Source organism: Oryza brachyantha, chromosome 6 (genome assembly GCF_000231095.2).
Source record: "Oryza brachyantha chromosome 6, ObraRS2, whole genome shotgun sequence".
Lineage (NCBI taxonomy): Eukaryota > Viridiplantae > Streptophyta > Magnoliopsida > Poales > Poaceae > Oryza > Oryza brachyantha.
This window is the reverse complement of record NC_023168.2, coordinates 16,200,857-16,272,774: the sequence shown is the minus strand read 5'-3', so window position 1 is coordinate 16,272,774 and position 71,918 is coordinate 16,200,857. Positions and strand designations below refer to the sequence as shown.

Genomic DNA, 71,918 nt, shown 5'->3' with positions numbered 1-71,918 from the left:
CAAAGTAGAGAAAGACTGGTAAATATAGATGTGTGCTCCTCAAGAACGCACAATATATATAACTTTAGATATACCTACTCATCTGTGTCACTGCCATGTGAGCCTCTCATTTTGACATGACCAACACAAAGAGCTGAGCTGACCACAAGCCCAAACTACTCACATTGAAAACAGCAACATGATTTTTATTAAAGTAAGGCGCAAAGAAGAATGGGTTTGATCTAATACAGTACTAAAAATCACTCATCGTGGACAACAAACATTGAACTCAAAAATGTGAACGTCAAACATTTAACACAGTCGTGTCAGCTCTGTCGCTGCCTTCCCAGACTAATTGGCACACAAATTCATCTTAATACTTATTACTTATGGTAATCTTTCACCAAGTGCATAAAGGAAAAACATAAACAGGACACATATACCATAAAACCAGACCAGGGAAAAGATTATGTGAAACACCTTGCTTCAAACCAGAAAACCAATATAAACAAGAACATTTATCATTCGGAAAATCAAGATCTGGTCAACAGACCCAAACCGACTTTCACTGAAGCTAATAGTCAAAATGGTGGTCCAGAGTGCAACCAATAAAATTGTCAAAGTGGAAATTAAGAGTTGTACCTATCACATTGGCTGATCTGGGAGCACTGGTATAGTATAAAAAATGAGTAAATTTTGCATTAGGCCATATATTTTGACCAAAGCTTCATAATGGATTAGGGCTAAACCAAAATATTCACTTAAAACCACAAATATTTATAGTAGTTTGCACTTTGGACTGGGGGGCGGGGGGCATGAAAGGAACATGTTAGAGATAAGCTAGTTATAATCTAGATTGGTACTTCAATTTTAGTGTGTCATAATATTAAGATAAATAATTTTTAAAAATACCATCGAACATCTTTTTAGCAAATAAAAGAACATTTTTTCCACATCACACAATACAATGTTGTGAGCATGTTTAAAAAGGGAAAATGAATAAAATAAAGAGTAAATTTCACTTTGGGCCACCTTTTATTACCCAAGTTTCATTTTGGACTACCTTTATACTTATCTTTTCACATTGGTCCAAATAAATTTGTCACAATTGTGGTTTAGACGGTTCTCAAATAACTTTTATAGCCAGGTCTAACCTCTCTTTCAGCAAATATACGCACTACACATATATATGAGCTCATCGATGTAATGGAATCAGACAAGTTTGAGGCCATTGATTTGTATTGAAAAAATTATTTGGGGGTGGTCCACACTACAACAATAGTAAATCTATCAGGTTCAAAGTGAAAAGATATGTTTAAGGGAGATCCAAAGTGAAACCGGGTAATAAAACGTAGCCCAACGTGCAATTTACTCATAAATGAAATATAAATAAAATTAGTTGATTAGATACCACTCACACTAAAAAGAATGAAGAAAACATACAATATTTTGCCTTTTTATATAAGTGAAGTTCTCTCACATATTGCCTTAGTCCTAGTTCAAATAGCAAAGTATTGTAAAGATATCTAGTGTTAAGTAAAATCTTTGGTTTAGCCCTAGTACATTACGAAACTTTGGCCAAAATATATAGCCTAATGTGAAACTTATTCAAATATAATCCACGTTGGGCTTGAAAATTTTCTTCTACTTCAAAATTTCAAATTTACACTTTCCAAATAGTTCAAAGAGGAAAGCATCATACATGCTTATCTGAAGTAATTATCAACTAGTTATGGTCTCAGGTACAGATCTCTTGAATGCAAGTCGATGGTCAGGTACCCCATCCTGTTCCCTTTTATCCTCGAACCACTTAACAATTGTCTTCCGTGGAAGGTTTGTCACTTGTACTATGCTGCTGATCATTGTATTCTGGATCAAATGCAAGAACAAATTAAACTTTATACAATTAAATAACAAACATAAAATTTATACATAATGGAAAATTCGCTTACTGTGGGGCGTTTTGTTCGGGAGTAGACTCTTTCTAATGTCTCCAGCTGCACCTTTTTTAATCTTTTCTGTGCAGACCATTCAGCACACTTGACATGAATGGGAAGTTCCGCATGTGGCTTGGTTTCAGTGACATCACCAGCATGAACTACTGGAGAGGGCTCTATTTCCTTGATTTCAGGTTTAGAAGGGTCTTCCTCAGGCAAAGAATCAGACATTAATAGAAGTTTTGGAGGTGGATTACGGAGCAATTCAATGACCAGAGTCCTATCCAGGCCTAGCTCCCCTGCAAGATTCTTTATCTGCAACGATAACAATTCATATAAGACAACAGGAAAAAAATCTTTGATAATTTGATGTTTGGATATAGACCTATAGACCTATTAGGCTATTACTATAAAGGAATACTTCAAACAAACAAAAACTGTACAGATATCAGAAATGGAAATTAAATAGAATCCAAGTGGATATCGATCCACTTACACTAGTTTTACGGCGACCTATTTTCAAAGCACGAGCCAGCCTCTTGAGTTGCCAGTTTTTCAGCTCTGGTCGTTCGGTTTCATCAGTTTGTTCATCATTCCCATAACTTTCAGAGCCTGAAAATGAACCCCCTGCGGATTCATTAACATCACCAATATCCCCAATTGCTTCTGCCAACTCTTGCTCAAACCTTGCCATATCCTCTTCCGATATTCCTTCATCGTCGTCCTCAACAGATAAATCATCATTCTTAAGATCTTCTTCCAACTGCTTGAAAAGTGCTTCCAGCGCATCATCATCGTCTTCACCAGCACTGTCAATGTCATCCTCTGCTACAACCTCTTCATTCTGGATTTTATTCTGGAATAGATAACGTTTTATCAGTAAGACTTCCCACCACAGTTTATGATACACTAGGGAACACCTAGATAAAACATAGTCTCACACATCCTTTCTGACAGACTCCAAGATAAAATATGCAGGTAACGAGCATAAAATCGATAACACTCTCATTCATCTACATGACTATGCAAGCAGATGCGAATAGTACAAGGCGACAACGATGCCACAAATGGCAAGTACAATCCCTCAAGCAACACGGCGTTGCCAACACCCGTTTACTTTGGATGAATAGTCGCAAAACGCAACAAGTTCACCACATAGCCTCAAGGTTTGACACACGAACACGGCCTCGCCGCCAACAATTACACCACCACAATAACCACCTGAATCTACACTATTCTACCACCAAAGCCTTAGGGTCACAAGGCGCCATCTCATCCACGCTAGCGTACAGTAAAACAGAGGGGGGGTTTAGAGAGGGAGTAATGGCTGAGACCGAGGTGACCTTGTACTTGGAGGGCCTCCGGCGAAGCGCGCAGGAGACTCCCCGCGGCGCGCGGCGGAGGAGCGGCCGTGCCCCGAAGCGCCGGACGGACTCCGGCGCGCCGACCACGGCGAGCGGCGCCACCACCACCACCGTCGCCGCCATTTCCGCGAAAATCTCTCTGGATATTTCGCGGTGTCCCCCTCTGCGCGTGAGCCTATTTAGGCCTCAGTCGCGGCCCACTAACAAAATCCCGGCCCACATTTATATGGGCCGGAATGGGTGGCCCATAATAACGAGGCCTTAGTAGGCCTAAAGCTAGGAGAGAAATGGAGGCCCATCTCACAGTGGGGTCTGGTTGGTGGGTGAAGACGCGTCAAGGGCCGCTTCCTCGAAGAAGACGACGCCAACGCGGCGGCGGCGGCGGCGGCGCAGGCATAAGCTCGTCGTCGCCGGCACGCGTAGGGGTCGCGGTCGCCTCGCCTCGTCTGCTCCGCTCCCTTCGCTGCTCTGCGCTGTGGGCTGGGGGGGATGAGGCGGTCGTCGAGCGGGGCGCGCGTGTCGTCGGAGGGCGGCGGAGGTGTAGACATCGACGGAGCGGGGCTGCCGACGTGCGACCCGCAGTCGGCGGCGGGGAGGAGGGAGGCGGCGCGGGTGCGGGCGCTGGAGCGTGCCGTGCACTGCATCCCGCTGGTCCTGATCCTCTGCGCCCTCCTCCTCTGGCTCTCCGCCTCTTGAGCCTCCTCCCGCTACGGTGAGTGCCAACCAGCCTCCTCCCTATCACCATAGCGATATGCTGATTGGATAGCGGTCGCCGCGGCGTCGTCTGATCAAATCTCCAACCATTTCTTTGCCTTGCGACGAACGCGTCGGGAGATCCAATCACATCCCGGCATCAGGCTGATGATCGGTGTCGCGGCGCGAGATGCTAATTGGATGCCGTAACCAGCAACAATCCGCAAAAAACAAAAACTCGGGAAGATGATAGTTTTTTTTCCCAACGATCTCAAGATCGGTGTCTTCTCGTTGCAATCTGTGACGCTGGTCCTCCCCTTTTCCTTGCTTAGTATAAGCAGACTAGAGCTCCCTTTGGTGCATCAATTTTGTTCCATTCTTTGAGGTTTGATTTTCTATGAGGTTTAGCCCATTTGCTTCTTTCTCAGTACTTGGTGAAAATAATTGAATAGCAAATCTGCATTAGGCTCAAAGGGCCTATTTGATTTGTAGCCTAAGCCATCCATGCCAAATAACTGGCAGTGCCAAAATCCGTCTGATAGCAATGCAAATAAATTCTTGGTCAATTTTGCCAAACATAAAAGAATGGCAGCAATCTAAAAAAACTGCCGCCAAAATGTTTGGCTACAGCCAAATCTTACCATTGCCAAAAAACTTTGGAAGGCAAGCAATGGCATAGAGCCAAACATGCCCAAACTATTCTACAGTGCACTAAAATTAATTCAAGATGAATGGGTCTGGTGGTGAGGAGGTTGTTTAAGAGTTTAAGCTTCAGTACCACTCGAGTAATTGGGTATGAATGTATGATTGGCATGCTACTATGGTAGTCCATCTTCTCTACTGAATGGAAGTGCTAGAGCTCCTGACAATTTTTATTCTTTAAAATGAAAATCAAGACCTGTGGAGTGTGCCATCTTGACTCTGTATCCAGTCTTGTTTGTACTAGTTCTAAAAGATGTAGTATATACGAATTCGAGAAATACCAGTTGCTTTGGCTTTGGCCTTGTTTAGTTTCCAAAAAGTTTCTCCAAAAACATCACATCGAATCTTTGACATTTAAATAAAGCATTAAATGTAGATGAATCAAAAAACTAATTGCACAGTTATGTAAGAAGTCGCGATACGAATTTTTTAAGACTAATTAGTGCATGATTAGCCATAAGTGCTACAGTAACCAACATATGCTAATGACGGATTAATTAGACTCAAAAGATTCGTCTCGCGGTTTTCAGGCGGAATCTGAAATTTATTTTGTAATTAGACTATGTTTAATACTTCAAATGTGTGTTCAAAAACTTGATATGATGTTTTTGCAAAAAAAAAATTGCAAACTAAACAACCCCTTTGTCACTTTTCTGCAAAAATGTTTTCTTTGCCTTCCAAAAGATGTAACCTGATTAGTCTAACTAGCTGCCACAAAGGCAACAAGGGGAAAGTTTGAACTCTCAGACCCCAGTCCTCCACCATTGTGACATGGACTATATGAGCATTTTCAAGCTAGTGAACAATCCTTCGTTACATGCAAACTGCTGTTTACTGAGGAAAATATGTTGGTGGATCTTGGGCCAGAGAAATTTGGTCCTTGTTGTATACAATCCATATTATCTGTTTGAGCTTCCTTCCTTCCTACCTACCTCTTTGAGCTTGCATGATCCTTGTATACAATTCAAATTATCTGTTTTTGGTGCCATCATTTATTGCTGTGGGAAATATGCTATTTTTTGAGTTTTTGGCATCACACTACAACAGGGGATGTAATGCACTTGTCCTTGGAGCAGTCTCCTTGGATGGCAGCACTACAAGACCACATAGCAATTTCTCGCTATGGTTAATCTTCTTTCATGATCAATGAACCAAACTATATAGCAATTAATTGATTAAGGAGTATGTGTTTTACCATTGCAGTACACATAAACTGATTTTGCAATGCATAACTGAGATGGAAAGATACACCCAGCATATGTGATCAATGCATGACTGGCATCTGTCATTGTAATTTTGCCAAAATATGTCTGCTTTGCTTTAGCCCCAGAATGCTTTCTGATGTCAATGATTTATCTGATGTATGCAGATTGATTACCGGTGGGTGTTTCAAATGGATCTGATGCCACAGTGTAGAGTATATAAAGAAAACAAAATACAGGTGAACTAGATCAGGCATGATCAAGTAAAACACAGAGACAGTAAGTTACAGAAAGATTACCACAGCAAGAAGCTCATCTACTGTAGTTATATTTTTTGTCTCCCCTGAAAAATAGTAGCTGTGTTTGGTATAGATATTCCTTTAACTTTAGATTGGAATTGAGATTATATGGCCACCATTACAGTTTGTATACAAAGGGAGTGTGTACTCTTTTCCTACACTACACATGTATTACATCTGTTGCAATTCTTTCATATTCTATACACGTGAATATGTGATTTCTAGCAGAACCAAAATGTCTTCTGCTTGTCTTTGCTCAAAGAATCATCTCTTGCCTTTTAAGTAATGCCATCCAGTTTGTGTTCTGCATATAGCTTTGTTCAAGTTATCCTTTTATTTTGTGCTTGGATTTGCATCCCCCGGCATATAAAGTGAGAAATGATTAATTCATATACTTTGAAATCCAAACTCCATTCCACGGGTTCAAACGATTTGAATTCAAACTCTACGGATTCTCTACGTCTTTTCTGACAAAACCACGTGATAACAAAACCGTGCGGTTTCAAGTGATTATCACATGGATTTGTCAGAAAACTATACCCAGTTTAGTATGAGGGGAATATAAATGATAAAAATCCTAAAATATTTAAAAAAACATTGGATAAAAGAAATAACTACTATGATATATTGGGTACATGTAGGACATATTAGTTGGTAAATAGTAAAATTCAGCACAATCTTTACTAACTGTTTGGCATCCGAAGAATTATAAATGACAATTCTGAACTAAATAATCAATAATTCATGCATGCACCATAATACAATATCAAATAGTAGAAATATTGTGGTATCTATTATACAAATATTATAGTGTCCATTATACGAATATTGAAAACTCATTTATGCGTTCTGGTGGTGCGGAGGTGACGGATCTAGCACCGCTAAATTAGGCCTATTATATATTTCTCTTGTTGCGCCCAACTTGCTCCTGAATGAATAGTGTGCATACTAGAAATTTTATTCATTTTTACCATATATATCGATTTTGCCTTAGATTTTGATCCTACAAACATTATTTTTGCAAAATGTCATCACCAAACTGATCTACAATTCCATATGTATTACCATGACCTTTTATGTTTTTTCCACAATGTTTTTTTTAAAAAAAATGAATTTGATCAAACTTCATTCAAATCAAACTATCGGTAACTACTACCATGGTGTGACAGTATGACCGGTTACAGCGGACCGACTGTAATCGCGGTAGGTACTAGTGGTAAAGTGAACCCTCGTCGTGAACAACCCTAGGTGAAAACAAAAATGGCACAATGCTATTCCTTCAATGCATCCAACGTAGGGTTGGCAATGGGGCGGGTCACGGCCGGGTTGGACAAGAACGACTCCTGCCTAGACCCTAAACTTCTTCTCCGTCCTCGGTCCTAACGGATCCCTGTCCTGAATGAGGTCTTAGCGCCTTGCAATCTAGTGCACATAGAGAGAAAAAGGAGTAGGGACTCATAAGCACGTAGCAGAGAGGGGGTGAGAACGCCGACCACTGCCTTGTTGCGCCACGCCGCACTGAGGACCGAGGTCACCGCCGCCAGCTCGCTGCGCCGAGGGCTGGGGTCGCCATGCTACGCCGCACCACTGTCGCCGTCGCCAGTTCGCTCGCCACCCGTGCAAAGAGAGTGAGAGATGAGAAAGAAGCCAGATAGGGATTAGGAAGTGGGACTAGGGTTTTGTTTTGGACCTAAGCGGACTCTTGGGCATTTAATTTACCATATTTTAAAGTTTAATATACCTCCTTAGGAACCTACGGATGTAAGGCCTCCCCCGTGTCCACCCGTGGCCCAAATCTCCATGGGGTTAAAATCCCCTGCCCCAGTCCCCGCCCCCACAGGGGAAATTATCATCCAACAGGAGATAACGGAAGGTCTTCCCAATGAAAAGTTTGCAATCTAGCATTGAGATGTGTATGCCCTGGATATGATTCTTGTGGCATTTTTGTATCCATTTCTAAAATAAGTTCTTATTATGACCATGGACATTGTTCATGGGCTTCGAGCGTGTCATATTTGGCAAGATTCATCTCCTTCTGAGACCTGAGCTTTCTCCGGTTTAACGGTTCGAACTCAGTGAGTGGTTTCAGAGGAACTGTTTAAGCATATGTTCTTAGAGACATCTCCAATATTACAACTACTCGAAGTCATAATCCTGGATTTGTTAACAGTAGAAAATAAAAACACAACTTTCTCTGTATACTGAAACATGTTTTATGTTTCTGCAGAATATTTTCGTATGCTGAAGCACATGCAAGAGAAAAAAAAACTGAAAGAACCCACTCTTTCATTTATACGGTGGAAGAGCAATATGGTTACTTTTCTAAGTAAACATATGTATTTAGATTAGATTACCCTTAATGTCATGAGAATCAAGTGTCTAACGTTTTGAGGGTCATTTTTACGAAGACGACGTTTCGAGTTCTATAATTGTTAAACGCGTTATTTTGGTTGTCAAAATTGTAATTTTCTGGTTTCAGCAACTGTCTTCAAAGAAGAAAATCTCAGTTCTTTGCGAAGTCATGATCTCTGATGTGTTCTGCATTGGACATCATGACAGAGAGTCATCCAGCAGCAGTATCAGAGAGTACAAACACGGATCAGGCGACGCAGGCACTTTCAGGCTTCCGCTGGAGGCAAGCAAGCAACAGCCAAAAAACGATCCCATGACAGCAGAGGAAGGCCATCCTCATCCTCTGTTTTCTGGCAAGATTCTGCGCCGGTGGAAGGAAGGAATCAATGAGCTCCAAGCCAAGCCACTACTTTCATGGGCTCGTAGATTCTCCACGCCGCGGTGTTCGAGCAAACTGCTCGAGAGGAGCTGGGGCCATGCGGGACGCCATGCCGGCCAGGCGACAGCGGCTCGACCGGCCGGGGACCAGACCGGCCAGCTGGTGCTCCGGTCCGGTGGCGACGGCGACGGCGACGGCGAGACGACGACCCTGCCCTGCCCTGCCCTGTACGCCGCTGCCGCGACCAGCTCAACGAACACTGCCACTGCCACTTCCAGTCTTCCACCGCTGCCGCTGCTGCTGCTGCTCCTCCTGTCGCTGTACTGAAAGTTTATGCCGCATTTGCACTGCATGGGCATGAGATCGATGGCGCGGGCTGATGATGATGATTCTGAGCACTGGCACACACAAAAGCGTCCCAAACGCTGTCCGCATTGATGCGAGATTTGCAGCTAGCCATCGGCCATGCATCCAGTTTTCCAGTATGATGATTGTGTGTGGGCTAGCTGCTGCTATCTTGCCATAGCATCAAGCGGCCATCACGGGTGAGTTGCACACACACCGGCCAGCTTAGTTCAACCCAGATTAAGCTTGTCGTCGTCGAGCTCGATCCGGTACGTGCAGCATCAGCCGAACGATCGTGTCGATCAAAAGAGAGAGCAAAAACTTTTCGTTTGTGCAAAGCAAAACGCGATGGGCGTACGTAGTACGTTTGACAACTACAAGCAGCCAAAACGGCATTCATGAGGCCAAAAATGGCTAGCAAAGCTAAGCTGCTTTTAGCTAGCTAGGGAGGGGGTGCCAACAGCAAGCAAACTGGACCCAACTCCTCACTCTCTGTGGTCTCTACCTGTGCTGTGGACCTGGCGTGCTGATCTGATCTGCTGCGTGTAGCTTTCATTTCGTTGCCACACTCCATTGACAGGTTACACTCACTTGCCCATTTTGAGCAGCTGCTGTTGTTTCCCAGTCCTTATCTCTCTTCATGTGCATGCCGGGGCATGTCATGATGGCTGCACGGGATATAGCTCAAGAGGCTGTCTAGTGTAGGCTGTGACACTTGGCATCTGTCACCTCCTGCTAAGCTAGCCATTAGGTCACTGATTAGTACTAACTGCCTTAGTTGCACAGTGTTAGTTTTGACACCTTGGTACATTTTTCTCACTCACTCGCTTACTGAAGTTCTCCTTGAGAATTGTAAGTTGTTAGGAACATTTTCAGTTCAGCAGCTTCGGAGATTTTGCATGTGCTAAGTTGGTTCAATAGCATAGCTATCTACTGGATAAAAATTGCTACATACAATAATTAGCTATAGATATATATACCACATATGACATATATTAATATCCAAGCTCACTCCATTCCCTCACAAAACTTAAAAGCTTATTAGAAACCGTGATATAGTCGTCTACAAATCTATAGCATGTTTTTCTTCTCTGTCATCATCTTCTTTTCTTCTCCAACTCAGCGTGAATCTGAGACGCAACTCTTATAGCATGATTATGTTATCTTACGATGATGACATACAAAACGGAACTGCTTCTCTTCCAGCCAAGGTTCATCTGCTCCGTTCTTCTGCCAGCGATGAGATGGCAAGCTAGCACAATACAAGACACTTGGCCTACTAACAGAGTAGTTCCAATGAAAATTTACTGATGGACACCTAACCAGAAATTTTAGAATTTATCCTTGCTCTGATCATGTGTAACTCACCTGTACAAAGTACATGACTTGGATTAGTTCAGAACATATAGTACAGCCCTTCATTAATTTCTTGTCAAGGCAGCATGTGTTTTTTGGGGACAGATTAGCAAGAATCTTGGACAACCGAATGCAGCACTAGCTAGCCTACCAAGCTAGGGTAGTGAACTGTAGTAGTAAGCAAATTGTTGTAGTAAACTGATGGGCACGCAATCAATTAATTAGAAATGTTATGCTAGTACTATCTAATTGTGCATGTGTCCTATTAACTACATCTTGGAACACAAAGTCCTAGTTGCAATGTAGTGCATTAGTTAAGACTTGGAAGTAAAACTTTACCCAGGAGGAATCTGGAATCAGATCATGGTATATGTGGTGCTTAAGGCCCTCTTCGGTTTGGAGGAATTTTGGAGAAATCGAATTGTTTCCTCTGAAATTTCTATAAAATTCATATGATTCGAAGAAGCCCTAAACCTAATTAATACACGAGTTACTGCGCCACACTCTCCTTCAATGTGTTGAAGAAAGTGCATGATTACTCCCTCGTGAGGTCTCGGATTCATCCGTATCATCCACAATTGTTGGCATGTGCTTGGTGGTGTATATGCATGCATGTCTACCTTATGACACAATTAAAAAGAGTAGAAAAGCAACGATCGATCTTCGTCTTGTCGGTTAACCTCATGCCAGCTTTGCTTGATCTAGCCCGTTTTAGTACTTTGGCGCCAAGATTTACTACTTGCAGCCTGATTATATTTTGGAGTTGCATTCATGTGTCATGTGCTGATCATGCAGCAGAGTGTCAGTTAAGTAGCACTAGCCAAATTGTCCTTGGTCTTCATGTGCTATATTAAGCTGGTTTAATTAAGCTAGCTTACCTCTCCAGGCATCATCTACTTCCTCATTATTGCTCCCCTAGTGGATAATTGAGGTGACACCTGTCTAATACATCCCTAATGATTGCATCACTAATTTGTTTCACTGATGATTGCGTTGGAATTCAGCAGTCAGAAGCAAGTGATGCGTAAGACAACCAACTCCTTAATTGCACATGATGCTGTGCCTCATTTTCTCATACTTCATCACGACAGCTTCACTCATGATATTGCTGCAAGGTGATCAGCGGGCAGAGGAGCATGGAGAACGATGCTTGAGATGCACTTGTTTAGTACAGGATTTGTCTTGTCTTCAGTTATTATAGCTCAGTTCAGCTTCAAAGGTGTGTGTGCGCGCGCAAATTACTGTGATAATTCAAGAGAATTCCTGCTTTTCATTCAGTCTAGTTTTCAGAGTTCTGCACTGCCCTTTTTATTCATGAAGAGTTAGGTCTACCACTGTTTCTGCTTTATGTTCTTGTCGTGTTTTCAATGCAAGCCTAAAATTTAGGAGCTGAATTGTGACCAGCGAACCAGAATTTTAATCATGCAACGTTAGCATCAATCATATTAATTCCACTCTGCCTTGGATGTGTCCCTAGCATAATATTATTGTTGGCTGGTGATGATGCAGATATTGCTTGAGACATCAGGATCAGATGTGAGCACTGGACAAAGAGGATAAGAGCTGGTGCCTGCTTGCAAGGAGCCAAAGGGACCTCTTGCTTCCTACCTGCCAATCACTTCCCTTTGCTCAAGACTTTGGATCTGAAACATCAGAAACATCTAACTCATTGTCTGAACAGCACATCAACTGCCCCCCCCCCCCCCCCCCCTCTGCTATTACCACTGTTACTTCACACCTGTCTCTACAAAGGTAAGCATGCCATGTTTTGGTCATAAATTTTCTGTTCCTTAAAGCAAAGAGAGTAGGCTGCCAATCCTAGGAAATGAGGTGAACACTTTCAGACTACTGTTCTGATCAAATCAAGGTTCATGGACCTAAAAAACCCACTGATCTACATATGATACTTAATAGTTGACACTCTCGAGTAATTGAGCCACATGGGCTCCTCCTCTATTTTATGCATAGCAAGAACTGTTTGCAGAGACTTGCAGCAATTACTGCACACATGCAGGAAGCAACAAAGAATATATCCCGTTTCTACTGTACCACATGCCTCCCCAGGGGGACCAGAATTAAATCACATGACAAGAACACAAATGCCCCATCTCATGCATCTCATCTCCTCAACATTTTGGCTGCACTGGACGACTTCTTCAAATCTATTGATGTGCTGCCTGCATTTGCAGCAAGTCACATTCCATTGCAGAGGATGCTTGCATGGGCTTGTCATCAGATATGTAGATGATCAAGAAAAAGGTTTTTTGCAAGGCTGCAATGCTGGATGCTCTGCCCATGAGTCGTTGATGCTCTGAAGGACCAGTGATTTCTTTTCATCCTAAACACTGAAGGCTGCACCAGTAAGCATGTCTGTACTTGTTTACATCGATGTTACTGAGTAGATTACTACGCTGGCTGGATGTTTAGTGATAATGACGTCCGCTGCTATCTCTTGGGACAGTCCATCTTTTTAGCAACCTATGTACGGACGGAAAGGCAGCAATCTTGTTGCTTCATGTAGCAGTATTCATTCCATTTAGGGTGTGTTTTTAGAAGTACACGGTACCACCCAATGAATCCATAAATTTATATGGGATTTATGTTTGTTTTCCACTATAACTAAGAATCGGTCCGGAGCTTTGATTATTATATATTCATAAAAAAAAACAAGACAAACATTTGTTCCATTAAGGATTTAAACGGTTAAACCCTTGTGGATAGCGAGATTAAACATAATACAATGAAGCAACACGTCGAAAAGGTAATTAATCTCCATAAAAATCTAGTACTGGTAGTAGTAAAAGTTTTCTTACGGAAATCTTACGTGACATTTACATTCTTGGGGTACATGTAGATTTCTTGTAACCGCTATCTTGTTAAATCAAACAGTGGAGAGAGACTTTTCTGTAATAATAATCTTGTAAAATCAAACAGTGAAGAGAGAGACTTGTCAGTAATTAATAATCGTGTAAATCAAACAGTGGATAGACTTGTCTGTAATAATTTCGTAAGAAAATTTCAGTACGCATACTAAATTACCCAATGCCTTCTCGAGAAGAAGTGGTGGATGATAGTTCTTGTTTGGTGTAGAGTGTAGACCACGTCCTTTTGACAAGTGCAGCTAAACTAAAGCCAGAGATGTTACCCTCACGCACTCACCATCAAAGAAAACACACTATGGGATCTTAATTTGTGCCTAAAAGCATGAACACTCACACACACACATCTATCATAAACGATCTTGGAATTACGGCGTCAGAAAACATCAACGGTTGTCACACCAAACGCAGATATATTCCATCGATCGCGCGTGCACTACATTTGTGTGTGTGTGGTGCAGGACCAGAAAACCAAAGTCTTCCCTTTTCGCTCATCGTGTCCGGTTTCTTTCTTTCTGAAATTAACGTACTTTGACGGGGACAATCGCGTCATCTTTTCGCTTCTGTTTATGATTTGTAGCAAAATTTAAATTTAAAGTTAATTTTAGGATCTTTTAATCATATTTTATTTTTCAGTCTTGATTTTTAGAAGAGATTTGCTCCAGTCCAACAAAAAGTATCTTGAGATATTTGTACCTCATGTTACCAAATCGTTTCTAATAGTTGGATCTAACGATGTCTATCCTGCTTAGCTAGATCCAATAATAAAAAACGATTTAGTACCGTGAGATACCGGGTGGTATCTTGAGATATATTTTTTTATTAGACCGAAGCAAATCTCTTTTTATATAGATAAAAACATGTATATAAAAATTTTATTTATAAATTATTGTATTATTTTGCAAATAGATCATTCGACGATCAGAGCCAATGACTTGCGAGTTGCGAACGGTACCACTCAAAGTAACTGGCAAAGGAAGCAATACCGATTGGTTCTTTGACGTCGTTGCATGCGATAGTCAAGACTTCAAGCGACATGTGTTTTGAAGGTTAGTGCCTGTTTGGTTTTGCTGTCGCGAGCGGTAAACAGAAAAACCCAGGTATACATTTCGTCGATAACACCGTAAAATTTCAATGGAAAAAACTGACCAACACAAATCGAGGAAAGGTCCACAAATGTTTTAGAGCCCAGACAAAAGTCAGTAAACAGCGGGTACAGAAGTAGACTATAAGCTAGTTATAAATATATTTTAAGGAGATAAATAGAGAAAAGAGATGAGCAGCGGGCTACAGATTTATATCTAACTATAACATGGACTCCAAGACACATGCGTATATGGCAGGTAGGACCGAGTATTAATTGTATATATGTTTATAGGTAAATATTATATAAATTGGCTATTAAGTTGATTATAGATGGGTTAGAGGCAGCAATTGGCTATTCTATTGAACTTGCTCTAACTGCCATTGGTAGTGATAGATAGCATTCCGCAGTCATCTAGCATTTCCAATAGTTTATCTAAATTTAATTATCCATAACGCTATTTAGATATGATCATCTAAAATAAATTATCTTTTTATATTAATTATATATCACACCAATAGAACATCCATATTACATCTTATATATATATATATATATATATATACACTTTATTAATATTTTGCAATCACATTCTTTCATATTGGCATTGCTCTCTTCTCTTAAGATTGATTGAAGATATAGAATGAAAAGAGAACATCCAAATATAAAGAATTTCTTTTTAACATGAATAATGATCTATTTATTAAGGATGATATGGATTATCTGCTAGAGCAACATTTTTCCCATATACTCTATTTTTAACATGGAGAATGAATTGGAGTATTTGATGAGAATGTTCTTACATCCTTATTTTTTTCGATTATGTTTATGCATATAAGTCAAAATTTAAATTTTTATCAGAGTTACTTTGGAATTTTTTATCGTAGTTTATTTTATAGCATTTATTTTTTATTACTAAAAACACATATATAGAGGTTTTATTCCCAAATTATTTTTTGTTTAGAAATATGTTGTTTGTTTTTTTATGAAAAAATCATATGGTCGCACCTTAATGCGCAGAGATAAGCCTTGGCGGCTAGCATGATACTCAGTTTCTGTGTCTATCTTGGTTCAAAACAGTTGAAAGTGCTAAATATTTTTATGGATGTTATGTAACAAAACATAGATGCACATCAAACACCACATATATCAAGTGTCGTCATAAAAAGTGTATCAATAAAATTGTTGAAGGCCTATGTTTTTCTTTTTGAAAAGTTACTAAATTGTCATTCATACCACTGTCTTGCCCTTTGGCCTTTGACAAGTGATTTCTCTCAAATAACAGCTAATCTTTTCTCTTCAACTTATGATTATAGGCCAAAATTTAAATTTAGAGTTGATTTTTGAATTTTTTTTCATCGTAGTTTATTTTTAAGCCGATGTTTTTATATCACTGTGAACATGTATATAAAAGTTTTATTCGTAAATATAATGTTTGCCTTTTTCCATAAAGAAACAAACGATCACCCCTAAATCATAATAAGCGGCTAAATAAGGCTAATATGTCGATTAGATGAGCATCTAGAGTGGACTTTTAGGTAGAGAATAACTTAGATATACCACATTAGATCAGATAATGGCAGACGATTATGGCAGTAGTGCGGTGGCAGTGACATTGCCAACAAAGTCGCTAGAGCGAGAATAAACCAATAGATGAGGAGACGATTCATAGGCAGAGATATAACCGTCATGTTCTTTTTATGTTACAGAAGACAATTTTTAGATAAAGAAGTGACACATGGACATTGACTATCGAGACTAAGAAAATATTGGTATAAATTATACATATATTTTGGACGCAAACATACATCTAGCATATTTACTTTATTATAAAAAGCATTGATATAGATGAAATAATAGATAAGTATCATAATGAGTTATATGAATTTGTTACAGTGATTTTATCCATCAAAGTATTAAACGTAGACATAATAAGGAACCATTTTTTTAATAAAATAGATTTATCTCATTCTTATATACATATGACCGCGTTTTTTTAAGAGAAAAGACCACGGCCCTGCTTTTACTAAAACAAACCGAGAAACAAGCATTCAGCTTACAATCAAGTCTCAAAGATTAGAAGCTACCAAAGCACCACCCGCACAAAAGCTGACCCGGCAATCTTATTGTAAGTAGAGCGTGGCGCCGTGGCGTGCTCGTCGTCGGTCTCGTGACCCGGCGGATCTCGGTTAATTCACACCGTGCTCTCCCCCCGACCGACGACGTACTCCGAATTCATCCCGTACGTCACGCGCACACGATCGAACGCCCGACGAGACCGAGCGACGAGCAGAGGAAAGAGGAGAACCAGCGCGACGCCAGCGACGACCGGACGCACGGACGCCGCCGCACGCGCAGCACATGCGAGATATGTGCGTGCACCGATGCGCCCGCGGCCGCGAGGGAGGGGGAGGCAGGGAGGCATGCCGGGTCCGCCACCCGCGCCCCGCCCCCCGGACACGACCACCAACCCGGGGCGCGTGTCCCGCGAGCGCCCGGCCCCTGCCCCTGCCCGCCCCCCCCCCCCCCCCCCACACACACACACACACACACACCGTGACACCGGCCGCGTCGGGCGCGCGGATCGCTCCCGATTTTTGGCGGTGTCGCCGCGCGCGGGCTTGCGTGCGGTGCGGCGCGGCGCGCCCCCACCCACCACACTACTGGAGTAGTAGTAGCTACGGGCGCGTCGTCTCGTCCCGTCCCGTCGGATCGGGCCGCGTCGCGTCGCGTCCGCTGATCAGCTGCTGGGGCCGGGCGGGGGCAGTCTTCTCGTTACGCCATCCATCGTCTGCCTGATCTGACCGGAAAGGCTGCCCCTGCCCTGCCCTGCCGGCCGGTCCGTGATCGACTTGATCCTCTCTCTCTCTCTCTGATTGCCCGTGGTTTTTTATTTTCATTTTACCCGTCACGGCAGAGCGTGTCATCACCTACCTGCCTGCCTCATCGATCATCAGCTCATCCCAACCGCAGCCACAAGACGAGACCACTACTCCACGAGGCCGGCATACGTAACATCCACCATCTTCTTTACCACCGAAATATATTGCTCACCTCGTTTTTTACCACACCGTATTTTACCAGCGGATGACAGGGTTGGTTTAGTTCAAAAGATGTATATAAGTATTATTTATTTTGTTAGGATTAGATTTATTACTAGATACTATAGTTTAATTGTAAATCACATTTTTTTACATATTTATACATTTTTTTAAAAAAAAAGAGAATTGATTAAACATGTATAAAAAATTAACGACATCATTTATTAAAATATCGACTGACTGAGTGCTCCTGCTACTTTCCACGAAAAAGAAATTAAATCCACGAAAAAGAAATTAAAACACGAACACGCTCTTCTCTATATGGCCTGCATGATAAAAATCGCTAATGCTGCTGCTACTACTACATAATTAATCCAGGGAAAAGCTGAAACCTGTCATTTGTAAGTAGTACATGGTTTGTGTTCTGGTCTGCAAATGAAACCGAACACTCTTAACTAGTGCTAAAATAAGAGGAGCAGGCTTGACTGTTTGTCAACCCAACAAACCACACCGACCACACGCTAAAAAAGGAGAGGAGCACAAGGCTGGAATACCGTGTACAGGCAAATATATCAAATATCTCTCTGTGTCTGTTTTCCTGTGCGTGTTTTTCAAATACTAGTAGAACTCTCTTTTGCTGTGAAGTGCTGGGCGTCTCCAACAAAAATAATCACACACCTGTACATACATTGATCGATACATGCTACACCAGAATCCATGCAAAGGAGAAGAGAACAAATGGAAGCAACCGAGCAGTGGATGTGGGGCTACTCTACTCTACTGTCACTGTTCCTTCTTCTCTTCTGAGAGAGTTCTGACCCATCAAATCCCTAAAAGTTGTGCTCTGATCCTACTAGTACTAGTCTGTTAGCAAGGGCATTTTCGGAATCCAGCACTGCCACTGACAGAGCCTTCTGTTAGTTGTCTCTTGGCCTTTTTTCTGTCACTATGCACACACAACGGACAGGGGCTTTCCTGTCATTTTACCTAGCTCAAGCTACTAGTGTTGCTGATCGAACGGCTGGGATTGGCGCGGCCGGAAGATCAACGGCGCGCCGTACTGCGGGTAGAGCAGCATCAGCACGGTGGGCGCGTGCACGTAGTTGGGGGAGAGCGCGAGGTCGAAGCGCTGGAGGAGGATGGCCATGGCGAGCTTGGCCTCCAGGAGGGCGAGGTTCTGGCCGATGCACATGCGGGAGCCCAGGCCGAAGGGGATGAAGGCGAGCGGGTGCCTCGCCGCGCGCGCGGCGCCGCCGGCGAACCGAGCCGGGTTGAACTGCGCGGCGTCGGGGCCCCACAGCCTGGCGTCGTGGTGGATCGCCATGATCGGGACGAGCAGCTCCGTGTCGCGCGGGATGGAGATGCCGCCGAGGGTGACGTCGGCCTTGGCGCGGCGGATGGTGGCCACCGCCGGCGGGTACAGCCGCAGCGTCTCGTTCAGGATAATCCCGAGCTGGAAATGGAAAGAAGATGACAGCGAGGAACCAACAAGGTGAGACTTTTGTCGGCGCGGAGTTACCGGAAATGCCCTCGATGGGGTCGTTCGGTGGGTTTGTGCGTGTACCGTTTTGAGCTTGGGGAGGTGCTCCTTGGTCGGGAGATCGCCGGCGTCGCCGCAGACGGCGAGGACCTCGCGGCGAGCGCGGTCCTGCCAGTCGGGGTGCATGGCGAGAAGCACGGTGGCCCAGGTCAGCAGGTTGGTGGTCGTCTGCTTGCCGGCGAAGAAGAAGGTCTTGCACTCCTCCACCATGTCCTCCACCGGCATCGTCTTGTTGACGCCGGCATTGATCATGAGCCCCAGCAAGTCGTTGAAGCCGCTGTCCTTGTCTTTGAGCTCGGTAGTCTCGTCTTCCTCGCCGGCGTCGCCGCTGCGTCGGCCGATGAGTCGGACCAGGCCGCGCCTGATCTCCCTGTCCAGACCCCATGAAAGCCGGTTCTTCTTGGTCGGCAGGAACCTGTTCGATTAAATTCCGGGCGGACTTTGAGCTCAAGTTTTGGCAACAATGGCGAATTGTTTGGCAGCAGGTTTGGATTTGGATTGTTCGTGGCCTACCTGTATCCAGGGACGAGCACCTTGCGGAAGGCCTCGGAGGCGAAGGCCATGAGGCGGGCCTGCATGCGGAACACGACGCGGCCGGAGTTGTAGCTGCGGCCGAAAGTAGCGCGCGTGATGGCCTCCTCGGCCACCGCCTGGAACCACTCCGCCACGTCCACCTCCACCTCGCCTCCGGCACCTGCGGCGCATGCCATCCCGCGCCACCTCTCCGCCAGCGCCGCCACCGACCTGCCGACGTGCGGGACCAACCGCTGCAAAGAGAGAACACGTAGGTTCGCCGGCCGTGTCAGTCGTCATCGCTGGCGCACCGATCGATCGATCGATCGAAAGAAACAGAGGACTCAGTTGCACTCACGTTGAGGTTCTCGGGGTAGAAGCCGGGGGAGAGGACGCGGCGGTGGTGCGCCCACTTGTCGCCGTGGAGGCTGACGAGGCCGTCGCCCTCAAGCTGCCGGACGATGGGGTGCGCCTCGTAGCGGTCGAACGCCTCGGCGTGCGTCAGGAAGATCTCCCGCACCAGCTCCGGCTCCGCCACCGTCAGCCTCGGCGTCGGCCCGAACCATATCAAGAACGTCGGCCCTGCGCCACCGCGATCGCCATTAATCCTTCCCACCCATCGACGACACCCAAAAACCACGTGGACAATCATCAATCGAGCATGATTCATCGAGATCCATACCGTAGATCTTCCTCCAGTAGTGGTAGAACGCGAGCACCCTGGGGAGCGCGTTGTGCGCGGCGGCCGGCGACATGGGCTTCGCCGTGGCCTCCGCCATGAGCGCCACCATCTCCCTCACGCACCCGACAAGAAACCGGTACGGCGGGCCGCGCACCCCCTGCCTCGCGAAGTGCGCCTCCAGCCGCCTCGGCCTCCACCACAGCGCGTCCGCCACCCTCGCCGCCACGTGAGCCACCAGGCACGCCGCCGCCACAGCCACGGCCACCCCACGCCACGTCCACCACCACCACCCCACCACCATCTCCTCCTCCCCTGTTTCTTGAAACAGAGCACACACACAAAGCAAAACCAGCTCGCCTCGCCGGCTCGCCGCTGCCTGCTGCTCCGGTGAGTGCGGGCGGTTGGGGGGGTTCGGTTTCGAAATGGGAAGGAGGGGATGGCGGGAGGAGGCGGGCCGTTATATAGCGCAGCGGCCGGCGGCGCTGGGGCCCACCTCGAGAGAGGATGATGCGTTGGCCGCTGCTTGGTAAAAATTCGGTTGCGATGGAGGGAGAGGTGGCGTCAACGAGGTTGGTGGAGGTGAGAACCGCCTGCCCTTCTTTCATCAGCTGAAGCTGGGTGATGACGTGGCATCGCCTTCGTCGCAGTTGGGAAAACGAGAGGAGGGAGGGGGTCCTGATGATACTCTTGACTGATTGATAGAAAGTAAAATATGCTCTATTTAATTTAAAATATAAGTATTTTTTTAGGTTATTTAATAATGATTAAGATTGGAAACAAAAAATTATAATATAGTTTAATGATGAGGAATGAATAAGGGTAGGGGTAGGGTTAAATGTGAAAAATTTTAAATAATAATAAACGATTAATATGACAAGTATTACTATAAATATTTATATTTTAGGTCAATATTTAATGCTAAAATACTTATATTTTGGAACCAGAATAGTACTCACTTTGTCCCCCAAGACTGGTGGTGTTATTGTTTTTCTAAAATTATGTGAAGTAAAATGGTTTATTGATGATTAAAAAAATAATTTGTGCAAAAATTTTATACACGTGCTTTTAGCAACCTAAAAGTAAAGATTAGAAAATAAACTAGAGAAAAAGGTGGAGACTTTTTTTACCCTACCTCGTATATACTAATACAAAGTTACGAGGACTATAATATACTTCATCTTTTAAATCACCTTATATTTGTCTCTCGCCTATTCAAATCCTCACGCATGTGTCTCCTACTTTACTAAACTCCAATACAATATTTGTTTGGGACAAATCACATAAACCAAAGATGAAATCTTTTTGGACCACAGTAGTAAGAATTTATTTATGATTTTTGAAATATATCTATCACCTTCGTCTCAAGTCATAAAATGTTTTTGTTTTTCTTATACTTATATGAATATTAATAACTCTGGATATATATATATATATTACATATATTGGTTTATAAATAAATCTAGAAAAAACAAATTATCCTATAACATGGAAATGGAGGGAATAGCATTCTTGCATCTAGATATATTTTGAAAAAAAAACATACAAACATACTTATACAGTAGAATAGAGACCGTAGTGCTAAAGACGGTGCTGTATTTTTATTTATGAGTAATTTTATAATTCTTAAATAAGTATCAAGAGGTACCAAAATTTTAGTGTAAAATTTGGTACCGCATGGTACCAAGGTACTAGAAGTTACCAAAATTTTAGTGGTACATAACACCATAAAATTACTCTTTATTCCTAGACACAATATATATTTTTATTACATAGAAGAGAAGAGTGTAAAACGCGCACACAAACGTACCGACTTTTTCAAGAGGACGTTGACTAATAATAAAACTCGGACCTTACTAAATTTTTATTAGAAGCACATCCATGTATTCATGAAAACTTGAACTACGGTGCTTATTATAGGTTCTTTTAAAAAGCATTACTTGACTGAGTATCTCGATTTTTTAGCTGATATGTACACGTGTCTTACATATTTAGGATGAATATAACGTTTAATTCTCTCATGCGTCTAGTGATATGATGAGTATATGTGAAAAGTACGTAAAAGAATATACATGTTATTGAAAAATATATATATATGGAAAGTGAGTGACCCACCGCCACGAAGGTTATAGCTTACTAACTGCGTACGACTGAAACACTACAACCATTGATTAGACATTGATTAGACAGAGAGAATAAAGTGAATGACACTATAGCCGCCGTTAGATGGTTGAGTTGTATGCATAGTAATTTCCAACATATAAACTGGCTTTCTTCCAAATGCAAACTTTCCTCAATGGTGCCCAACATTTTTTATTCCTAATTTTAATTAATTCATAATTGTATAAAAGAACACGGTTTTTCACAGTTTCACTGTAACCATGAGAAACACGTTCCTCTTTTAATGCCTAAATATACATATTCTATAACTTAGATAATGTTTTGGATGTTAATGTGGCAGGGTAGTTCAGACCAGACCACAAAACTTTAGTATGACCCCAGCTTGTCTCTGCCTGTTTACGCAGGTCAGAAACACGCTCTGAGCAGGTCGCCAAATTTGGGATGTCTTCCCCCTACCTACATGTCTCGATGTGGTTTTCTCAGGATGCCCAATGATTGTCTCTTCACCTGCTGATAATAATAATTTAGCTCTTTGAAACTGTGTGTTGATCGAAAACAGCCGAACGGATCGTTTATTTATTCAACATGTGGATACAGTTGTACTGTATACTCTGATTAATCATGTCAGGCATTAATAATACTTCCATATTATCAAAAAGAAAGAAAAATCTCGGGTATTGATCATCAGCTAGCACGCTGTGGACATTGAGGTTCCAAATTGAATACAAGTGATTCCAAATTTCAGACTTATCAGAACCTGGAAAATCTACACCTAAGACTCCAAATTGGTATTTATTAATATAATTATCATGTCACAAAAACATATTTAAATATTTTTATATATCAATAACAGTATTCAGCCGATGCACCGGTGATGACAAGTCTGACCAATCAATTCATAAACTGAGGGTAGGTGCATGACAGCATGAGCTCGAGTTATGGGAGCATTCACGCTAGCTGAAAATTATGATTTCACACGATAAAAAGGATTGTTTGATACTACTAAATGCAAAGAAAATCGGCGTCACAGTTAGACATACAGATAGAAGCAAATGAAAATCCAGAATCTTGACGCACTCGTATGTACAGTTATCCGGTCTTTTTAGGTTTTTATTTGTGATCATTCATCTTATTTAAAAATTTTATAAAATTATTAATTATTTTGTTATGATTTAAATTATTTATGGTTTTACATATTTGTATAAAAATTTGAATAAGACGAACAACAAACATTAATGAAAAAGTCAACCGCATTAAAAAAAGATCAAGAGCTAGGGCGTAGGTTATAAAATATTTTGACTTCTCTAGATTATATGAATACCAATAAATTTGTACATTTATTTATACATTGGTTCATAGAATAATCTATGAGAAAAGCCAAATATCTTATCACCCGTGAAAATTGAAAAAGAGAGAGTATATCTTTAGTTCATTTCCTCCTCCTTTTTTTCCTCTCATTTTCTTGCTTGTGCATTATTGCATTAAATCAGTGTTCAGCTGGTACTACTTTGCAAAGGGACCTGCACGCAGCAAGCTAGGACAGGGAGCTCTCAACAAAGAGGCCTAAATGCGACGTGCAGCCTTCGTTTAATATTAGTGCGAGTACGTCCAGCTTTCATCGATCAAAATCTACGTCAGAAATAGCTTTCAAAACTTTTTGTGGGAAAGAAGTTAGCATTGTTTTTCTGCAGAAGACAAACAGATCCTCACATCAATTAAAAAGGTCAGAGATGTCGACAAGCAATCCTTACACAAAGCGAGAGAGAGCTAGCCCACATTTTCCCACTTCACCATACCGTCTAAGTCACGCTAAGATCGAGCATTGGAAACTTTGGTTTCTTACGCCCAAAAACCGGACGAGAAAACGTAAGCATGAACAAACGGATGTTACTAGAGTACTACTTTTTTTCAGAGAACTTATCGGCCGGCCACTTGTTTGCTGCGAATTTAACGTTAGGTCTGCAGTTCGATCATGTCGAAAATCAAGCATGCTTTCGTGTTGCTTAACACATCGATGCGTATTCGATCGAATATAGATGTAGTAGTACATCTTTTGAAAAAGGACTAATTCATTGTGAAGGGGCAGCACGTAGTACAGAGAAGAATGATTCGGTTTTCAGTTTGGACAGGTAATGGCAGTTGCAGCTAGCAGGAGCTGACTAGCCATCGACGAGTCAGGCAGTAGCACATGCAGCTCTCGATTCAGCTCGATCGATCGAGCTGGCTGAGGCAACCGTCGCGTGCATGTTCCCGTTCGTTCGTTCTACCTAGCTTCGAATTCGCATCGTGCGTCGTACAGGTCTGATCGACCGACCAACTGTACGCACAAATTATCAAGCTACCTAGTTTCACCTGGACCCCGCCCCATGGCCGGAGTTTGTTCGTACACAAGCTATAATCCAGATTCAGTGATTTTGTCCCGTGACATTCTTGATAACATTTTATCATTACGCATATAGAACATGTATGTGTCTGGACCTACACGAGATCCGCATATCAGCGATAAAATATCACCGAAAATATTCCGATACAATATCACTGAATCCAAGTTCCACCGACTAGCCAGCCAGCCATGATGGTTTTTGATCGGGTCGTCGCGTCATTCGTCGTTGTCGTCAACGTCGCGCGCTAGCCAGCGCCCGCCCACCGTTTGCATGCATCGATCCGTGCACCATGCAGTTTCTTCATCGATACTCGCTCTTAAAAAAAAATCTTCGGTTTCCATGTATTTTAGAAAATTAGAAAAATAGCACATGTAAAGTACTATTTATAATTTATCATCTAATAAAAATAAAAATATCAATCGCAAAAAAATTAAATAAGATAAAAAATCAAAAATTAAATGTAAAAAGTGGAAAATTGGTTTATTTTGGGACGGAGGGAGTACGTGCTAAATTCATCGGGAGATCGATGTACACGTACGAAAGCGCCTTTTCATTTTTGTTTATTTTTATAAGTTAAAAGTTAAATTTTTAACAATAAATTTAAATTGATCTGGTTTTTTTATCATAATTTATATTTTAGTCTTGGCTTTTGCATCACAAATAAGACATATACAAAAGTTTTATTTATAAATTATTATACATTTGTAAATATATTATTTGGTTTTTTCATTTAATAACAAACAGATGACCCCCGAAAAATGCAAGCTTTTCATGTAGAGGTTTTTTTTACCTTTCTTAAAAAGTTCCTTAAGGTATCACACTTGTAAAATTATGGTACCTTGAGATATATTGTATCTTAAGACATCAAAAATTTATACTAAAATTTTAGATACTTTAAGATACTTTTCAAGGACGGTAAAAAAACCATTAAGGGCATCACTAGTCGGTAGGAGTTGTTTCTCATGTGTTTGACGGGCAGAGAATGTGGCGCGACGAGGCTGACCGCATGAACGAGCGTGTCCTCCTTGTAATATTGAGAATTGACATCACCTTTGTATGGTATGCAAAGTCTCATTGGGAAGTTTTTGATGCAGGAGTAGTATGTCTTATTGCTTTGGAACGAGAGAAATGCCCGAATATTCAAGGGAATTCCGCAAAACTTCCATCGAGATCTCTCGGTGTACATTAGAAGAATGGTGGGCATGGCGGACTGCAGGTTTTGGAGACGTCGTGATTAACACAAGAACCAGGCTAACAACTCCTATGTGTTTGGCAAGCGGTTAGTTCAATATGCGGCAAAACATCTTCTTCTTGTCATAGGATTGGGTTGTTTCCAAACAACTACAACTACAGTATATATATATTCGTCACCGACCCATCCGCCGGTTAGCAAACTATATACATATACAAATATTTTATCCATCCGTCTCTAAATATTTGACACCGTTGACTTTTTTAATATATGTTTAACCATTTATTTTATTTATTTTTTAAAAAATATGTAAAGCTATATATATATAAGTACACTTAATAATAAATAAGATGATAAAAATAATTAATAATTATGTAATTTTTAAATAAGACGAATGATCAAACGTGCATAACATTTAGAGACAGAGGTGCTCCCGTTCATACTAACTAGCGGACCCACGAACGTCCGTCCGCTAAGACTTTCCACGCACACCACGCACACGCAACCAACGAACGCTCGCTCGCAATCCCCGCGGCGAGGAGAGGCGGGGCCAGGGCGCCTGCCGCGCGCGGATTCGCGGTCGATGGGTCGTTTTCGCGGCCGAGCGAGCAAGGGGGAGACCGGACCGGAGGACAACGCGCGCGCGCGGGGAGGGGGAGGGGATCGGAGGGTGGCGGGCGCGGGCCGCGGCGGCGGGCACGGAGCACGACGCTGGGGCTCCACGCGCGGCCGCCCTCGTCGCGGGGTGTGCGGGGGAAGGGGGCGAACTGGTAGTAGTAACACAGGCAAGGCGTACTTTGCGGCGGCGTTACGTGCAGCTGCCGCTTCGCGGACTTGCATGGGCGCGTGTTGAACCGTGAACCTGGTGACCGATCGGGACAGTGAGGGTGAGATATATAGTAGGCAAAATTTGCTACAGGACATCGAAAAAACGTGTAATTAGCCGATGAACACCGTAAGATCATGAATTTACTGCAGGGCACCATAAAAATGTTGTAATTAGCTGGTAAACACTACAGCCATTATTTTATTAATTTCAGAGTCAAAAAAATTTAAAATTGATGAGATTGCTCTTGGTGACCGGGTCGTCGCCGCCCTTACCGCAGCTGGGTCACCGGCACCGCCGCCTACTCAGTCGCCATGTAGACTAGGGTGCGGCGCTAAGACCGATTGGGTCTGGTTCGACTGGACCCAGTTGGCATAACGGATTGGTCACCAAGAGTAATCTTGTCATTTTTAAAATTTTTTACTTTGAAATTAATAAAATAATGGTCGGAGTGTCTACCAACTAATTACCATATTTTTGTGGTACCTTGTAGCAAATTTGTGACCTTACGGTGTCCATCGACTAATTACACGTTTTTTCGATGTCCTGTAGCAAATTTTGCCTATATAGTAAGCTCATATATATATATATATATATATATATATATACATATATATATATATATATATATGGCCCGTGATTAGTCCGTGAAACGAAAATAATTAGATGTCATGTTGAACGTTTTATCGGATGTCGAAAGTGATTTTTGAACGCGAATGAAACAACGAGCTTACATGGAAACTGCGAGACGAATATTTTAAGCCTAACTAACCTATCGTTAGTACATGTGAGTTATTATAGCACTTATGAGTTATGTCTAATCATGAACCAAGTATGCTCAAAAAATTTGTCTCATGATTTATCTTTAATCATAATTTTTTATCTATATTTAATGCTTAAGTGTTTAAAGATTTGATTTGATGTTTTTAGAAAAAAAAATTAGAACTAAACGGGCCTATATTATGGGTTGGGGGGGGGGAGGAACGAACATTCCTGTGCATGCACGTCTCTGGTTGAGGCCTCGAACCTCGTGGATAAACTAGTGTATTAGTGCTAGGTAGCAGCGAATTGTGTTCGCGCATTTAGACATGAACGAATGAATGAATGCACGGGAGCATGGAATGAGTAACGTGCAGATGTATATCCTGTTTTTGTCGTATTAATTAGGTGTTAGGACCTAGCTCTATCTATCTAAGAACAATTTCATTTAATAGTATAGACAACCACTAGTTCTAATTCATCCATAGTTAATGTAATAATCAATTTCTATAATAGCTAGCTACAAAATATATATGACCATGTCTCACATATCATACACACGTCATGTCTTAGAGTCTGTGCTACGGCTGACTATAAATTTGTAGCTCACTGCTTTTCTCTCTCTTCTCTTATTTTTTTAAAATATATTTACAACTGATTTATAGCCTTCTACTATTGTACCTGCTGTAAGCTAGCTAAGAGCGTGTACAGTTTACAAATGATGGTTGTTTTGGATAAGTTTGCTATTGGGCTTCTAAAACTTTAATTATGAATAACTTCTAAAAAATTACTTAAGAAATATGAAAGCAATATGTACAGATTGGAGTAATTTAAAAAAGTATTTCAGTGACATTATTTGTGGTACTTCCTCCGTTTCATAATATAAGATGTTTGACTTTTCTGGTTATAACGTTTAACCATTCGTCTTATTCAAAAAATTATAGAAATATCATTTATTTTGCTTATGACTTACTTTATTATCAAAAGAATTTTAAGCATGACTTGTTACTTTTTATATTTGTACTAAATTTTTGAATAAGACGAATGGTCAAACGTTGCAACCATCAAAGTCAAACATCTTACATTATGAAACGGAGTAGTATATAGTAAATACTCCCTCCATGTTTTTTTTATAATATGACGCAATTGACTTTTATGTTTACGTTTGATTATTCATCTTATTCAAAAGATATATAATTATAAATTATTTTGTTATAATTTGATTTATTATTATGGTAACTTTAAGTATGACTTATACTTTTGTATATTTCGGTAAAATTTTTAAATAAGACAAATGGTCAAATATAAACATGTAAGTCAACAGCGTCATATAAAAAAACATGGAGGGAGTAATAAGTGATGAGTAAAATAGATTGCCCATCTAATAGATCGTAAAAGGGTGCAACTGTTAAAAAAATTCAGATCCATTTCATGTTCCTACTTTCGATAAATAATATACGAAAGGATCAAGTGCAAAGTTCCTAGGTCGGCGCACAAAATCGAACGCTCGAATAATTTGTCGACCATTGTTGCCATATAGGTCGGCTGAGGGAGAAAAAAGGTGCAAAATTAGTGCGCTATCGAAAGTACTCATCAATGATATTCGAATTTTTTATATGCTTATCCATGCATATGCTAGGTCAACCAAATTCCTCTGATGCAGCATTATTGGACAAGGAGGACCCCTTGGCATCGCTGCTTCGCTTACACATCAAGTCTAGCTAGCTAGCTTGCTATATATCGAATTACTCTCTTAATATTTTTATACACGTTTGATCATTCGTCTTGATCAATTTTTTTTAAAATATATAAAGCTATCTATATGCAAAAAAAAGTATATTTAACAATAAATAAAATGATATAAAAATAATTAATAATTATATAAATTTTTGAATAAGATGAATAGTCAAACATGTATAAAAAATCAACGGCGTTAAATATTTAAGGACGGAGGGAGTATGATTTATAAAGATTTATGTTCTCAGTAGAAACACATTGATAAACCAGTAGAGAGTTAATATAAAAGAAAAATTAATAGGCAACGATTTGTAAAGGGTTTTTTGGGCGAACCTCAGAGAGCTCACTAGCAAATACAGAAATATTAAAATTTAACACACAAAAACTAATCTTTATAAATTTGTTATCATGAAAAATAACTGCGCACATGTGGTTATTACTCGATAAATTCTACTATTGCCAAAAAATGTAATGATTAAACATATGCAGAAGACAAGACAGTGTCAATATCCTAAACTTCATCTTAAGAAAGGACATACGCAGTATTATATATACAAAGTGCAGGCTGCAAAAAACCTTTAGAGTGCGATCCTTACAAACAATTTGTATTTTTTGTTTGGAGAGCTCGAGATCCTCAAGAATAGCTATCGACTGGCCACCTGGTGAGATTAAATCTCGCTGGTTTTCCCAGCTTCTGTCTTATTTTCTAGAGCTTTTTTACATCATTTAAATAGTATTTTAAGATACCATATTATTCGGTGTAAAATTTTGGCACCTTAAAATACAATATATCTTGAGGTACCATAACTTTACACTAAAATTGTTGACACTTCGAGGTGCTTTTTAAGTATGGTAAAAAAAACCATATTAATTTTATAGATTTAACTACGTATTCTCATAATCCATATAAAAATATAAACCGTTTAATGAGCTAGAGATTCTAATTAAAAAACCACAACTATTCTAAGCATCCAACACAGTACCCTAGAGTCAGCCAGAAAAGGCCATTCGCTTTGCTTAATTGGTGCGTTCATGACAACGAGATCCAAGGAACCGTGCATCTTGGAGGATCAGGAACCTGTTCTTGGAGAATTGGTAGTGCCATCTTTTTTGCTGGCTTCTGACGGCATTCGATCGGTCAGCTTGTGTCAAGCTGTATCGTGCAAGCATTTCTTTATACGCGGTCTCTGCTTTGCTTTGCTCTGCTTTCTGATGGGCCGGCCGGCCGGCAGATCGATCGATTAGTGTGAAAAGCGACCAGAATGGAAGAATCTGATCTGATTAATTGTCTGCCTGATTTGATTATTTCGTAATGATGCAAGGTACGTAGCTAAATCAATCGATAAATTAACTTCAGAAACGCGACGTCTTTTGACTCGACGACGTAGATGGGTGCATGTAACCACTACGGCGACGTACGCACGCATGCACCGGCAGCAGAAAACGCAAAAGGGGAAAAGCAGGTCAGGGATAACACGCTGAAGCAACCATCTCAAGTATACATGTATATAATATGCTTATATGCACACAGGTATGTACAGATCATATTGCATTAGGTATTTAGGCAATTCCTTTTTAACTTTTGTAGATTTCAGAAATGTTCTGTGATCAGAATTTTAGAGCAATTAGTTATTTATAGTACTGCTCCCATCGATTTCATTTCATAATATAGGTGTTGTTACTGCCTCCGATTTCATAATATAGCTGCTGTTTTGACTTGAGGATACGGTCTCTAAAAACAACCTTAACCACTATTTTCTACTATAATTATATAAATATATCAATAAACATATGATTTTATTATATTATATATTAAAATTAATCTATGCATATAGTCTACACACTTCTAAAGTAATAGTTTAAAAATTAGCTATAGCCAAAGTCAGAGAAATTTAATGTTAGCTTTTTTTTAGAATTAGAACGATAAGTATTATAAGACCAGAAAGGTGAGTATTGGACAATTATCAGCGGTTTGAATGTATCTAGGTTTGGTCAAATCAAGTTACTTGATGCTGATAGAAGCCTTTAATGAGGCCATTTTGTCGGAGCAATTTAGACCATGTTTAGTTCTCAAAAACTTTCCAAAAAACATTACATCAAATCTTTTGACATCTAAATAAAGCATTAAATATATATATAAACATTAAAACTAATTACATGAGACGAATCTTTTAAGCTTAATTAGTACATGATTAGCCATAAGTGCTACAGTAACTAACATGTGCTAATGACGGATTAATTAGACTCAAAAGATTCGTCTCGCGATTTTTAGACGGAATTTGAAATTTGTTTTGTAATTAGACTACGTTTAATACTTCAAGTATATGATCGTATGTATCGGTGTGATATCTCTTCTAAATATTTTTGGAAATTGAACGCCGCCTTAGCATGACCGCGCCTATCATCGACGACCAGAGACTCCGCACCTAATGAATCGAATAAACTACAATTAACCTCATGTCCTCATCTCTCAAACATTCCAAAAACAACAAAAGAAAAAGGATCCCGAGTGGCAGAATGGAGTTAAATTTTCTATGGTTAGATTTTGTATTCTGGCGGCATGTTGTTGGCAACTCTGGGCCATGAGAAATGATATGATTTTTAGAGATATAATCTTGAAATCCCCATTCTGATTCCTATTCGGGTTGTATGTCTCTTGATGCACAGTGGAAGAAGCTTCTGAGGAAGGAAGAGCTTGAGATCCTGGAAAGATGGATCGCTGCTATTCAACGGACAACCAGAAGACTGAGGAACACGAGAGCAGGCATAGGCTAATTGCGGTGGTAGTTTGGTTTTTCAGATGGTGGATGAGTGTGGTTGGCTTTTGGCCTTTTATTTCTACTTAAGTTTAACTCTTGGATGTTGGCAGACCGGGTTGTGTGGCTGTACCGTTTTTAGCTAAGTAGTGGTGCTCATGTTGTGTGTTTCTTTTAAGTCTACCTAGGCCGCGTTCGGGAGCTGGATAAGTTTTCTTATCCCTCTCGTTTTCCGCGCGCACGCTTCCCGAACTGCTAAATGGTGTATTTTTTGTAAAAAAATTTTTATAGGAAAATTGTTTTAAAAAATCATATTAGTCTATTTCATATTTTTAATAATTAATAATTAATTAATTATGTACTAATCTATTGCTACGTTTTCCGTGTCAGATAAGTTATCTTATCCATGTCACAAACGAACGTGACCCTAGTTTAACCGGTAACCCGGTCCCCCTGTCAAAACTCTGTTTTCTTTAATGGAAAAGCAGTGCTTTTGGCTGTTTCAAAAAAAGACAAACCAAACATACATATGCCAATCCAAAACACGCGATTATAATTAAGTAAAAGGGCATTGGATTTTTACGCGTATACGCGTCATACAGATGGTGCTCATATACGCGTAGGCCCCATGCATGCATGCAGATTAATATGCAATATATGCAAGCAGATGATGAAGGACCGACCGGTCGACAGAAAGAGCAGGAGGTATGGACGCACCATGTCTCCATGTTTTCTTTACGCTGGATCGACCGAGACGACGTCGATTAATTAGGACATTCTCAAATGTAAGTTTTTATTGGCACGACTAGAGTGACATGTTATCTAAAAAGTTTATACTAGAAGGATAAAATATCTCTTATCTATTATTGTTTTCTAATTTATATGCAAGACAAGCTGTCTTGGTAACAGTGCATTCAAGGTTTTATTTTCATGAAACTTATTTCATCTATCTATCCATTAATACTATATCACATCATTAAAAATATCTACATGATATCTTATTTATTGTTCATAAAATTTTTATTGAGATTGGCAGCCAACGCAATCGATATATCCAATATCGGAACAGCATCGATCTGATGACAGACATGAAAAACACGGCATATATAGCAGCAGGTGCGTAAGGTCAATGATCGATCTGCTGTTAGCTGTTCTAATAAGTGTTCAACGACAGCAAAATGCCAAGGCGACCAATCTGGCCATCTCGGGATATGCATGCATGCTGCTAGCTTGCTACTAATATAACTAATCAACATTCTCACTTTGTATGCACAAAGGTAATAGTATTCACAGTACAATGACTAGAATGATTTCTATAAAACTAAATGAGCTGTCATATAGAATAAAAAATGATGTGACAAGTGAGTTAATAAAAAAGAGAAAAAAACATGAGACATGATTTCTACGTAACATTCAGACATGATAAGAGATGTGTAACATTAAATTTATGAGTTTTACTCTCGTCCTTCCTTTTGTACCTCGAGGTACCAAATTGTTTCTTACCATTGGATTTAACTAAGTATGATGTGCACTATTGGATCCAATGATCAGAAACGATTTGGTACCATAATGTACCGATACCTCGAGGTAAAAAAAAAAGGATGGAAGTAAAACTCTAAATTTATATGTGAATTAGTAGTATTTGTATTGTAAGAGTGGTATATAATACTAATTACTCTATACGTGGAGGGTATAGAAACAATGACCAGTGTCTTGTATAAGGATTGCTAGGGGTTGTTTGGTTCATGGCACAATTTACCACGCCACAGACGTGCCATATTTTTTTAGACAGATATTTGATTGTTTACTATAATTGGGATCAGCCACACGTTGGCCCACTTGACAAAGGTTTTTTTTTTACTAAACCTTGCTATATTTTATATGACTTACCATACTTTTGGTAAATTGGTTTGCGCAAAGTTAGTCTTGACCAAACAGACGCTAAGTGCGAAGAGATGACAAACCTAGGTATAAGAGTACAGAAAAATGAACAATGAAAAAGACAAGTATCAGACAAATGATGAGAAGAATGAAGAGAAACTGCAAAAAGAAAAAAAAACGTCAAAGGATCAGTTTGGAATATGTTTAGGCTAGTCTAAATACATGTTTCATGGAATATCATACACGTTAAAAAGGTGTCACATCAACAAAATTGTTGATTTGGCAGGTCATTAAATAAAGGAGTTTTATGAGATGAGAGAGGAGTTTCATCCCATAAAACTTATCTAACTCGGTTACCTAGTTTACAGTCCGATAACTATACCATAAAATTATGTATTGAGACTAACCTTATGGGTATGACAAAAAAAAAATACTCCATAGGCCCAGGCATTCCTTGATGTGAAGACACGAGGGACGAAGACTGAGGTTCTCATGTTGACTTTATTTATATCGCATTGTAAAAGATGTGAATAGTTTATTTTTGAAGAGATGTCATTTATAGAATTAAGACCCCATCTAGAGGATTTTGGACTTTTGTTTGTAAAACTTCTAAACGGTACATTAATGTAAAAAATTACTCCCTTTGCTTTTTATTATTAGATTTTCTGAGTTTGTCTAGATTTATCGATATATAAATGTATACATTTGTATATATATCTAGATTTATTAGCACACATATAAATCTAGATAAAGCCAGAAAATTCTACAATACGAAACGGAGAGAATATATAAGTTTGCTCTTTTTGGAGTAAGTTTTTTACTTCGTAGTAATAAAATCAACCGTTTATACACTTAAATATCAGATAATCCTTAACTACCTCAATTTCACTATCTCAAACACCGGCCACCAACTGACAAAGCTAATTCAAATCAGATAAGCATTCATTACTTTAATACTAGATATCTTAAACACCACCACCTAATAAGGCTAAGAATTTGTGTGTACATTCCGCCAGTAGAAACCGTGTCAGGTTTGTATATACGTTAGGACAACAGGACAGGATCTAGAACAGGCGGCTTATATTTGTTATGTTTTTTTTCAAATGTACAAAAGACTTACACGTTAATATATTAAAAGGAAAGAGTTTTAAACATGACGCCTAGAGACCCGATGGGTCCTAGGCTAAGACTTAAAAAAGAAAACCAGAGTACTAAACTAGAAGCGCCACTATGAAACAAACTTAACTATATAAGAAGGATAGACCCGCCCTACACTCGTAAGAGATCCCAAAGGTGGAGACGTCGGCGGCAGCCTATGTTTGCCGGTTGATCGGCTGTTTCCCCTTAGACCCTTTCTGTTGTTATTTCTCTGACGCACCAGCTAGATCAATGTGATTAACACTTGATGATATAATCAAGCAAGCAAGGAGGTAAGGTGCTCGATCGAGACGCAGATCATGTACCACTGAAGTTTGTTAGCTCAGCTCACAGGATCGTCACACACGCGATCGATGGAGTACGTGCACGCATAAGATCTCTCTCTCACGCACACACACTCGCCCGATGGAATGACGTACGTACACAATTGTGGGGTTTGTACTTGGGCCTTGTTGGCAAATACTTCTGATTTTCCGACTCGAATTTTCCATCGTTTGTGTGATCTTATGAGCTGAGCTAATAGTGATACCAGAGACATGTCGAGTGATGGAGTGTACACGCTGCTGAGCTAGTAGTAGAGAAGAGGACGCACCATTCCGAACCAACCGAGACCTTGGTGAAGAAGAAGACGGGATCGATCTCGATCGGAGGGTGAAGCACAGCGGCGGTGGCGACGATGGCGCGGGTTATATGTATTAGAGCATCCAATAGCTCATCTAAATATGGCCATCTATATCTTAGTTTGAATGATCATCTAAACAGTTTTATCATCTATATATTTGTGTGCTCCAGCAGATCATCCATATTATAGCATCTATATTTTAGTCTATTATATTTTATTGATACATGTAACTACCATACATTTGTTTTATGTTTTATAGTGGTCAAAGTGGGGACAATTGAGTTTTAGATGATGGAGAGAGAACATCTAAATTCTTGATATAGAGGACATCTAAGAATAGAGGATGGAATAGATGTTCTATTGGAACACTATTTTTACTCTTCATCCTCTATTTTTAGGACAGATGATAGGATAAAAGAGCTATTGGGGATCCTCTTAATATATTAATGTATGCCTCTAGAGGCCGGGTTTAATATAACCCATTATCAGAAAAATACGGGAGTCACCTGCTTGGGTTGGACGCGACCGCGCCGTGGGGTTTAGCCTGAGGTCTAAGCGGCTTCTCCGCGACCGTAGGATGTGCGCGTTGGCTACGTATCCACCGTACACGTGCTCACCTGGGACGTGTTTTGGCAAGGGGAGGTAGCTTTGAATTGACGGACGCCGAGAGGTCGGAGTTTGTGGCGGCTTCTGACTACGCTGGCCCACATGGCTTTAGGCCCATCAGGACAACGTTGCATGCTTTTACGGATCTCACTTCCGGCCTGCTTGCGTTTGCGGTCCGGGCTTGAGGCGGGCCTCATCTAGGTGGGCTTCGCAGCACAAACCCGTATGCTCTAAGGATTTTTTTAGCTAAAATATCGGCCCATGGATATAGATGGGTCGTGGATTTTGACGCGTCCGACAAGAGCTGACTGATATGAGAACCCAGAATTCGGATTCACCACATTACCAAATTTTGGTACTTCAGAATTTAGTAAAATCACAAACCGAACATATTGTTTCACATTCCATACCAATTCCATACCAATTACACAGATGCTTATACTTTGGATGAGGGGGTATTTTGCTGTAACCAACCATTGATCTTACTCTGCAAGATTCTCTGTTCTAGAGCACAGAATTCGTAGACAGAACAAGCTGAGACAACATGATGGAAATTTGTATTCAAAATGAATGGTAAAGCACAATGTTGCATTTCTTTCAGCTGCTACTTTCAATTTGCCACCCCTCGAGTGAGCAACCTAGCTTACGTACAAATGTTTAAGAAATTCAAAGCTAATCAATGCATCGGCGACGGTAGTTGACATGTTTGTTGGCAGTCTCGTCTACTTCACTTCTCACTTCCAGAGCTTCCGCAGGGACATGTTCTTCTCTGTATCCTTCTTCATTACCTTTCCAACTGCCATCTCAAAGTCCTCCTGGTTGACATGAACCCTTCTCTCGCGAAGGGCAAACATTCCTGCTTCCGTGCAGACCGCCTAAAAAACCAGAGGGTGAAAATCAAGGTGAGTAAATTTTGTACAGCAAGTTTCAGAAACCACCCAAAAACCACCACAGGGTGAAAATCAAGGTGAGTAACTTTTGTATAGCAAGTTTCACCGAACAATAGAGACAAATCGAACTGCACTATCGTCAACCAACATGCTAAAACTACGAGTTACATGAGCCGATCTCAACTAGAAAGAATGCTTATGATTTTGACTAAAAAGAACACTTATATGACCAGGGCCAATTTCGACTAAAAATAACACTTGAACTAAAACCAACTTCGACTAAAAAGAACACTTATACTGACCAGGTATTCAGCAGTTTCGATATAAATGTTTGGTTGTACTAACTATATGGATCAAAATGATAACTAGCCCTGGACTTCACGGAGGTTACGAAAATGGAATACATGATATTTTTGTCAGCTTGTTATGACAAGTACTTTAGAAAATTGGCTCATAAGTGGCAACTATACACACCTTTAGCTCTGCTCCAGATGCTCCATTCATCTTCTCCGCAATCTTTTTCAGATCAATGCCACGCATCAAGTTCATTTTTCTTGAATGAATCTTCAAGATATCAAAGCGGGACTGCATGGCAAAAGATTGTAGTTAAGTAACCAAAGATCAGCACGCCAGTGGGTGAGATGAAGTAACATGATCTCTACTGCCCACAGAAAAAAAAAATGATACTATCATGGTGTATGCACCACTTACATCTTCATTTGGATTTGGAAATTCAATCTTCCTATCAATGCGGCCAGGCCTCAGGAGAGCTTGATCCAATATATCCATCCTATTTGTTGCCATAAGAACCTTAATTTTGTTTGATGCTTCAAAGCCATCAAGTTGGTTTAGAAGCTCAAGCATAGTGCGTTGAACCTCACTATCACCACCGCCAGATCCTGACTGCATTCTAGCAGATCCAATGGAGTCTATTTCATCCATAAAGATTATGGATGGTGCATGCTCTCTGTAAAAATTCAAATTGAAGGTGTCAGCCTACTTGAATGGCGTAAAGCAACGCAAGCATCCTCCCAAGGAAGGATTTTCAGATCCCATTGTATAAATAGTACATTTGATGTAACATGAACAGAGAATGTTTACCTAGCCATCACAAAGAGTTCACGAACCATTCTCGAACCCTCTCCAATATACTTCTGAACCAACTCGGAACCTGACACCCTAATGAAAGTACAGTCTGTGTGATGAGCAACTGCTCGAGCCAGTAGTGTTTTTCCTGTACCAGGAGGCCCATAAAGAAGGACGCCCTGTAAAAAGCGAAGGTTAATATTTTCTGCTAATAAAGCCACAGCTGATAACAAACAAACTGCAAACAGGTAAACAAGTTTCTACCTTTGGCTGGGCAATTCCAAGACTTTCAAACAGCTCAGGATGCTTAATGGGAAGCTCAATCACCTGAAAATTGAGTTGTTAATACAGAGAGATAGGCAGGTAGAAATCCAACATAATAATATGCTGTGCATTGAAGTTGTTGCAAACCTCTTTTATCTCCTTAATTTGCTGATCAAGGCCTCCAATCATATCATATGTAGAATCAGGAACCTTCTCAACCTTCATAAGGTTTACCAATGGATCGACTTTGCTGGGCAGTATAAGATGAAGCTTATAGCTGTCGTTTCGAAGAGCAACTCTTGTTGACGGTGTGAGCTTTGTAATATCGATATTTTTATCGATATCGACAACAAATTTTCCTTCTGGATGCACCTAGAAGATTGCAAGTGATAAGTTAACACAGAAATATGACTAATTCCTAAAGACTCCCATAGAATGTATGCCAAATTCCAACAAGTCTGCTCTAGTTATCCACACTTGATGTTGTATTGTTGTGCTAGTGCAAAAATAGCGTACATTAAAATCTATTCCACAGAGCATATCATGTGAAATGAAAATAACACAAATACTATGCCATATGAAGTGAACATACACAATTTCCTCAAGGTTTCTATTTCTGACTGATGGTTATTGATTGCATATTTGCATCTGCACATCAGAGAGTGGATAACATGGCTATTTATTGTTCAAATATCACATTTTTGTATAGCACACATTTGGATTTTTTTCTAAAAGAAACCGCATACTCTAGCCATGATCTGACTAAAACAAAGGATTTATTAACAAAATTCATCTTTCCCCGATTACGCCCAAACACCGTACTAATAAGAAAAGGTGAGAGTAATACCTTCACTAGAACCTTGGACTTCCCCATAACCTTGACAACCTCGCCAACATATGAGCCCGGCTCATAAAGCAACTGCAACTCTTCCCGCATCATCCTAACTGAAACATCAAAATCGAAACGAAAGAGATTAGCACAAAGCACAAATTTAAGATTTTCACATAAAATCATTTGCTAGCATATACAAGAATCTTGGTGACGAACGTGGCAAGAACTAGGGTTGCACGAACGCGCGGCAAGATTAATCAAACCAGGGAGAGAGATCAGCCAAACCCGACTGCCGCCTTCGCGGCATGGTGGTGTGTGGGGGGGGGGGCGTTTACCTCGGGAGTTGAGGTCGTTGCGCTGGGCCTCGAGGCGGCTGAGGTTGTCCGTCTCGTGGCGGATCTGGAGCTGCAGGTCCTGGATGCGCTGCAGGTAGTACAGCCGCAGCCCCTCGCCGCGGGACCTCCCCTTCGACCCCTGCCCGTCTCCCGCCGCCGGGAGCGGCGCGTCGGCGGCGGCGGCGGAGGAGGAGGGCTGGGAGACGTCCATCGCCACCGTCGCCATCGCCGGCCGCTTCGTGGGGGGTTCGCTCGTTGCGCCGCCGCTGATCTGGTTCGTGGGCTTTCTGGCTCCAAGGGGGGTTGGGCTCGGTATATGATGGCCTTCTTCCGCCGAGTCCGATGCGCAGTTGTACAGTGGTGTTTTTTTTTTTTTTTTTTTGCTGCCAAAAATGATGTGTTTCCACGGGTGTAGGATGTACGGCAGTCATTTCAAAATCAAAATAAATTTTATTTCCTTTTGTTTTACATTATACGACTTTTTGGTTTATATATGCTAATAAATTTAGATACATATATAAAACATATATGTTGATATATGGATAAATCTAGGCGAATTGTAATATGGAACGGAGGTAGGAACTTTTAGCTTGCATAGTAAGAGCATCGAATGTTCATATTTTGCTTTCAAAAAGTTTGTATTAGGTTCATCTAAAAAAATATTAGGCATAAAATGTATACTCTCCTCCTACATAAATCTAAAAATAAATAACTTGTATTAGGAACAAGTATTTTTGCCTAAATTTAGGATACAAGTGATTTAATTTTAGGCATGTGTAAATATTAGGGACATTTTTTAGGAGATATATTTTCTTGCTCAATTCCTAATTTTTAGTTTTAGAAATTAATTTTAGACATCTCTCGGAGATGCTCTAATATGGCTATATGTCGTATCTTTCATTCTTTATAAACTTAAAATTTATTTTTTTAAAGTTGATTTGGGGTTTATCGTAGTTTATTTTTCAATCATTCTTTTTTAATCGTCAAGAACACTTACAACTCATTCGCACGCAAAAACAAAATTGAGAGTGCATCCAGGGCTCCGTGTTTATTTTGATGAAAGAAGGACTACCGTGTATTAAAAGATTGTTGTAAACTTTGGTCCTTCATGATGTGATGTATGTGAAGCTACGGTAGTGTTTGTTTGTTAAGGCTTAAGACGACATGGCTATGGAGTTTGGTAGAAATGTTTTCTTCTTGTTTTGTAATCATTGGAAAAGTTGTACTATTAAAAGTGATGTCATTCTTAAACCCAATGAAAACGCAAGTGCTCTAAGTATAGTGTGTGAGTTGTCCCTTTGGTCTTTAAACCAAAATCAGTTTTGTGTGTTTATTGGAAATTCCATTGAGTGGCAATGGATATTTCGATGTGGGCCAAAACCGTTATGTTGGAAAATTAACGGAAGTTCCATTAGGTTCTAATGGTAGTTTCATTATGGTCCTTGAGCAACGGTGTTTGGTTATGTGGTTTGGCATTACGAAGAGTTTGTCGGTACTTGTCGGAATATTCGTTATGGTCCAAAACTGTTGTGTTTGGTTCTGTTGAAAATTAATAGAAGTTCAGTTAGGTGTTAACGGAAGTTCTATTATGATCCAAAACTGTTCCGTTCGGTTGTGTTTAGAAAAATGAACGAAATTTCCGTTATTGCTTTACGAAAGTTTCATCAGTTCACTGTCCTAGTCAATTTTGGTTTTGTTGGTATATTAACGGAAGTTATTTACGTTGTACCAGAAATTCTGTTATGTTACGTGTCTTCTGAACTAGTGCTTGAGGTTGTGTATAACGAAAATTATATTATAAATAGCTCTCACCTACTCCGAGACAAAAGTTGTCGGCCATATTAAATATTCTCAAGATAGGGTTTGAATTAACTCTCTCAGTTTTTAAGCCTTGTTCCAATAATTCCTCATTTGTGTTTCAAACTTTGGATCTTCTGTGATTGGTGATTCTTTGTGTTGGTGCTTGTGCGTCTTGCTTTGATTCTTTAGCATTAAATTCTTCTCCTAAAGTTTTAGTTGTGTATCTTTTACTTTTTTTGGAGGGCAAGGACACCTTGACCCCTTAGTGTCGCTCCCGAGCAACCAATTCGCTTGTGGTGTTTTAGGAAAAGTTTGTAAAGGCCGGTCTCGTCTCCACAAGAATGGTAGGAGAAGTGTATTTGTATAACCTTTAGATGATAGGGTTGAAAAAGCCTTGATTCTCTGTGAGCTTCTCAATGGAGAGTAGAATTTCCTTAAGGATCTGAACTTCGGAATAAAGTTGTTTGGATCCTCAACTGATATTTCTCCATACTCTTTTCTTTCTTAGGCTTTGTGGCCACCAAGTAACTACTTGTTGTATGTGTATTTAAGTTTGTGATAGATCTATTTCTAGCTGTGTTGAGCTACTTCAAGTAGGAAGCAACATAAGTTATGTTCCTAGCTAACGGAATATCCGTTACTACTACATTGCTTTTGATTTTAGGTTAAAATTCAAATTGGCATCTTCACCCCGTATAAGCCCCACACAATTCTTTCAAAAACTAGGTGAGAATTACAAGTCATTGTCCACCAAATCCACCCGTGAATCCGCTGAGAGTCCCTTGATCCAGCTCCCGACCGTGATTCACATTGTGTCGATCTTGGCAAAAAAAAAGCACTGGTTCTGATGGGCGGGTCAACTTGGAGTTAGCCGCCGCGGTTGGTCTTGCGGTTCTATGTCCATGTGTTGCATGCTGTGGCAGCAGAGGGGTGCATCTGCTCTGTTCTTGCGGACACATGCAGTAGCGCTATGATGTTGGTTGGCTTGGTTAAATGCTTGTGCTAGGTATCTGATTTGAGGATCTAGTTGCTTGTATGCCGATTAAGAGTTAGGATAGGGCTAGGCTCGTTGGTTCGCCTCAACCATGTAGGATGGAGTTTGTTAGGTTCCTCTCCCTACACATGTCTAGGGAACACAGGGAAATCTACCATCAAATATTAGATATGGCCTACGAGAGAAGCAATCTACTAGGTGTCGCGATGGACAAGGACAACTAGGTCTGGGCAAATTCACCGGAAACCGAACATGATAACTGAAAACAAACCAAAATAACCGATTTATACGATTATTTCGGTTTTTAATTCGGTTTTGAAAATTAGTTAGTTCGGTTTTTGGTTTTTTAATCAGTTTTTATTTTTAGAAAACCGAAATCACCAAATTAATCGAACTAACACCTCATTAATCTTTATTATGTAAGTTGCGACCTAGGCCAACCCAATAGGCAAGTTTGAATATGCGATGCAACCTCCACTCCTCAGTCTCATCTCGTTAGTCTATAATATCAATCTATTATGCATGATGTATTGAACTTACTGTTGTTATTTTATCAGTGAAACTATAATGATTAATCTTATAAAGATCTATTAATAATTTTGGTTTTTAACCGATAACCGAAATAATTCGGTTATTTAGATTCAGTTAATAATTTTTCAATATAAATTTTGGTTTTTAATATTTAAAAACCAACATACTAAAAAACCGAATAAATCAAACCGAAAAAAACTGCACTAACCAATTACCCAGCCTTAAGGACAACGTTAGGATTGAGTCGAACCAAGATCAACGCACGAGACATGGATGATACACCAATAGGATGAATATAGAAACGAACATTGGCATGCTGATTGAGAGCTAGGACACACAAAATGAGATAAACTTATTATCACATGATTATTTAAGTATTAATTATTTTAAATTTAAAAATAAGTTTATTTAATTTTTAAAGCAATTTTTTCAAAGATTTTTTTAACAAAAAATACACCACTTATCAATTTAGGAAACACGTTAACAAAAAAAAGAGGAAATTGCTCATTTGAGTTGGTAGACTCTAGGAACGTGGCCATCCGCCCTAACCGCCAATCATCCTCCTGTGCATGCTCTGCTCTAGACTAAAATTTATTTACTAGGTTTTGCTTATTTCCCCGGCACACGCCATACTTTCGAATCTGTTGCCAATGCATATAGATAAAATTCACTTTAAATTTGCGGTGTTCCTGTTTTTTCAATTTTAAACTATTTCAGAGTACTCTATTCGTGGCAGTTCATTGTACCGTTCTCTCGAATTTTTTGAATTTTTGAATTTATTTATTAAATAATTTAAAATTTTAATTTTGTATTTTAAAAACCACAAAACTAACCTCCTGCCGCCCTCTAGGAGAGCGGAAAGCCTACGTGGCATACAGTAGGGCGAATGGCAGGAACGTGCGATGATGGCGGCTCGGTGATTTTGCGTTTAGCACCTTTCCTCCCTCTGTGAGGACGAAAAGGGGGGTTTTTATAAAATGGCCACCCTGCCTCCCTCATCTCTTGGGTGGGCTGCAGTATTTTGCATTTTCCACTTGTCGCCCACAGAGGGCGGCAAGGGGCTAAATGTAAAAAATCCTAGGCCACCGTTTGCGGCCGTCCCTTGCGGTCGGGTGGCCATTTGTCACGTCTCATTTTCGTCCTCCTAGAGAACGGCAGGAGGTTAGTTTTGTGATTTTTGAAATACAAAATTAAATTTGTAAATTATTTAATAAATAAAATAAAAAATTCAAAAAATTCCCGTTAATCACCACCAAGCCGAGGCCAGAATCGCAAAAGCAAAACGGCCCAACCCAACAACAACCTCTCCCACCAAGCGGCCCACTTCCACTCCCAACCAATCTGCACCATCCGATCCCAATCCAGCGGCTACATGACCCGCCACCCCCACGGATGCGGCCGCTGGTCGCCTGGTCCGCTCGAGCACCGCCCCGACCCTATATAATCCGCGCCTCCGGCTCCCTCCCCTCTCCCCCGGCTACTCTCCTAGGCCCGCGGCCTCATCCCCCCCGCCCCGCCCCGCCTCCCCATTTCTCCTCCTCTACCCAATAAAATTCCCCGCACGAATCGATCCCCTCCGGATCCGGATCGCCCCGCCGCTCATCGATCCGCGCGCGCGATTTTTACCTGATTTTTTGCCGATTTTTTTTGGTTACGATCGGTGTGGGTGCTCTCTACCTAGGGTTAGGGGAGACGACCGCCGCCGCCGCAGCATTTCGGGCTCCTTACTAGTGGGGGAGGAGAGGAGGTGAGGTGAGGTGAGGTGAGAGGCGGAGAGGAGATGGAGAAGAAGAAGGTGGCGGTGCCGCTGGTGTGCCACGGCCACTCGCGGCCGGTCGTCGACCTGTTCTACAGCCCCGTCACGCCCGACGGGTACTTCCTCATCAGCGCCAGCAAGGGTAAGCGGCGATCCGACCAGCCCCCCGCGCTTCGACGCCGTTTAGTTTTCCTGCCGCGATTTTGTCTGGATCGGGGCTCTGTGATCTGATGCCGCCGCTTTTAATGCGTGGTTCTAATGCAAGTGCCACTTTAATCGTGTGATTTAGCGTGAAATTGTGGCTAATGTTTGTTGTTCATTTTGCATGCGTGGATACTGATCGTTGATGCAGTTTGGACATGACTGCTATAGGCTGCCCTGATAATTCTGTGTAATTTGTTAATGTGGCCAGAAGTAGGATTGACAACTGTGCCGATAAGTGACCCCATGATCTCATTGTTTGAGATGTAATAGGCAGGATTAGTGTGATTTTCAACCATTCGTACCTTCAATGATATTTGGAGGACTGACCCATTTTTGTGAAGTTTTAATTCATATGGTGTGTGCCATTACGTCGAGGCGCAATAATGTTTTACTGATATATTGGCTGTCACTCAGTGCATACCCAGTGTTATAAATAGTTACAACTAGAGCTTGATCACTGACTAAATTGGGATAGGTGGCTTCCTAGCCAAGTATTACTTGAGCACACATGCTACTTGGAATTGTGGTGTGTAGCACAATATAAGCAACCATTGTCTAAACATTGATCTTGACAGTATATCAACATTTTTCCTCTATTGTGCAATGTTTCTCTTCAGGCGTCTATTCTTAGGTCTTCAGGCAAGCTGCCATTTTTGAAGAATCGGGAAGAATCACCTACTTTATTGATGTTTGTTATGTTGAACTGAATGGAACTGTCCCAGATTTTTTTGCATTCTTGCAGGAAGTAGTTTTTTGTTTGTTCAGATGAGGTTATTTATTTATTCAGACAATGGAAGAATGACTGTTGGCCTTGACACTTGAAGGTGTACAGAGCTGTGATATCACAAAGTTTTGTGACAATATTGATATAAAGAAAATATAACAAGCTAAAGCAACCCAATGATTAGAAAGCCTGTTATTGAGCTACCATCCATAGTGACATGAGTCACATGACTACTTGCCCCAAACCGTTACACGGCTACACGCTGCAATGAACATTACTCGTTGCTCTTCACACTGAAGTAGAGACCAGAACCTTAACCAGCTGGAGCGCATGAAATTGGCCTTTATAGGATCAACAATTTTCTTTTTATCAAACACATTTTTATAAATTTATTATGACATGGCCAGATAGACTATACAACGAAGGCCCACTCCAACTAATTGACCTTATCGTGTGAGGTCATTTGAAACAGCATGCAAATCTAGGTCGGGTTCCATCATTAATTGTTGTAATATAATTTTTGGGTCATTAATATATAATGTATATCAGTAATTATTATCATGGAATTGCATATGCCTAATACGTATGGCTGGTTACTAACTAGGAGAACAGGCAACTAGGATAGAATGAATGGTGATGCATGGGCACAACTACTTGTTAGAATATATTTTGTAACTATAAAGCAACGTATGAGTTCTATTATGCAAATCCTATTTGTCCTGTTATTTTTGAACTAGCTGCCCTTTTTGCAAATTAGGCACTACTTCATTTATATTTCTTATGTTGGTTACACCTTTTCTGGGTTGTACAGAGACTTTTAGAAGGTAATTGATGCTTTGTTGGAGTGGCTAGTGTTACATGTAACCCATCCTGCTTTGTATTTTTCAGCATCTCCATTGTTTCTGGCATGTTGAGATCTTAAGCAAATCAATTATAGTTTGATATAGTAAAAAGGATATCCTTGTAAAAGCTGCATACTTGTATCCATGATTCTAAATTAGATAGGAAACTAGTATGTGTTCTGTCATAGCTGTTGCTTTTTTGCTATTTCATTTATGAGCCATTATGTTTAATTCCTGTTTATTAGTATTGCATAGATGCATTATGTGCTCTAAATTTGCTTGCACGGAATAATTTACAAGTACCAACCATTTGATGCTTTAATTCAGGCATAACAATCAGCTGCTGTTACCTTATTTTTAATACAAGTATTACAGTGGTGAGCATTGACTTGATGAGTAATGTAGTAACTCAATGACATAAGTTCTACTTAAGAATTTGGTGCAAAATGCTAAAATTTGAGAAGGGCACATATCTTTTCTTTGGGTTTTGTGTGAATTTTGAAGATTATTATTATTATTATTTTTTGTCCAAACTACATTGACCTTCTCTTTACAATTCATTGGAGAAATTTCCCTATTTTTTAGATGGATGTTTATTGTACAAACACTGATTTGGTAATGCTGTATATTTCGATAGATGGAAATCCAATGCTTCGTAATGGTGAGACTGGAGATTGGATTGGGACTTTTCAAGGTCATAAAGGGGCTGTCTGGAGCTGCTGCCTGGACACAAATGCTCTACACGCTGCATCTGGCTCTGCTGACTTTTCAGCGTATGACACTCACCCTATGAAATTTCAGTTTATTTATTTTGATGATTTGTCTTTGACAAAAATAGTGTCTTGACAAAAATAGAATGTGCATACATTATATTTTTATAACAATTTTGTTTTCTTCCAGAGTGCTGCTGCTGCAGGTGTTGTAAATGTATTTTAGTTCAGCTCTGAATTGTTCATGGTATCTACTGTCTTTTGTATTTGCCTTTGGAAAATAATCTATCCATAACTTTGGAATATGTAATATTAGTTGGGAGCATTATTTGAACTTGAGTTCTTCTAGCATAGAAGAAACATGATCCTTATCGATCTAGTCATTAATCATTACATGTATTCTTAAACTCGTGTAATTATCATAAACATATTTTACAATAACTATGTTAGTCTTGCAAAGTACTGAGGATGAAACTGAATTTGCTCTTTTTTGCTTGCTTCATATCTTGTGCATTTGCATACTATTGTTCTTTACAGCATGGGGAATTGGATTTTCAGTATGTTTCAAACTAAGTACATATTTCACATTGTAGTGCTTCACAGTGGTTTAGACTGGCTTATTTTGGGTTCTTTACTCTTGATTACATTCATGATAAACCAAAACATACTGGATTGATGATTCAACATAAAGATTATGTGGTACCTGGGGAAATGATTTAGAAGACACATGTTTTTTTATAGATCTATAATTTAGCAATCTGCATCTCACATGGAGTTGCAAATTGTGCCAACAGTGTGTGCCTAAAAGAGTAGCGAGTGCCTGAAGTTATATTTCGTCATAAATATACTTGTAAACAAATTTGTAATTTACCACATAGCTTAGACACTATTCTATTGAGGAGTTTAGAATTATAGAAAATATATGCTCTATCTAGAAGTTGGTTGTGCATAAATTAGCTCAGAATGTCTGGTACGCTCATAAGTAGGTAATACATCTCGTGAATGTGATCTACGGAGATGCTGACGGTTCTAGGTAACTCATGTGGTTGATGTTTTGCAAATTAAAGTTGCAACATTTAGGGGCCTACTGTACAATATATATCTATATTGGTTTTGAGGCCTATTGCAACACAAAGAAATAACAGATGGTTGCTGCTCAACTAATATTCCAGTCTTTTGTTCAGTACCAGAGTTATGTTCTTTCCAAGTTTAGTTTGTTTTTTTTGATAGATGTATGTTGATTTTCTTTTCCAGCAAAGTATGGGATGCACTAACAGGCGATGAGCTACATTCATTTGAACACAAGCACATCGTTCGTGCATGCACGTTTTCGGAGGTAATGATTCCATAATCTTTTGAACCGTTTAACAGTGTATGCTGTCATTTTCTTTTCTTTTTGTTTGAACATTTGTGCAGACATTGTGGACTGTTTAACTAAGTTCTGCTGATCTTATGCCTAGACACAGCTTAATAAAAATGTACTACCTCTGTTCCAACATATGAGCATTTCTAGGTTGTTTAGTACATACTAAGGTTAGGTCAAAAGATTCTCTTTTAGTGTCTGCTTGGCATGGCTCTAGCTCTAGCTTCACCTCTTCTGGAGATGGAGCCCAACCAAACAGTTTCAGCTCCATGTAAAATGGGAGTGGAGCAGACTGGAGCAGGGTTGTGTTCATCGTGGAGGGGCTGAAACCGGTGCACCACGGTAGCGCGATTATCGGCGATAATCACGATAATCATGCAAAAATCATATGAATTTGAATTTAAAATTTTTGAATAAAACTGCCACGGTTTTGAAGGAAATGCTGCGCACGTTTGTAGCAATTATCGCTGCGGTTTTGGTCAAAACGATAATCGCGTTGGCTTTTGCGATATCGATTATCGTGATATATATCCGTGATATATATCCATGATTTTTTTGGGATTTTTTTGCAATTTTTTTCAAAATTTTTGAATTCTCGCGATATTTACTGAACCAAACTGCCGTTTACCGTTATCGTGCCTTGGTGATATGACCGATTATCATGATAATCATGGCGATTATCACGGCATTTGCAAACTATGGACTGGAGTGATCTGAAAAAACGAATTAGAGAGGTGGAGCTGGTTTGGGCAGCTCCACAGCTCCACTCCAGACTCTGTTCCTACAGGAGTTGGTGCTCTACCAAACAGGCCTCTCACTTTAGTCATCAATTTTTGAATTCTGAATTGATTAGATTCCCTTTCCAAGCACCTGGTGTTTTGGAATCACCGAATCATTGAAATAATTATAATCATGTGAATCAATGCATGAATACTTATATTGTAGTACACAATTTGAATTCTAAAAATGCTTATATTTTGGAATGGAGGAAGTACATCTTCCATGGGCTGATTCATATCAATGGACCACGGGGCAAAAATATTGAATTACTTAATAACTAAGACTGCGTTCGATTGAGCTGTTGGCGGAAGCTCTTTTTGGCATGCAAAACGAGAAACATAATTAGCTCATGCTTAATTAAGTATTAATTATTAAAAACTGAAAAATGAATTTATTTGATTTTTAGAGTAACTTTTGTATAGAATCTTTTTGCACGAAATGCACCATTTATTAGTTTGAAAAGCATGCTAATGGAAACCATGTAGACATTAAGCTCCAAACGCTGAAAAGAACACATACTAAGCCTATATTTATGTACCTGATGCAGCTTCTTTGATATCGTCTGATATACAAGCTATGTTGCATGACATTTTTTTGAAAATATTGATGTCCGTCCTTTGTGAGCAGTTTTGAGTACTAACAAAATTTCCATCGGCACTGCAGGATACCCACCTTTTGCTCACTGGAGGCGTGGAAAAGATCTTGCGTGTGTATGATATGAATCGTCCTGATGCGGCTCCAAGAGAGCTTGACAAAGCACCTGGTAATGTGCGAACTGTTGCTTGGCTTCATAGTGACCAAACAATACTAAGCTCATGCTCTGATATGGGAGGAGTAAGGTGCGTCTGGAAAAAAAAAACCTTTTTCAATATGAAGTGCAGCTATGGCTTGTTTTCAAAATTTATTTATTTGTGTTCCTCTTCATTGACTGTTATGGCACTGCACAGATTATGGGATGTGAGGACTGGAAAAATTGTCCAAACTCTTGAAACCAAGGCACCTGTGACTAGCGCAGAAGTAAGTCAAGACAGCAGGTTCATCACTACAGCTGATGGCTCGAGTGTTAAGTTTTGGGATGCTAATCAGTATGTATTATTTCTGCCACTATTGTAACATTGTTCTGCATCATATAAAATGATTTAATACTTTCCAACAAGCTTTTTTTTGTTCGTATTTTGCAGCTTTGGGCTTGTTAAAAGCTATGATATGCCATGCACTGTGGAGTCAGCTTCACTGGAGCCAAAATCTGGGAGCAAATTTATTGTTGGGGGAGAAGATATGTGGGTTCATCTATTTGATTTCTTCACTGGTGAAGAAATAAGTAAGCATTCTATATCTATCTGAAATCTTAAATGCAGTTTTACCTTTTCAAAATGGGAACATCACCTTCCACTATTATAACCAGCAGAGCTTTTACTTCCATACTGACCACAAGTTTTGAGTGCAACTGATAATTTGTATCTGAAATCTTGTAGTTGGGTCGTACTGATCTTCTATTTAAGAATTTCTAACAGTCCTGCTAGCACATTTATGACGATTTATGTAGTGAACAGTTGTTTTTTTCTTATTTTTTGCACTCACTGCATATTAAATATATACAAATAAATAACTCCATATTTGCTAGGTATCGCCACACTTTTCTTGTAATGTAGCTATGCACTAGTTCTTTTTCAGCCTAACCTACACGGATGCTTCTTACTTGGGTAGTTCTGCTCTTGTACTTCTATCATGAATCGTGTGGCCTTATGAATGGCCTTTCTGGTGGCCCATTGTTTGGGAACTTCTAGTTACCATTTGAACAATAAATTCTCATTCTCCTTAGCCATACGGACAATTAGTTTTTGTTTCATGCGCACTCTGTCCCAATGAGACTAATCCTCTCTTTCTTTTCAACAACCTGCAGCATGTAACAAGGGGCATCACGGTCCTGTCCACTGTGTCCGCTTTGCACCAGGCGGTGAATCTTATGCGTCAGGGTCAGAAGATGGTACTATCCGGATCTGGCAGCTGAGCCCACCTAACGCTGATGACAATGAGGTCACTGCAAATGGCAAACCAACAGTTGGGGTAAATGAGGTTGCACGCAAGATCGAAGGCTTTCACATTCCCAAAGAGGAGCAGCAGCCGCAGCAGACTGAGGGGTAGGACTACAGGGTTGACAAACATGGCAGTTCTTGGTGCTTACTTGGAGATTGCTTGTCGATGCTCCTCCCTCATCCCGTTTCTCCCTTGCTTTGTTGATGCCCTTCGTTCCCGACGCAAGGGGGAGATCTTGTCCTCCGTGAGCAAAAACGGTGGATTTCTGTATGGGCCCCTCACCAATAGACAGTGTCAGGATAGCATCTATCTATCTATCTAAAGTGCCAAAATAAACCAAGAGGAAAGCTAAGTCGGTAGTTTAGAGTGAAGTATTGTATGTCGCTGGTGGCCGTGATACAGAGATGCCCGCTGTGTTCACTGGTTTTTGTCCCCAACCCTTCTATGGACTCTTTTATTATCAGAGATTTCTTTTTCTTTATTACTGCCGTCTGTGCGCTATTGGATACATCTGATGCTGTTGTTTATGCCTTGTCGTTTTATTCGTCAGTCTCCGTACTGTCTCAATCGGATAGGCGACCTCTTTGCTTACTACTACATTAAACTGATCATTGCAATATTTCCAGCTGAAGTATACAAGTGGAACTAGGCATCTAAGACTGTCAGATTGGTTAGTCTTATCTTTTTAAGCTTCTATTTATACTTTTAGTTAGTCTTATCTTTTCGCTTCTATTTATGCTTTTAGTTAGTCTTATCTTTTTTCTTCTATTTATGCTTATAAGTATAAGATAAAACTTAATTTTAATCTTAAATTTAGACTAGATTTTAAGTTTTTCTTATTGTAGTTTATTTTCTAACCTTGGCTTTTAGATCGCTCATAACATGCAAATAAAATTTTTATTTATACAAGTATTTTCATCTGTAAATGTCATTTGAATTTTTTTGTAAATGAACTAAAACAATCACCACCTATTCGTATAATGGTGTTTTCATTTAGGGGTGGAAACGGTTGGAATAGGTCGCAATAACTTTACCATGTCTATGAAAATGATGCTCGGTCAGTAATCAACCATATTTATGAATTTAACTATTTAACGTTAAATTCTATACATGACTAAAACAAAAATGGTTTAAAACGATGGCATTTGTATGACCACGGTGCTTGGTTGATCGGGAATTTCCGTGACAGTTTTCACTCGTATTTCCAATATATGTTCCTTCCTGTAATGTGAATAATTTGATTCTATCAGCGTTGTAAAGGTAGTAGTACTTTCTTTATTGAGGGGACAAATTGGACATGGCATCCTTGCGCTGTGCGTGCGTCCATCTTCCTCGTCACTACACCTGCAGGAGGAATCGCTTCACATGCCCCGCCATGTGAGCAAGCAAAATACGGCGACCTCTCCGCGATCACACTGGCCCGTGCATCAACATCAGGCATGCCGTCCATGTGAAGTTGCTCTTCAGATTAGCGGCAGCCAACCTCATCATTGGTACTGGACTGTGCAAGCAAATACCAGGATTTGTTGGTAAAAATCCCATGGGCATTCATGTCTCCATTTCGTCCTGCCTCTGTGTTCTGTGATGGTGAGCGTGTGATGAAGTAAGACATCACTTTGATTTCGGCCAAGTTGGTTTCTTGCGAAACTTCATCTGTTCCTCTTTTTCTGTTTTTTAGAGTTTTATCTGCCAAAAACAATTAATGGCTGTCATTAACTCGTGGTGAGGGAGAAAGGTGGTCATGGCAGCCAGGATTTGCTACCTGCGTGCTAGCGGTGCATCAATCAGGCTCACGTGGGCGTTACAGGATTATTGTAAAAGCTGCTCTTTTGTCACTTGCGATGCTATCTTCATCCCATAATAACCTTATTTTTTATTTTTTATTTTTCTGTGTCCAACGTTTGACCATTCGTCTTATTTGAAATTTTTTGTGATTAATATTTTTATTGTTACTAGGTGATAAAATATAAACAATACTTTTTTACGTGACTAATTTTTTTTAGTTTTTTATAAAATTTTCAAATAAAACGAATGGTCAAACATTGGATACGGAAAAACGAAAAATAAGATTATTATGCGACGGAGGTAGGAGTAATTATACTTTCAGACATGGCCCATTTGCTCCAGTCTGCAGAAGCCGCCGCGATTTCAGACGACATATTTACGAATAAAAAATAATTTATAAATAAAACATATATATATATATATAACGAAAATAATCTTTGACGAAAACAACCCTTAAAATTAACACTAAATTTAGGATTAAAAATTTAAGATTTAGTGTATAAGAATAAGAAAAACAAAAAGATGGGTGAGTTTTGGCTATTACAGCCAAGCAGATGTCCTGCTGCAGCAGCAGCCAGCCAGCCAGATGCATTGTGCTGACTGCTCGCTGCAGCACCCACTTGCATCAGCAGGCTGGATATAAGCGTATAATTACATACAACTATGCATATCACTTAGGTCTAAAGTTTTCATCACGTGCCTTTTCACTGTAGATTAGCATTCCTGGAATGCTTGTCATTCCAGTGTTATCAAGCATTCCAGTGTTATCTGAATATTGCAGTAAACCACAGAACATTCAACTATTTTCAGTCTTCCTGAAACAGCCCACAAGTGCCAACATTCAATATCCTTGACACGGGCTACAAGTACTACTACTCCCACACAGCCATAATGGACAGCTTGCATATTGAATACAAGCTTAAATGCAGATTTGACATTCATTTTCCATAGCTTAATCATTTTGGTTAGCAAGTCCAGATTCATAGAGAAGATGTTGAAGGATTGCTTGAACAACCCCGGCATACATAGTACATATGGCGACATCACATTCAGTGGCACACGAACCCGGAGGAACAACCAAAGCAAATCCAACAGAAGTATCATACACGGCACCATCATGTTAGAATTTAGAACCAATCAATCAATTGAATGAACGTGACAGTGCTGTGCTACAAGAGCAATCACAATCAGGCAACGGATGAATATCACATGAAACTCCAATTGTTTTCTCCAATCTGAATAAGTACAGCATCATCAGACAGCCCTAGCGAAGAAAACACACCCTCTCTACCTAATTGAATCAGCTACGGTTTTAGGTTCCTCCCAACAGATGCTACAACCGAAAACATAAAACTCTGAACAATTGCAAATGGATTTGGAACTATGAAGATAAACTTCCTGCCAATGCCAATGCCAATGCCAATCAACCCACCATGCTTCACTACTCTTCGAACAAACAAGGCGTTTCATGTCATGCGTTTCCAACCTTTGAAATCTTTGGGATATCCACTGGGAAGTTGTCAATCTCATCCATCCAGGGGTTCTCCTCCTCCGCCGGGTTCACCGTTCGCAGTGCCTTCCAGACGGCGCTGTTGCACTTGAACCCAGATCCAAACGCAATCTGCCAGATCCTGTCCCTCTTCCTGATCCTCCCCTTCGCCTCGGTGTACGCCAGCTCGTACCAGAGTGAGCTGCTCGACGTGTTGCCAAACCGGTACAGCGTCATCCTTGATGGCTCCATGTGCCAGTCGGTCAGCTCCAAGTTCTTCTCCAGCTCATCCAGCACGGCCCGGCCGCCGGCATGGATGCAGAAGTGCTCAAACGCCAGCTTGAAATCGGGGATGTATGGCTTGATCTTCATCTTCAGTATCTTCTTGGCGACCAACGTGGCCAGGAAGAGCAGCTGCTCCGACAGCGGGAGCACGAGCGGCCCGAGGGTGGTGATGTTCGTCTTCAGGGCGTCGCCGGCCACCGCCATGAGGTCCTTGGAGAGCGACACGCCGATCTTGCCGACCTCATCTTCCTCCTGGGTGACGCAGCCGAAGCACTTGTCGTTGGCACCCTTGTGCGTGCGCACCGTGTGCACCAGCTCGTACTTGGACCTCCGGCGGTCGGACCGCTTGTTCGACAGCAGGATCGCCGCGCCGCCCATCCGGAACAGGCAGTTCGACACGAGCATCGACCGGTTGTTGCCGAAGTACCAGTTGAGCGTGATGTTCTCCATGCTGATCACCAGCGCGTACGAGCCGGGGTGCACCTGCAGCAGGTCCTTGGCGAGGTCAATGGAGAGCAAGCCGGCGCTGCAGCCCATCCCGCCGAGGTTGTAGCTGATGACGTTGCCCCTCAGCTTGTAGTGGTTCACAACCATGGCGGACAGCGACGGCGTCGGGTTGAACAAGCTGCAGTTGACAACGAGGACGCCAATGTCCTTGGGCTTGACGCCCGTCTTCTCGAGGAGCCGGTCGATGGCGCCAAACATGACGGCGCGCGCCTCCTTGCGGGCCTCGTCCATGCACGGGTTAGGGGGCACCCGGAGCACGGCGGGGGGCAGGTAGGTGTCCTCGCCGAGGCCGGAGCGCTCGAGGATCTTGCGCTGGAAGTCGAGGTTGTCGTCGGTGAAGGAGCCGGTGAGGTTGGAGCAGCGCATAAAGGTCTCGCGGGTGCACTTGCGCTCCGGCTCCGGCTTGTAGCAGGCGAAGTCGAGGAGGTAGACGGGGCGGGGGCGGGTGAGGAAGTAGACGGTGGAGAGGAAGACGAGGAGGGTGGAGCAGGCGACCACGGAGAGGAGGTTGAAGCGGAGCTGCTCCCACAGGTCGGCGAGGTCGCCTGGGGACACGGTGGAGAGCTGCACGGCCACCAGCGCCATCAGCGGCGACAGCAGCAGGTACATGCCGTGGGAGATGAGGTAGTGGTACCCCAGCTTCACGTACTTGAGCCGCACCGACTGCTGGAAGTCCGGCAGCCTGCGCCGCTGCTGCGCCGGCTCCGCCGGCGGCGGCGCGGCGGCATTGGGCGGCGCCGATGTCTCCATCCTGCCTGATGCAAAAAACAAGAACAAGAGCAGAGTTAAAAATCGCAGATTTGGCGCAGCAAGAAACAAAATGGTAAGATCCCGGGGCAGCAGTTTCCGAATCTTTGAGCTCGAGATGCAAACTGCAAACAAATTTTAAATCTGACGGGTTCTTGACCATCTCCCTCGGTAACGAACCCACAAAACCCGCACGAGCTACGCGTGAACCGAGCACGGTAAATTGCTCGACGAAAATAAGCGAAATTTCACACCGAGATCGAGCGGCACGAACACCAACAAAGCACACGCCAGCTTCCCCAATCGAACGGAACACTGCAAGAAATCGCGGCGAGGCAGGTAGGAACGCGCCGCCGCCGCCACCAAAAGAACAACTCAAAAGAAACCCGTCCTCCGCCACATACCGACCCGTACGGAAACCAAAAACCAAGCGAAGCACCGCGCAAAAAAGAAGCGCTCGACGCGGCGAGCTATCGTCTCCGCCGCAATGCGCGGAAGGGGCGGCGGCGGCGGCGAATCGAGGAAGAGGAAACAAACAAAAATGGCTATAAAAGGGGAGGAGATCTTTGAGGCGTGCGGTGCGTGGGGTGCGTGCGTACCCAGGCGGCGGCCGGGTTTGGGTTTTGGAGGAGGGAGCCTCAGCCGCCCCGGAGACGGGATCTTGCCGATCCGATGCGGCGAGGACTCGAGCTGCCCCGCCCCGCCGCGCCTCCTCTCCTTCTCCTCTGCTTGGATACGGCCGCGAGCACCACGGTCCACGGGGGTGCGGAGACAAGGGGAGGCCGGCTTTTAATAGCGGAGGAAGAGGGAGGCGGCGACGCCGCTTGGTCTGATCCGACGGCTCAGAATGCTTCGACTCTTTTCGCGTGGAGCTAATCGACGGTACCGGCGGGCCCACCCACACAAGGTGAGCAACGGACAGGGAGAAATGATGAAAAAAGATGGGAGTTTTGTCGGAAAATATGAGTTTTTTTTTTGTTCGGGAAGATATGAGCTGGTTGTGATGCTGGCTAGGGTTGGTTGGCGTTGTGATCGGGAAGGGTGGATAGGATTGGATTGTTACTGATGAAATAAGATCATATTTAATTAATTTTTTTGTAAGTATCATATTTAATTGATGAAAAGGTTCTTTTAGGTGTGCACTCCATCTGTTTGGAGGGAATGTTTACTTTCACTGAAATAATACGATAGAGCGGTGCTATGCGTACGAGGATCGTAAGTACGGTTAACGGCAGCGTGAGTAGTGGTATGGATCGGCGAGCAGCGGCAATCAACGGTGACTAAAATCATACATGTATAATGCGGCAAATCAACGGTGACTAAAATCATACATGTATTATACGATTCCGTTCGTATGTACAACACTTTCTAATAATATCTGTTCATTGCATCGAATCAAGTTAATTTTAATTATATAAATTAAAATAAATTTAAAAAATAAGTTATGGAAACGAATTGCGCATCGAGTCCAGAAGAGTAAATTGTGGTCACTGTACGATTGATTTAAAAAGTACATGTCGTATCAGAAAACTTATAATTGATAATAGTAAATTTTGTTCAACATAGTAAACAAGATGGGTGGTCTTTCGAGACCAGAAGAGGATGGAAGCACCCTAAACCTTATTGGGTCATTTTCAATCACATTAACGGCTAACCTTTTTATTTTTATTTTTTTACCTTTCTCCTTACTCTTTTATTTTTTTATTGTTTCCATTTATTTCATTTCCTTTTCTTATTTTCTCCTCTCCTTTTCCCTTCTTATTCCATGTGCATGTACTTTTTCTCACCGTGCAAGCCTTGTATATCATGAAATTCTAGAACCGTGGATTAAAATTAAAATTGGACGTGAATTTTATGTCATATTCAAACAAAATACATGATTGGTTTGTTTATTTTAGAAAAAATAGGAATGTAATTCTAGCGCTATTGTGATTTTATTTTTATTATTAATTGTATTTCTATTTAGATTTTTTAAAAATTAAATGTAAATTGTGTTTCCAACTTAATGATTTCATTTTTATTGTGCGTGGAATTCCAGTGCTAATGTGATTCTATTTTATTGTTAAATGTATTCCTACTAAGATTCTTTTTGGAAAATTTAAAAGTAAATTATGTTACCACCTACTAATTCTATTTTTAGTGTGGAGTTATCGACGGTACGAGCTGGTGGTGCGGGCCCACCCACATTACGTATTCATCCGGGTGCACCGGACAAGGAGAAATGAGGGGGGGAAAATGGGAGTTTTGTCGGGAAGATATGAGCTGGGTGTGATGCTGGCTAGGGTTCGTTGGCGTTGTGATCAGGAAGGGTGGATAGGATTGGATGAAATATGATCATATTTAATTGATGAGAAGGTTCTTTGAGGTGTGCACCCCGTCTGTTTCAGAGAAAATTTATATGTTCACAAAAAAATTACCAGTATGTTAGCATCGGGTGAAGTTAATTTCAATTATGTAAATTAAAATAAATTTTTTTAAAAAATTTGCTGCGAGTCAAAAGGAGTAAATTATGGTCATGATATGATTAATTGGGAAGTGCACGTCGTATCGAAAAGTTTATAATCGAAGACAGTAAATTTTTCTCTGGATACGAGACGGCTATGTTGTGTATACGAATACGCGGCCACGACTAGGCAGAAGCACTGCTTAGTGTGTTTTTTGAAAAAAATTATTGAAAAATTGTTTTTAAAATCATATTAATATATTTTATATTTTTATAATAAACAATTAATTAATCATGTACTAATTTAATTTATATTAAGTTTTTCGTGTCGGATAACTGCCACCATCCGAACGCAACCATAATAAGATTTAGAATAGATTTGGCACACAATTTATGTTTTGCGAATAAGTTTAAAAAGTATAATTTACATATTAAGCTACCTAATATGTTTTTAAACTTTAACACGAAAAAGAAACACATTGCCTAGTTGAGGTACATGATAACTTTGAATTTCCAAAGTTCTCAAAAGTACTAAAACAACGAGGCTTTTATGTGCTTCTCCGTGCGTGATTTTGTACAAACACAAGGACCTAAGGCTTTTTTTTTTTATGTGCGTACTACTACGTACTAATTTTCTACAGGGCACATGGGTAAAAAAACCCACTCGTTTTCGATTATTTTGTGCACTGGAAATCCAGTGCCAAGATCGACGGTAACTATAGCTCTAGGGTCCAAATGGACGGCCACGATCAATCTGTATCGGCGACGACGGCCACCCACAACTTTTCACCGGCGCACTTGTGGGACCCACGCAGTCGGCAATGCGACGTCGCTGAATGTGGGGCCAAAGGTGGGGTCCACATGGGTCGTCCTGGAAAGCTGGAAGTGAATAATAATGACTTTAATATGATGCAGTCCTGTTTTTTTTTTCATATGTGGAAAACTCCCCTTTATTTTGAGCTGGAAATAATTTTGCAGTGAGTAATTTTTTTCAAGGCTTTTTCACGGTTTACAATTTTTTAGTGGAATTTAATTATATTACTGGTCTTGACTCTGAAGATGGATAAATGCAATTATATACCATTGAGAAAATTTTGTTTTTGGAGATAAGAAAAATTGTCTTGTGTCATTTCTGAGCTACTTAAAATATTTCTAGAATAATTACATCTCTCTCATACATAAATGTTATATTTTTTTCCTAATTCCATACCATCATATTTTTTTTTATTAATGATATTGATCCGTCGTAGCACATAGACACATACAGGGTGCTAAGGTTTAACAACAACACATCTGAGCCAAGTCTACCTCCGTTGTAGGCTCCGTTTGATTGGACTTGTGGGATGAGATACTCCATTGTTTACTGTGATCCTATTTTTCGAAATATTAAATGATGTATCACTTAAAAATATGTATAGAAGTTTTTTAAAAAAACAGTTAAATTCATTTTAAGTTTATAATAATTAACACTTAACTAGTTAGCTGTTAATCACTCATCATGTTTTTTGCGCCACCAAATAGCTATGCTAAACTTCAGGTTGGAAGGGAGCATTAGCCTGTATTAGTACTGCCTCCCGTTCGGTAACTTTTGTCGTTTTACAATGTTCAAATCAAACATTTAAAACTTTTAAAAAATATTTAGTTTGAAGATGCTAGAACAACATGCATAGGTAAGCTTTAAAAAGTACTTAATAAAAGTAAAAAATGTTTATTTAACGCATACATTATATCATAGTTATTGTTAGGTTATGGAGACCGTGTCATCGTTTAAAACGATATGAATTAACATATTGGAGGGATCCGGAATATGAAACTCCACTGGTAGTGCTACATCTTCCTTATTATTAAAAGAAAAAAAAAAGATTGCTAGTTCATCTTACCTCCGCTTTCAAAAAGATGATGTCCTTAAACCTTGAAATCATAAATCAATAATAGATTGAAAAAATATTTTGATTCAACATGTAAAAGTTACTTTTGCAAGATTTCTATATAAAAACTCTATCATATACCTATACTTTTCAATATTTTTTCAATATATACTTCTAATATGAATAACAAAACATATGCATCGTAAACTAAGCGGATATCCAAAACGTCAAGTAAAAATAAACCAAAGGTAGTATAATGCATATAATTTAAGTGCAATATACTCAATCGTACTGGAGTGGGGGAGGAGGGTTAGTTATCCGGCGTGAAAAACGTAGATTAGTATATGATTAATTAATTGTTAATTATACAAATTATAAAATAGTAGTTTGAGAAGTATACGCGTGAAAAACGAGCGAATATGAGATACGAAATAGTAGGGATGAACGCGGCCTTAACTTAGGCCTCATTTAGTTCCAAAAACTTTTTCCAAAAATATCACTCGAATCTTTAGACACCTAAATAAAACATTAAATATACACGAACATTAAAACTAATTACACAGTTATGGAGCAAATCGTGTGACGAATCTTTTAAGTCTAATTAGTACATGATTAGCCATAAGTGCTACAGTACCAACCAGTGCTAATAACATATTAATTAGACTCAAAAGATTCGTCTCGCCGTATTCAGGCAGAATCTAAAATTTGTTCTGTAATTAGACTACATTTAATACTTCAAATATATAACCGTACGCGTGGCCTCTCTTCTAAAAAAAATTTCCCAACTGAACGGGGTAGCCTGGATCTCGCCTTTGGTCAAGTCCAAATTCGTGGAGATTCCTCCCCAATCTACCGTGGTCTATTTTGCTAACCAGGCTTTGCTTGACAGCGATGGTTGCGTTAGGTGAGCGCCATCCATGCAATTTACTAATTTTCGCTGTCAAACACGCGCAAAATTTTCGCCGGTCAGCCGCATGATCAAACGCAAGAAAAACCCAAGCACAAGCAAACAAAATAGACCAGCCATGGCAGGTGCACGGAAGCTCGAAAACTTGGCACAAGTGGGCGACGGACGGCGTGCGTACGCCGTACGAACGATGGATTTTCGTGTAGATGAAACGAAACGAAACCAACATGCATTGGCCGATTGCCATGACGTCGACGCGAGCCGATCGATGGATCGAGTTAGCCGTCGTTGTCATCTTGAACTGATCGAAGCCGTAGAGGTAGCACAAGGGCTTTGACTAGCTTTCAACGACGGCCGCCGCAGCGGTTGGGGTTTTACTTGTCTTAACAGAAACACAAGGACACCTCGTCGGATATAAATAGATGATGAGACCTGACGGCCATGTGTAATTAGGTGTTGGGAGAATGGTACCAACTCCGTTTAGGGGTGATAATGGGCCAAAACTGTCATGGTCTGAAAATTCTTCACATGAATTTCTGAAATTAATTGTATAAACTCCGGGTGTGACAAAAACCTTGGGCGTCATTTCACAACGCTACTATAGCCGTGTTCAGCTTTCCCCTTCCTATCCCTAGATTTCCTATTTTTTACGAAATTTTTTTATAAGAAAGTTGTTTTAAAAATCATATTAATTTCGTAATATCAAGACATGCCTACTGTAGAAGAAGCTAAGTGTTGAAACCTACATTTGGCACTAGTTTAATTTCATAGCAAGTGCACAACGAATTTAGAATAAATCGGGACATTTCCATGGAGTCTAGTCTAACCACCAATGTTTGCCTAGTCAGACTAGTCAATGAACTATGGTATGATCGCAGATGTCTAGGTGGTCATACCTTCTATCTCGAGTCTAGGTCCAATTTTGGTATTTGTCATATTTTGTTAGTCTCAGTCGATCTTTAAATCTAATAGGACATGAAGAAGGCATGGTATACACAAGACTAGTCACACTACGGCCAAGGCCGATCAAATCAACCACCAATCAATCAATCAATCAATCTATTACCCCTACCATCTATATTCCACATCTTCCTCATTTTTGCTTCATATATTCTTGTCTATTCACCTCTCAATTTACTAGTCGTTCTTCATGTCTCATCTCTACCGTGTTAGAGGATATCCTAACTGGTCTGCCAAGTCTAGAATAAACAAACGTGTGTTCACCCTGATGGGGTCCCTCCCATGTGAACAAACAGAAATTTTGTATTGTTAAGAGAGATCCCGTCTAAGGTCTAAGTTTGTGTCCAAGTCCAAGTACTTAAAGTATTTTTGATCTTTAGCTAGAAAAAAATACACTACACTTACATAGGTAGATGGTCTAAGTGCTCGGCATGAGGGTTGGAAGTTCCATTGTTTATGTAAACGAATGTTCCTGTCAAAGCTCTAGGTATGGATGATAGGTTAGACCAAAAGTTTGGGTGGCTCAGATTGGGAGTTTAGTTCAAGGCTCTTAGACTATCAGAGAGGGCTGATGGCGGTATTGGTCATCGTGACATAAGTTTCGGTCCATCTTCTCTATATGTGCTCCAAGTATTGACTAAAAGTTCTTGGCATCTCCGACTGAAAGCTCTAATGTTCAAATATGTGAGTAACAAGTAGTTTTGAAGAGGAGTGGATTTTCAACTCTACCTACCTCTACTTTGAGTGGTTGGCTATTCCATCTTTCATATATACTCATACAATCGCTCTAGGGTTTCTTCCACTCAACCCACCTTTAATCTAAAGCTTGTTTTTTTGTGATTGAGAGGCTAATTTTATTAAACAGTTAAGGATTGCATCAAATCTTCATCATTGATCTATTACTCCTGGAGGTGATCTTTCTTGCCATCTAGGCATTTCCCACGAGTAACTGACTTTTGTGCCCAATCAAACAGATTTGTGAAGATTGTACTCTATCTCCGCAAGAAAAATGGGTAACTTTAGTGGATAGCAAGCTTGATTTTTATGGTCGCTTGGTGATGCTAAGGATTGAGTGCGACTCTACTACTTAGAGCTTCTCAACGAAGACATAGAATCATTGGGATCCAAACTTTATAAAAAATCCATGTTTTATTTACTTCAATTTAGTTACCTAATGTTATTTTGATTTACTACTTGTTTGCATATCTAGCGTGCTTGTCTACCTGTGATATTGGACTTCAAGATTATTTCAATGGTCTTTGTGTATGGCTCTTGATGCCTACTCTAACTCTCCTCTTGATACTGGTAAAAACTATCGATACAACTCTAGCTAATTTCTTTCACGATCCATTTTGTTCGAGGTAAGGAGGTTATGCCTTCTTCGGGAGGGTGGAACTTTGAAGTTTTCTACAAACTTAAACCACAAATATCTATTAAAAAGAGCCTTTTATCATTGTTAAAAAAACCTCGAGGCATCACATTTTTTAGTGTAAAAAATTAGTATCTTGAGGTACAATATAGGTATCAGAATTCTGCACTAAAATTTTTGATATCCCAAGATACTTTCTAAGGATGATAAAAAAACCCATAAAAAAACGACATAAAATCCATATGTTTCAAAGGTATTTACAACTTTCCCTCGATCAGCACAACAGATGGTCACCTCTACATGCTAGACTTCTTGTTGGCGGGTTGGCGGAACGCTACAGTACAAGGTATATGCCATCACTCGCATAATCGTCGCATGTACAGTACAATGACAGTACCTTGCAAAGATCACCGGACTACCTGGTACCAGCATGCTAATGAATAATGATCATCCATGGATAAATTAAATCTTCAATAGGACCGGGCCTAGCTAACTAGTCATGCACATAGAGCTTTCAGTTGTTAATTAATTAATTAGTTAGCTAGAGCGCATATGTGCACGCACGTATACATGTAGTTAGTTCATCACGTAGTACGTACACCTATTGAGCTAGATAGGCCAGCGAGAGCTTAGCTAGCTGGTAGTGTTGCAGCATCATCTCCCCTAATTAATTAAATTGAGAAGCCGTGCTGAATTAAGGCCACCCGGTGGTTACGCCATGGATAGCATCGTCACAGATAGCTCCCGACATATTGCGCCGGCTTTTAACTTTTTATCGCTTTTTATCGATAGAGTTTAACCCCTTTCGTAAGCGTTATAAGAGGAGAGTGACAAATTTATTATCACTAACGTATATAAGAGTAATTTCTTGCGTATTGCAACTATACCCACAGTATAACGAGATGTAAATTAACGAGATTTGGAACAGAGTAATCCATCTCCCGTAAAAATACCAGTGATATATGTATGTAGTGATATATAAACCGGCATAGTACAAATTGAGTCGGTTCGTCTTTGATGAATTCGAACTATATACATCGCAAACACATTACACAGAGGTGTGTTACAATCTCTATATGCGGATCGACCTGTGGTGAGTGGTGACACTCTTCGATCGATCACTGCCATCCATCCATGCATCGAGATTCTCAAGAAGTGTCCATGAACAAAATGTTGCAAAGTGTTCTCTCGGCTAGAGAGATTCACGCGCATAAGAGCAAGTTGAATAGTATAGCCAATCGTTGGCTCTAAATGGTTTATAGCCAACTTAATAATCAATTCATACAATAGTCATATACTACATAATTAATATCTAGTCTCACATGTCATACATACATGTCTTGTAGTCTTTGGCTATAAATATATAGTCCACTGATCTTCTCTTCTCTCTTATCTTCTTAAAATATGCTTATAGTTTGCTATTGTACTGCTCTAACACTTTCCATCCTTAGTCAACGGGTCATTCACTTCATTAATTTTCTAATCTACATGCCGTGATGAGAGGCGCCCAAACTTTCCTTCTAGAATAGCTAGCCCCCGATTTTCCTCAGTGCAAGAATTAAAAGGGACAGCCGATACCGCGTAGAGGTGACAATCTCTCTAGAAATTTTATTTTTTTAACCATTATAATAAATAATTTTATTACTAAACCATAAATGAAAATATTTTCACTATCTTAATATTTTTTGCCACGACGTCCCCTCCTGGTGTGACAAAAAGATCTGTCACACTAAGCTGGCTAGTGTGATAGTCTTGCCGATGGTGGTGTGGCAAGACAATGTTGACACACTAGTTATTTCGCGTGGTAGTGTAATCATCTGGCAGGGTGACGTACTAAAAGGTTCATGTGGTTGAAATATTTATATTCGAGGTTTAGTAATAAAGTTATTTATTAAAAAAGTTTAACAAAATAAAGATTTTCATCTCTCCACGGTTCTCTAAATTTTTCTGATACTCAAACCCTAACCTGATCCTTACTAGCGTTCGAGGGGATACATAGTGTTATCCTCGAATAGTGTAGGTGACGGCCTGAAGGACGCTGTTACCCCACGATTGATCACCAGCAACCCCTTCGGGATTAAGCCGATGACTACTAACTAACGACTACATCTCCTACATTGTTCAAGGATTTCGTCCTCTCTTCGAACATTGACATCGCACAAGAAATATGGTCAGTGACTCTATTCCACAATTTAGGATGATATATCTTACGTTGAGCACGATGATTTAATAAATTAGGATGACAACACAGAAGACCGGTAGAATCAATCATGCATGCATCATCTCTGGACCAAGCATGCAGGAAAAGAAAAATGTAGGCTAGCTAACCGGGGGAGAAATTAAATTACTAAGCTTATTTTTAATTTGGTATTCCTTCCGTTGGATCAAGCATGCAGGAGGCTTAATTATCAGAGGGCCCAAAGGGTCTCAGAACTAATTTCAATTAATTAATCTGCACAAATCCATGATGCATGTATGTCTAGCTAGCTATATCAAACCGGTCAGCCCCATGGTCGCCGTCATCTGGACCACGGACGATCGATCGATGCATCATCACTGCAGATAGATGCATGGATGACATTGCAATATGTACACACATCATCGCCCACATATATACATGTATAGATACATGTAACATGTTCCATGAGACAAGCTGCACCCTTGGAATTGAATTTGCGTCTTGATGCTTGTGTCAGTTGTTAGATGGGTGTGGCGTCGCCGCTACTTATTGTTCTGTCCCTAGCTCCATCAGCTCATATATATATATGGGAGAAGATGAGAGATGTACATGGGGTCGGTTTGATTAATTATCGGCCACACTATTACTACGAGCCAATACAAGTTATTACACTCGTCTAAGTTAATGTTATCATTTTCATGATAAGCCTAAGAAAATTTTGTCACAATTTTCTGAGTTATTAACATATGTGATCTAATTTGTTATTTCATCCGTCTTCATTTATCTGTTACTGTTGACCATTGTTGTTTTAACTTTGACAATTATTAACATTTAAAAGATTAGTTGATGATCAGTGAGAGTTGTATGGTAATATATTTTTATATCACACACTACTAATATAACATATTTTAGATATACTTAATATTTTTTTAGAAAGACGAGTAGTCAAAGTTAATAAATAAATAATAACCGGTGACAATTATTTGTTGGGTCAGAGGGAGTATAAAAGAATCTTGCCAACTACAAGCAACCAACCAACTGTGAAGTTAATTAAAGTTACCTAAAATTAGATATAACAAAATATAAGTAGCAATCAAGGAGTTGATCGTTTGACTTGTTCATGGAAAAAGTGACATATTTATAAAAAAAAATAATTTATGAATAAAATTTTTATATATCTAAAATTAAAGATTAAAAAATAAAGTACGATTCTAAATTTAAGATTAAAAAATTATATTTTGGCTTAGAAGGGTATTGCCGAAACGCTTCAGTGAAAAGAGCGTGGATGCACCCGTGCGTACGCAGTGCCAAAATAGTAATAAAGATGTTCGCATGCATGTAGGATGCAGCCACTGCACTACTGGCCCTCTTGCTGGTCACATATATACGTAGCTACACTGTCACTGCTCGCGTGTTGTGTTGTCGTCGTCATCGTCGCAGGCCGGGGCATGTCATGCTACAGTCACATGGGCATACGAACATACAGTGGCACAGGTACAGAGGCTTGATTCTCTCTTGCGCGTGAGTAGAATCGTAGGTGCAGAGTATGTAGGAAAAAGGGGAGGGTATGGAGAAGTTATGGGGATGTTTAGATGCGGAACTTTGTAGCCTCACGTCATATTAGATATTTAGATATTAATTTAAGTATTAAATATCGATTAATAAAAAATGAATTTTATAAATTAGTGGTAATCCGTGAGACAAATCTTTTAAACTTAATTAATCTTATTAATCTTTAATTAGAGCATGTTTACTGTAGCATCACATGGGCTAATCATGGACTAATTAGGCTCAATAGATTCGTCTCGTGAATTAGTCCAAAATTATATATGAGTTTTATTAATAGTCTATGTTTAATATTTATAATAACATCTAAACATTCAATGGAACAAGAGACTAAAAATAAAAAATAAGTCCCTTGTCCCAAAAACCACATACGTCGATTGGCCAGGTGTATGGCAACAGTGTTTACAAGGTTTGTACTGTGTGCTAGGTATGTTTGGAATAGTGTTTAGAACATAATTTGTTGGCTATATGCATAGCACAACATTCGAGCGGGAACATCTTTTCTTCTTTCAAACAAATTACTGATGGATGAGCGGTGAATTTATCATCATCCTACCATTAGTTCTTATCCTCTTCTTTTAAAAGGTAGCGCAAGACTCACATGTCAGCATTCTCTATGAACTTTTAGATATAGTGCAGGAAGAAAAAATAAAAAAAATAATAGTGGCAGCGGGAGGCAAGAGCTTACGTGTCAGTAATAGCAATTAAAAAAAAATCAACGTTTGTCTACCTCGCCACATAACAATAACCTTTTTTTCTTACCACTAACTTGTCAACCAGTAGTTAGAAATCAAGAATTTTTTTTACAGTGGGAGTAGCTTTTTAAGATCATTGGAAACTGACATATCTCCCGTATGTTACAACATGGTTTAATTAAAAATATTATTAACGTATAAGAGGATAAAATTCAATTACTTTTGATTTATGGACCGGTGACAAGACTGTAAGAGGATAAAATTCAATTACTTTTTGGATAAAATCTAGATTCTAGTCATCAAGTCTTATAGAGACAAGCGGAGTTTGCATTATTAACTTTTTAGTGAGGACTCCATCGTTTGGTCTTTTATTTGAAAAAAATAAACAACATATTTGACAACAAAAGGTAATTTAAAATAAAAATTATATACGATAAAAGAAAATACTAAAAATTAAAATTAAAAAACAACTCCATAATCAACTCTAAATTTAACGTTAAAATTTTAAATTTGACTTATAAATACAAAAAAAAGCGAGAAAATGAGGCCCTAAGCAGTTGTTAAGCCCTTTTTTCAAATTTAATCAAGTTTATAGAAAAATATAGCATCATTTTTAATATAATACATTACACAAATATATTAATAGTGATTTTAAAAAATAATTAGTCAAATTTAAGATATTTGATTTATAACAAACATAAAACTGTTTATGACATGATCGAAATGGATGAAGTACGATGCATTGTATGTCTTCCATGCGTCTTGTTTGAATTCAAAAGTTCTTTTTTTTTCCACTTACCTAGATCAAGACCCATGATAATCTGCACTCCGCATAGCACACGTGTCCTCTAACACCCGTTTAAAAACATGGGGACAAGTAATAAATCCTCAACATTACGAAAGTCTGGGTAGAAACTAAGTGTCCTCTAACACCCATAGGCCGTGTTCGTTTCGGGTGAAGGTAAGCTAACTTATCTTGATGTGATGTGAAAAACGTAGTAAAATGTAAAATAAATTAATATGATTTTTAAAACAACTTTTCTATAGAAATTTTTTTTACAAAGTACACAATTTAACAGTTTGGTAAACGTGCGCGTAAAAAATGAGAATAATAAGTTAACTTATATGGATGAACGAACGCGGCCTATGTATGCAAAAATATTCATAGGCATCAAGATTTAAATTAGTCATGCACACAACTTCACCGGTATATCTAATTGTGACGCTTCTCACATAGCACAACTTATTTTGTTGATTGGGTAACTACTGTGATGATGATTATTCGGACTTTAATGTTCTCATCTTTTAGTTTATATTTATGCTTATAAACCAAAAATTAAGTTTTAAAATTTAAATTTAAAGTTGTTTTTAGGTTTTTTTCATTATAATTTATTTTCCAAACTTCGCATCTAGATCGTTAGAAAACACATATATAAAAGTTTTATGCACAGATCATTTCTTAATCGTTAATGAATCATTTTGATTATGCTTATAAAAAGCCAAATGATGAGGCTTACTACCAATTTTCTGAATCCGTGCCTTAACAACTTCGAAAAGCTGGAACACATAATGCTCAAGACACACCTATCAAAAGTTTGTTTGGTTCATAATTGTAGCCACGCAACACAACTTTTTCACATTTGGGAGCTGAGGTACCAACTTGTATTCTCATAATTATGACAGGAACAATCTTACGCATAGCCTTGTTAGATAAAACCATTGGCTTGTTAGCAAAATAAATAATTCACATATGACTAAAGAAACAAACTACTCCTCCGTTTCATAACGTAAGATATTTAACTTTTTTCTTACAATATTTGATCATTTATCTTATTCAAAAAATTATAGAAATATCATTTATTTTACTTGTGACTTACTTATTATCAAAAGAACTTTAAGCACGACTTATTATTTTTTATTTGTACTAATTTTTTTAATAAAATAAATGGTCAAACGTTGCAACTAGAAAAGTTAAACATCTTAATTATGAAACAGAGATTGTATAATTTAAAGTACATGTTTTTCGACAAATAAAGATGACACGGCCCAACATCTTATCGCCTTTGAATAGTTTATGCGACATTTTGTTTACTGAATTACGGAGTAGATAAGTTGGTGAGGGTCCTTTGCGTAATGGTTCTACTGGTCACACATACAAATTAATGCATTCTAGGCCGTTCGAGGGTCTTGTTTGAATTTGAAAGCAAAGCTTGCCTTGCCTTGTTGAATGCGAAAATTGAATATCAGTACGAATGATCCATGCATTTTTCATACCGTTTTAATTGGATCACGACTTGTTAACAAAAACATTTCTTCTTGGGACTTCATCTTACTAACTTTTTCATACCGTTTTACTTCTCGACTTATGGACCATAAAAACTTCCAAAAAAAATTATAGCAGATAAGCATTGTTTTTACACGAAATAAGACGCACCCTATCAAATTTGTTTCATTCATAGTTGCAGTCACGCAAGATAGTTGACTGAAACAGTTTTATATATACCTATATGTGCCTACGCCTAATCATGTCAGACGAAACCACTGACTTATTAGCAAAATAAAATAATTCATACATGCCAAAATTTAGGTGATGGTTGCAAAACTCCCATTGAAGGCATCGCTGATGTTTTGTTGCCCTTATTTTCGAAGTAGTGATCTTATACAATGTTATGCAGCAGATAAGCCATTGACACAGAACGACCAAGAACTAAAAAAAATTCAGCTGATGATGAGGTCAGGTTGATTACCTTTGTAACTTCATACGAAGTCAAATTTGCTTGATGCATTCATTGTCCACTGTCCTACTTTATGAAACAGAACGTGTATGCCATTCTTGTCCTCAATCTTTTCGTATTCTATTCTTTCATATTATCAAATCTTGCTGAATATGTCAAGAAAATATCTTTGTTGAAATTCCATTATCTTTTTGAGATTATTAATTTGAATTCTTACGTTCCAGGATTTCTTAAAACCCCAGATATATCCAGCTCTACCCTCCAGGAATTCTTAAACCATTTGGTTGCTACTAGAAAGTGCCAGTTGCCAGATGTAAAGGAAATAATAAATCCTTAATGAATGATTCTAGAGAGATCGTAGGTTATAACTGACTCACCAACCATTGGTAGTACCATGCTATGCTGAGTTGCATGTGTGCAAGGACAGGCAGGACAGCTGAACAAAGATACAGACCTAGCAACCTTCAACATCTATTTGTATCAATTGGGCACACAGACTAGAATACATGCACGAGTGGGGATTGCATGGACCAATGATTGTTTGAGATCAGACCACAATTAAGAGTGCTGGAAATTATTTGCACGAAGGGTTCGGTGACCGGTCAGAGCTATTGGAGTGGCATAATGCGCCCCGCATTTTGCAAATTCCAGTATACACTTTCATAATGGTTGGATGTTACATGTATGTACGTTGCAAACGTGCACGGGGTATCATTTATCACTAATATTAGAACTTAGCATTAACCAACAGGCCAATGCCTGTATTTTGGTTGTCCTTCCTAGGTGCCTAGGGTAGGTAATTACCCATAATATACTATCTCCGTCTCAAAATATAAGCATGCTGCATGC

The 71,918-nt window shown here is 40.1% G+C and overlaps 5 protein-coding genes across 6 annotated transcripts; 1 reads left to right on the top strand and 4 right to left on the bottom strand.

Annotated features, from left to right (window-relative positions):
• Positions 1-1,241: 1,241 nt before the first annotated feature.
• Positions 1,242-3,418, bottom strand: LOC102710882 (protein OVEREXPRESSOR OF CATIONIC PEROXIDASE 3). Its single transcript, XM_006656145.3, has 4 exons — positions 3,260-3,418; positions 2,413-2,772; positions 1,932-2,231; positions 1,242-1,848 (listed from the first exon to the last, which is right to left on the bottom strand). The coding sequence occupies exons 1-4, from the start codon at positions 3,401-3,403 to the stop codon at positions 1,702-1,704; spliced, it is 951 nt and encodes a 316-aa protein (XP_006656208.1). The 5' UTR covers positions 3,404-3,418; the 3' UTR covers positions 1,242-1,701.
• A 14,446-nt stretch (positions 3,419-17,864) lies between these two features.
• Positions 17,865-20,755, bottom strand: LOC102710795 (cytochrome P450 734A4). Its single transcript, XM_006657045.3, has 5 exons — positions 20,348-20,755; positions 20,024-20,247; positions 19,666-19,919; positions 19,177-19,567; positions 17,865-19,065 (listed from the first exon to the last, which is right to left on the bottom strand). Exons 1-5 carry the CDS (start codon positions 20,646-20,648, stop codon positions 18,613-18,615), a joined length of 1,623 nt encoding a protein of 540 aa, XP_006657108.2. The 5' UTR covers positions 20,649-20,755; the 3' UTR covers positions 17,865-18,612.
• A 16,070-nt stretch (positions 20,756-36,825) lies between these two features.
• LOC102710597 (26S proteasome regulatory subunit 8 homolog A-like) lies at positions 36,826-40,048 on the bottom strand. The gene is made up of 8 exons (XM_006656144.3): positions 39,794-40,048; positions 39,474-39,571; positions 38,774-38,998; positions 38,627-38,689; positions 38,378-38,541; positions 37,988-38,243; positions 37,751-37,861; positions 36,826-37,261 (listed from the first exon to the last, which is right to left on the bottom strand). Exons 1-8 carry the CDS (start codon positions 40,017-40,019, stop codon positions 37,121-37,123), a joined length of 1,284 nt encoding a protein of 427 aa, XP_006656207.1. The 5' UTR covers positions 40,020-40,048; the 3' UTR covers positions 36,826-37,120.
• Positions 40,049-44,632: 4,584 nt separating this feature from the next.
• LOC102710310 (serine-threonine kinase receptor-associated protein-like) lies at positions 44,633-52,015 on the top strand. The gene is made up of 7 exons (XM_006656143.3): positions 44,633-45,016; positions 47,282-47,417; positions 48,609-48,690; positions 50,161-50,336; positions 50,445-50,582; positions 50,679-50,818; positions 51,401-52,015. Exons 1-7 carry the CDS (start codon positions 44,899-44,901, stop codon positions 51,640-51,642), a joined length of 1,032 nt encoding a protein of 343 aa, XP_006656206.2. The 5' UTR covers positions 44,633-44,898; the 3' UTR covers positions 51,643-52,015.
• A 2,508-nt stretch (positions 52,016-54,523) lies between these two features.
• Positions 54,524-57,101, bottom strand: LOC102710028 (3-ketoacyl-CoA synthase 11-like). Of its 2 annotated transcripts, none has more exons than XM_006656142.3 (2): positions 56,947-57,101; positions 54,524-56,355 (listed from the first exon to the last, which is right to left on the bottom strand). In XM_006656142.3, the coding sequence occupies exon 2, from the start codon at positions 56,348-56,350 to the stop codon at positions 54,791-54,793; it is 1,560 nt and encodes a 519-aa protein (XP_006656205.1). In that variant the 5' UTR covers positions 56,351-56,355; positions 56,947-57,101; the 3' UTR covers positions 54,524-54,790. The 2 variants fall into 2 exon arrangements, with proteins under 2 accessions (XP_006656205.1, XP_015694331.1); XM_015838845.2 differs by having other exon boundaries at positions 54,524-56,351.
• Between the last annotated feature and the right edge of the window lie 14,817 nt (positions 57,102-71,918).

Excerpts from the sequence above, each read along its gene's own strand:
- LOC102710882 (XM_006656145.3), bottom strand. The coding sequence starts at position 3,403 with ATGGCGGCGACGGTGGTGGTGGTGGCGCCGCTCGCCGTGGTCGGCGCG. Across the intron at positions 2,773-3,259 it reads GGAGGCCCTCCAAGTACAAG|AATAAAATCCAGAATGAAGA; the intron begins GTCACCTCGGTC and ends TATCTATTCCAG. Across the intron at positions 2,232-2,412 it reads TAGGTCGCCGTAAAACTAGT|ATAAAGAATCTTGCAGGGGA; the intron begins GTAAGTGGATCG and ends TTATCGTTGCAG.
- LOC102710795 (XM_006657045.3), bottom strand. The coding sequence starts at position 20,648 with ATGGTGGTGGGGTGGTGGTGGTGGACGTGGCGTGGGGTGGCCGTGGCT. Across the intron at positions 19,920-20,023 it reads TCTACCCCGAGAACCTCAAC|CGGTTGGTCCCGCACGTCGG; the intron begins GTGAGTGCAACT and ends CTCTCTTTGCAG. Across the intron at positions 19,568-19,665 it reads GTGCTCGTCCCTGGATACAG|GTTCCTGCCGACCAAGAAGA; the intron begins GTAGGCCACGAA and ends TTAATCGAACAG.
- LOC102710597 (XM_006656144.3), bottom strand. The coding sequence starts at position 40,019 with ATGGCGACGGTGGCGATGGACGTCTCCCAGCCCTCCTCCTCCGCCGCC. Across the intron at positions 37,862-37,987 it reads TTCCAAATCCAAATGAAGAT|TCCCGCTTTGATATCTTGAA; the intron begins GTAAGTGGTGCA and ends TTTGCCATGCAG. Across the intron at positions 37,262-37,750 it reads CATCTGGAGCAGAGCTAAAG|GCGGTCTGCACGGAAGCAGG; the intron begins GTGTGTATAGTT and ends CTGGTTTTTTAG.
- LOC102710310 (XM_006656143.3), top strand. The coding sequence starts at position 44,899 with ATGGAGAAGAAGAAGGTGGCGGTGCCGCTGGTGTGCCACGGCCACTCG. Across the intron at positions 50,583-50,678 it reads AAGTTTTGGGATGCTAATCA|CTTTGGGCTTGTTAAAAGCT; the intron begins GTATGTATTATT and ends CGTATTTTGCAG. Across the intron at positions 50,819-51,400 it reads CTTCACTGGTGAAGAAATAA|CATGTAACAAGGGGCATCAC; the intron begins GTAAGCATTCTA and ends AACAACCTGCAG.
- LOC102710028 (XM_006656142.3), bottom strand. The coding sequence starts at position 56,350 with ATGGAGACATCGGCGCCGCCCAATGCCGCCGCGCCGCCGCCGGCGGAG.